This window comes from Sminthopsis crassicaudata, chromosome 5 (assembly GCF_048593235.1).
Source record: "Sminthopsis crassicaudata isolate SCR6 chromosome 5, ASM4859323v1, whole genome shotgun sequence".
Lineage (NCBI taxonomy): Eukaryota > Metazoa > Chordata > Mammalia > Dasyuromorphia > Dasyuridae > Sminthopsis > Sminthopsis crassicaudata.
In genome coordinates, this window is record NC_133621.1 from 233,639,856 (window position 1) to 233,711,944 (window position 72,089).

General features: G+C 34.2%; 1 long non-coding RNA gene across 1 annotated transcript; it reads left to right on the forward strand.

The window, feature by feature from the left end:
- Positions 1-30,966: 30,966 nt before the first annotated feature.
- LOC141542908 (uncharacterized) lies at positions 30,967-58,279 on the forward strand. Its single transcript, XR_012482269.1, has 3 exons — positions 30,967-31,237; positions 52,972-53,083; positions 54,920-58,279. It is a non-coding gene; the product is annotated as an uncharacterized LOC141542908 (long non-coding RNA).
- Positions 58,280-72,089: the final 13,810 nt, after the last annotated feature.

The window sequence follows — 72,089 nt, forward strand, 5'->3', positions numbered from 1 at the left end:
TTAAAAAATCTCCTTTTGCAATTGGCCAATTGAACTTTTAATTGAACTTTGAACATGTTTTGTTCATTGGACTTTTTTTTTCTTTTCCATTTAACAAATTCTGTTTTTCAACAAATCAGCTTCTTTTTCATAACTATTTGGTAAGGAGTTATGTGATTTTTCCATTTCATCAAATCTATTTTTTAAAGGAGATTTCTTCAGATAATTTCTGTTTTTACTTTACCAAACCCCCTTTGAATTTTTGGATTATTCTTAATCGTTTCCAGGCACTTACTGTAAATTGATGTTCATTTTGTATTTAGACTGTCCATAGCTTAATGAAGTATTCATATTTATAACTAATTGTTTTTAAAAGTATAGACTTCAGAGTTGATTTTCTTTTTTTTTTTTTTTCCTGTTGAGGCAACTGGGGTTAAATGACTTGCCCAGGGTCACACACTCAGATCCTCCTGACTTCAGGGCTGGTACACTGTGCCACCCTGCTGCCCCAAATTGATTTTCTTTTTAAATAAAATTATGTTTTGCAAAAAAGAAATAAAAAGGATAAGATTTTCTTAGAGTAGAATACACACACATACACATATAAACCTGAGACATGACTATTATGCTAACAAAGTTCATGCCTCTGTATATAATTAATAGTGATAAGCTCTTGTTGCTGTTAATAGTAGGATCATTTTTATTAAATCCCACTTTTTATATGCGGCCTCATACACAAAATTATGAATTTTTAAGAGCAAATATTTTATTTGTATATCTTTTATATACCTATATGTCTGGGGTAACATAAAAATTACTTTTTTAAAAAAGGGATTTGTGAGTGGAAAAAGTTTAAGAAGCCTTGTATTATATCAATATATTTTTTGACCCAGGATCTGGCAGCTTCTACAATAAAGACTGGAGGGCCTGGAATAACATATTCCAGAAACCAAAGAATCTAGTGTTACAACCAAGACTTACCTACCTAACAAAACTCAGCATCATCTTTCAGGGGAGGAGATAGAATTCAGTGAAGTAAGAGACTTTCAATCATTTCTATTAAAAAAACCAGAATGAAATAGAAAATTTAATATACAAACACAGGATGTAAGAGAAGCATAAAAAGGTAAAAAGGGGGGAAATTATATATATATATATATATATATATATATATATATATATGTATATATATAAGTTAAACTATTTACATTTCTAAGTAGCAAAACAATATCTGTAGCTCTTGAGAACTGAATCTGTCACTGGGGCAGATGGAGAGGGGCATCACATGCTCTGAGGGTTAAAAACACTAGTAAGAGAAGGAGGAAGGAATTGTAGGAGATAAGGTAGTGACTGGGGTGGGTACAAAAAAAACTAGGAAGAGAAGGGGAAAAGGATTATAGGACATAAAGTAGTGGATGGGTGGGTAAAAAAAAACATAGGATCAAGGACAAGGTGGAAAGAGAGAACAAAAGTATATACAGGGGAGAAAATAGGATGGAGGAAAATACAGAGCTTACAATCATAACTGTGAATGTGAATGGGATGAACTCTTCCATAAAATGGAAAAGAATAGCAGAGGGGATTAAAAAGTAGAATCCTACTGTTTACAAAAACCACATTTGACACAACACATACAGAGTAAAGGTAAAAGGTGGAAATAGAATTTATTATGCTTCAGCTAAAGTAAAATAAGCAGGGGTAGAAATCTGATCTCAGATAAAGCAAAAATAAAAATATATGTTATTAAAAGAGATAAGGAGGGAAAGTATATTTTGATAAAGGGTACTGTTTATAGTGAAGTACTAACAATACTAAATGTATTGTCACCAAGTGGTAGAACAGGCAAATCCTAAAGAAGATTTTAAGCCAATTATAGAAAGAAAGACAACAAAACTATTCTAGTAGGGTACCTTAATCTTTCTTTCTCTAAATCAAACAAATCTGGGGATAAAATAAACAAGAAAGAAACTAGGGAGATTAATAGGATCCTTGAAAACCTAGATATGACAAGACTTTTGGAGAAAATTGAATAGGGACATAATGGAAAACACCTTTTTCTTTGCAGTACACTGTATCTACACAAAAATTGACCATGTATTAGGATATAAAAATGTAAAATAAATCACAATCAAAGGTAAAAAGGCAGAAATAGTAAATGCTTCCTTTTTAGACAACAATGCAATAAAATTACATTTAATAAATGGCCAGGGAAAGATAGATTAAAAACCAATTAGAAATTAAGTAATCTAATTCTAAAGAATGAGTCAAACAACAAATCACAGAAACAGTTCACAATTTCATCCAAGAGAATAACAATAATGAGACAACATACCAAAACCTATTCGATGCAGACAAAGCAGTTCTTAGGGGAAATGTTATATCTCTAAATAGCTACATAAATAAAGAGATTAAAAATGCAACTAAAAAAGCTAGAAAAAGAACAAATTAAAACCTTCCAATTAAATAACAAATTAGAAAATTTGAAATTCAAAAGAGAGATTAATAAAATAGAAACTAAGAAAACTATTTTGAAAACAAAACTAAGTTGGTTTTATGAAAAAATTAACAAAATAAACTTTTGGTTATTTTGATGAGAAAAATGAAAAAGAAAAACCAAATCACCAGCATCAAAAATGAAATGATTGAACTTACTGCTAGTGAAAAAGAAATTAAAGCAATAATTAGGAGCTATTTTGTCCAATTCTATGGCAGTAATCTGTTAATTTAATAGAAATGGATGAATATTTACAAAAATGTAAATTTCCCAGATTAATAGAAGAGGAAATAAAATACTTAAATAGTCCCAGTTTAGAAAAATAAATTGAACAAATCATTAATGAATTGCCTAAGAAAAAATCTCCAGGGCCAGATGGATTCACACATGAATTTAACATTTAACATTTAAAGAACAATGAATTCCAATGCTATGTGAACTTTTTGGAAAAAAGTAAAGAAGGAATACTGCCAAATTCCTTTTACGACACAAATATGGCACTGATATCTATACCAGGAAGGACCAAAGCAGAGAAAGAAAATATTAACCAATCTTCCTAATGAATATTGATGCAAAAATTTTAAATAAAATATTAGAAAAGACATGACAGTAATTTATCAGCAGGATGTGATCAAGTAGGATTTATACCAGGGATGCAAATTGATTCAGCATCAGGAAAACTATTATTATAATCAACCATATTAATAAGAAAACTAACTGAAATCATATGATCTCAATAAAAGCAGAAAAAGCTTTTGACAAAATAGAGCACCATTTCTATTCAAAACACTAGAGAGAATAGCAATAAGGAAGCTTACTTTAAAATAAGCAATATCTAAAACCTACAGCAAGTATTGTTTGTAATGGAGAGAAGCTGGATGCATTCCCAGTAAGATCAGGGGTGAAAGCAGGATACCTATTATCACATTATTCAACATTGTACTAGCAATGTAGGCTTTAGCAATAAGAAAAGAAAAAGAAATTAAAGGAATTAGAATAGGCAATGAGGAAATAAGATTATCATTCTTTTAATGACATACTTTTTTTTTTATTATAGCTTTTTATTTACAAGATATATGCATGGGTAAGTTTTCAGCATTGACCCTTGCAAAACCTTTTGTTCCAACTTTTCCCTTCTTCCTTTCACCCCCTCCCCTAGATGGCAGGTAGAACAATACATGTTAAATATGTTAAAGTATATGTTAAATACAATATACGTATATATGTAATGACATACTTTCTAGAGAATCCTAAAAAGTCATGCAACAATCTATTGGAAACAATTTTCAGATTTGGCAGAGTTGCAGGACATAAATCCACACAAATCATCAGCATTTCTACAGATTATTGACAAAGCCCAACAGCAAGAGATAGAAAGAAAAACTTCATTTAAAATTACTGTAGACAAAATAAAATATTGGGGAGTCAAGACAAACCCAAGAACGATATGAACAGAATTACAAAACACTTCTCACACAAATAAAATCAGATCTAAAAAACTGGAAAAATATCACTTATTCATGACTAGGCTGGGCTAATATAATAAAAATGACAATTCTGCCTAAATTGGTGGTCTTGCTCAGTGCCATATCAATCAAGCTGCCAAGACATTATTTTGTAGAACTAGAAAAATTAATATTCATCTGGAAGAACAAAAGGTCAAGAATATTAAGAGAATTAATGAGAAAAAAATACAAAGGATGGTGGTTTACCAGTAGCAAAACTAAAACTATATAAAGCAACAGTCAACTGGCTAAGAAATAGAGTGATGGATCAGTAGAAAAGATTAGAAACACATAATACAGTAATCAAGGTCTATAGTAATTTAGTATTTGATAAAACCCCTAATTCCAGCTTTTGGAATAAGAATTCATTATTTGACAAAAGTTACTGGGAAAACTGGAAAATAACGTTAGAAATTTGGCATAGACCTACATCTTACATCCCACACCAAAATAAGATCAAAATAGATACATGATTTGGGCAGCAAGGATGATACCATAAACAAATTAGAACAAGGATAATTTACCTATTAAATCTTTGGAAAAAGGAATTTGTGACCAAAGAAGAACTAGAGAACATTTTGAAAAGCAAAATGGACAACTTTGATTACATTAAATTAAAAGTTTTTGCACAAACCAAACCAACAGAAACAAGATTAAAAGGGAAATACAAAGCTGGGGAAAAGTCTTTACATCCAGTATTTCTGATAAAGGTCTCATTTCTAAAATATATGAGGAACTGTGTCAAATTTTTAGAATACAAATTATTCCCCAATTCATAAATGGTCAAAGGATATGAACAATTTTCAAATGATAAAATTAAAACCACTTATTGTTATATGAAAAAATGCTCTAAATCAGTATTAGAGAAATGCAAATTAAAACAGCTATGAAATACCACCTCACACCTCTCAGATTGATTAAGAGAACAAAAGATAATGATAAATGTTGGATGGGATGTGGGAAAACTGGGATACTAATGCATTGTTGGTAGAGTTGTGAACTGATTCGCCTATTCTGGAGGGCAATTTGGAACTCTGCCCAAAGGGCTATCAGTGTTTTCACTGGGCTTGTATCCCAAGGAGATCATAAAGGAGGGAAAGGGACCCACATATATAGTAGTTCTTTATGTGGTAGGAAAGAATTGGAAAAGGAGTGAATGTCCACCAAATGAGGAATGACTACATATTATTGTTCTATAAAAATGATGAACAAGCTGATTATAGAAAGTCCTGGAAAGATTTACATGAACTGATGAATGAAACAAGTATAGCCAGGAATACATTATACACAATATCAGTAAGAATGTATGATGATCAACAATGAAAGGCTTGCTTCTTCTCAGTAGTTCAGTGATCCAAAGCAATTCCAATAGACTTTGAACAGAAAATACCATTTGCATCCATGAATTAAGGATGATGAGGGTTGGGGTCCCTTTGACCAGGATTTGTGAATCAAGGTCAGTCATGGGTTGGGCAACTAGAAAGGAATCTTAAAGGGACCCCAACCCCCATCAAGGAGACTACATATAAATCAACATATGCTATGTTCACCTCTTTTTATCTCACCAATGGTTTTTCTCTTTTGCTCTGATTTTTCTCTCCCTATATGAAACATGAAGCAATGTGTATTAAAATAAATAAGCTTACTCCAACAGAAAAAAAAAAAGAAATGTACCTGATAACTACTTAAGTTGCTAGGACATAAAAAAGGAGGCTGAAGCACCTGCTCAATGTTACATAGATAAAACAGTTTAAAATTAGTATTAATTTCCATCTTAAAGATATAATGAGAAATGTGCAATACTTAAGGAAAAGATGGGTAAAAGTGAAGTTTGAAGAGAATTACATATACAAGCATATGCAAATAATATTTTATTCTGGAATAATTGACATAAGGCATCTTATGAAATCCCAAAAAATTATAAAAGGGAAATGAAAAAATAATGTGGAAAAAAGATATTTAAGTTCTAAGTAAGTCATATTTTGAGCTCCTTTTTCCCCCCAGCTACTGCTGAACTTCTATCTACATCTTGCTGAATTTCTCCAATAGGATGTACAAGAATACCAAATGTGAATTGGTGTCCAGTTTCTGGGCCAACTCAGGAATACTTAGGGGATTTAAAGAAAAATTACATGCTTTAAATAAAAGTAGAAATAATGTACATTTATGAATTGAGCTTTGAAAAATGATTCACTTGGATTCTTACTCCATTCTAATCAATATCAATTTGATAGAATCATATCAAAGTTCTGTATATAAGACCCGAGAGCTGTGACTTGCAGAATCTAAGTTCACTTGCTTAGGAAGTTAACTAGAGGCCCTCCATCCTTGTTTTTCCTTCTCATGGTGACCAAGCCCAGTGTGGTAGAGATATAACTACATGGAAAGTCCCCAAAATATTTTTGTATTTCTGAATCAATCACTGATCTAATAGGAGCAGGTGACCATCTCATGACCATCTAGATCACCCAATTCATGATGACATACCATTTTTTTGTACCCAAATGAAGGAGAAACCTGTGTGGAAATATTCCTTACTTTACCCCACTTGTGACCCTGCTAACATATGATTTTGTTTATTTTAGCTTATGTATCACATGTCAATCAGTGGAATTATTTGGTAACTATTATAGCTGTTTTTGAATGTCCAGATATCTAGTCCTATAAAAATTGGGCCTTAAAAGGAGGAAGAATTTCAGATTATGAGGAAGAATTTCAGATTATGGGGAAGATCTGAGGTCCATTTCATAAGAGAGAACTGTGGACTTTTTAAGACAGCACCATTAGCTCAGAGTTCAGCATCAGGCTCTTCTACTGTAGGTGGGATAATTTTAATTCCTAGGTACTCTGGTGGAACAGTGATGCATGGGCCAGTCTCTTTTGACCAGTCCCTGAAAGGAACCCAAAAAGGAAATGTTCACAAGGTGGTATTTTCACAGATGGATTCCACCATGGACACTGGCTCCTGGCTATCTGCACACAAATTCTCTGAGCCTGAGGTCAGTCTCTTCAAGATTAAAGAGTCTGAGCAGCTAGGTGGCACGATGGTTAGAGCACCAGCCGTTAGAGCACCAGGCATGAAGCCAGGAGGACCCTCAAGTCAAATCTGGTCTCAGACACTTAACACTTCCTAGTTCTGTGATCCTAGGCAAGTCACTTAACCCTAATTGCCTCCTCAAAAAAAAAAAAAAAAAAAAAAAAAAAAGATTAGAAAGTCTGTCTTGATTAACCCTAGATTCATTTTCTTTACAAAGCATAGAGGGCCAGAACTCTGGAGACATATACTTGAAACAAGGATACTTACAACAAGGTGTTAACTCAGTGGAATTGATGAGATAATGGTTCTCTAGTTCACATATATTTAGTACTTAGTATGGTGATGTAATGGTTCTCTGGTTCATACATATTCAGTATGCTGTAATGATGTAATTGTAATAGGGTATTTAAGGGCTGAGAAAACTGGGGACAAAGTGAGTCAGTCAGAGTGAACAAACTGTGAAGGAGACAATGAAGACTTTAGACTCTATTCCCAACTATCCTCATGGTGACTATCCTGCTGAGACCAAAGCCCGTCTGGAAGACCTCCAGAAAGCCCGGACACTACAAAGAAGGGTCCTAATTTATCTCAATTTATAAGCTTTGAACCACTCAAGTTCTACTTTTATGAATATTATGTGGTACTAATTTTAAATTTTTAAATGTACACTACTGGTTATTTTTTTGCTACTTTTCTTACTTTCATTTTCTTAAGTCCAGAGAGAGATTCAGTAGTGAAACTGCTTATTCAATTTCTAGTTCCTCACTTTTAGCCAGCTAGCCACCCAGCTAATTTTAAAACTTTGCGTTAGTGGGGTTAAAATAGATTTTTTTTTGGCCTTTAAATGTATTTAATAAGAAGTAATCATTCTTCTCATCAGTAGAGAAATTTCTTAAGTTGGTTGAGGAGAAACTTTCAGCTGCTCATACTATTTTAAAGAATCCATCCTAAGATCTTAATGGGTAGGAATTAGGGGAGAGTGTTAAAGGACAGGTCAATTCTCTGAGAACCTCCACAGCTGTGGATCATAACATCTGAAGAAGTTGCAGGGCAGCCTTTGCTAACACAGGTGTTGCGGACTGAGAAAGAAATAAATTGGAGGCAGAGGGAAGAGTAGAGAGGTCAGACAACAGCAACTGTCTGTCAGTCTCCTTGTATCATCCTCTCACAAGAGAAGATCCATTCAGCAGGAGATCTCCAGTAGCCAGTCAGGTGGCTTCCTGGTATTACAACAGCTCTCCCGTGTATTCCAAAAGGAGAGATACCCCATTCCATTAATCTTCAACATCTTCAAAAAGCCATAGGGTGAGAGATTCTCTACCACCAGAGTAAGCTATCCAGTATGCAACTATCTGGGGAGCTATCATACCCTCTTCTGAGAGAAGACTCAATTTTGGAGTAAAGTATTTGAGAATTAAAAAAAAAAAAAAACAAATCCTTGAATATTAAAGTGTTGGCTATAGGAAAGTTGATCATGTAGGCCAGTCTCAGGAGGCTAAGAAATTGCCTCCCTTGTTTTCATATTCAAAGAAAATCTCCAGCACCTTCAGCTAGGGAACTTCCCAGAAGGAATAGCCAATAAGTTAAAGATGAAGATAAAGAAAATTGGAGTCTGTACTTTCAACATCAGTTCAGGATTTGAAAGTAAAGGATAGTAGAATTTTGAAAAGTAAATTTCAGACTGAAATAGATTTAGGAATCCCCTATCTCCCTGGGTTGTTGGGAGAAACACACAGTTGTGAAGTACTGGCTTATGTGAAGAATGAGCACTTTACTATTGTGGATCTTGTGGAAATACAACTGAGTAAAATGCTATCCCATTTACAGATACTTTTTTTCTAAATAGCATGGAATGTTAAATTGAAATATCTATATAAATGAAATATTTAAAAGTATTTATAAAAATAAGCTTAAGCAACTTCCAATACAGAAAAAGCTTGGCATGTGATAGGCATTATCAAAACTACTGTGATTGGCATGAAAATTCTAGGAGGTAAGGAGATAAGTGACTTTTTATGAACTGATGCTTTTCCCTCTTCTCTAAAGTCACCTTTGTGCTTCAGTAAGGGGAATGCCCCCTTTTGATTTTGCATTGTTTTTGGAGAACTGCCTTCCATTATTTAGATTATAAGGATCTAAATAATAAAGCCTTTCTGAGAAATATTTCATTTGGACAACTGTGCTATTCCAATTTGTATTAATCAATTTAATAAAATCATATGAAATTTCTCTCTATATCTATATCGCCCCAGAGCTGTGACCTGTAGATTCTAAGTTCACTTGCTTAATCATAGGAAGTTAGAGGCCTTCCTCCCTTATTTTCCTTTGTCATGGTAAGTAAGCCCAGCATGGAATACCTGGAAATTCTCTCAAAATATTTTTGTATCTCCAGATCAATGATTGGTCTAGTAGGAACAGGTAATCATCTTATGACCACTTAGGCCATCCAACTTGTGATAGCTAATGCCATTTCCTCCTGCCCAACCTAAGGAGAAGTCTGTCCATCTTCTGTGGGGATATTCCTTACTTCACCAAACTTGTGACCCTGCTGCCATATCATTTTGCATATTTTAAACTTATGTATCACATGTTAATCAGTATAATTATTTGGTTATCTATTATAGTTGTTCTTGAATGTCCAAACATCTAGCCCTATGAAGATGTGCAAAAATACTTGTGGCAACCCTTTGTGTAGTGGCAAAGAACTGGAAACTGAGTAGATGGACCATCACTTGGATGAATAACTTATGGTATATGAATGTTATGGAATATTTTTGTTCTATAAGAAATGATCAGCAAGATGATTTCAGAGAGCCTGCAGAGACTTATATGAATTGATACTAATTGAAATGAGCAGAACCAGGTGATCATTGAACAATCAACACCAAGGATGATTTGTTAAATACAACAAGCCAGCTTGTTGTAATTTCCCAACTCTTGAATTAAACCCTATATGGAGGAAATTTCCATTTCTGGGGTTTCCTACAGTGATAACATAGGTCTGGACGAAGTCTTATGAAGATGTACACATAGACACACAAAAATGCACATAAGCATACATATATATACACAGACATATCCCTTAAATACCAGGCTTTCACTTCATTTCATATAATCATTCAGCAAACATTTATTATTCCTGATTGTGTGAGAAGCAGAGATTATACAGGTAATAAGTGTGAGAAATGGAATCTGTTTTCTGACCCTGAGTTTCTCACATACATTTTTAATGATAAATACTATAAATATCAACATTTCCACATATAAATAAAAGAGAAAAATTAGATCTATATTCAATTCAATCTTTATTGCATGACAGCTTTTAAAATTTATTTTATATTGTTTATGTGTTTATTTTTACATTTTCAACTAAGAGATCCCTTGTAATAGTAAGTAAAAGTAAAACTAAACTATTTTGCAGCTTTCTTTAGTCTTAATGAAAAAAAAAACTATTTTCTTCCCTTTCTATCCTTACCTTACTGAAAAAAAGAAAAGAAAAATTCCTTGTAACAATTATACATATGAAAACAAAACATTTTCTCATTGGCTCTATACAAAAACATAAGGTGTCCTAAGTCTTAGTTGTATTTCAAGCTTTAATAAATTTCTGTATGAATACTATAAAATTAAAGCAAAAATATAATTTGGAAGTTTATTTAAATTTTCCCAATTACTTAGTTTTGTGAATTTTGAATGAATAATTTTAACAAGACAAAGCACACTATCCTTACATATTTCTTGTGCAACAGTTTTTGAATGATACTCTCAAAGTGATGGATCAGTGAACAAAGTACTTCTTTCTTAGCCACTTGTCATCTGATATATGTCTATTAGATTTTTTTTTTTTTCATTTGTGATCACATCAAAACTCATGTATCAAACAAAAGCTCATTCTTTGGATGATCTTAAGGCTAAGATTGGAAATGTTCTTTACAAATCTGATTCTGACAATTAGTAGCAGCTGATGAAAGTTTATACAATATAGCACAAGACAGTGATGTTTAATAAGCACATTTTTAAAATAAGCACATTTTAATAAGGACATTTGTATTTTAAAATTATTCTTCAAATGGTTTTGTAAAGTTTTATTTATTTATTTATTTATTTATTAACATTTATGCTTCTTAAGTTATCACAGTGTAAAAATACACTAAGATTTTAAAAATGTCTTGAATGTATCTGCCCTTGCTTCTTTGCAATCATTGGATAGTCACTGTATTGATGATAGTTCTTACAGCTTTTAAGTTGGTGGGGAGAGAGGATGTTATTGATGCATATTTTTAAAAGTTTCATTAAGTTCTTTTTTTCTCCTTGAAATTATGTTTGCTTCTCTGTCACTCTTGTCCCTACCCCAAAATGCATCAGAAAATAAAAATCCTTCACTTGTAACAATATGTAGTCAAGCAAAACAAAATTACACATTGGTCTTACCTGAAAACACATCATTCTATAGCTCTCATTTATTAGCTTTCTGACAAGATGTAGTCAGCACACTTTATCATCTAGAAATCTTTCCAAAATACTATGATGCTCATACAACAGAAAAAAAGAGCCTGTCAGAAGATTTGGGCTTGTCCTGCCTCTGACACTACTTATCAGAACTACTTGTGTCACCTTAGGTCACAACTTCCTTGGGCCTCAGTTTCTTCATTTATAAAATGAAGAGTTGGATTAAAATTCTCTGCAATCCCTTCCAAATCTGTATCTATTATAGAATAATGGGAGGGGGGGAAGGGAGAGAAGAAAGAAGTATATCTATCTATCTATCTATCTATCTATCTATCTATCTATCTATCTATCTATAGTTAGCACCTTGAGGGCAGATATATCTTTCCTTGTCTTATTTATCTCTCTCATCTAGCACAGCTATTTTATTTGTTTAGTTTTTTTTCTTTGTTTAGTTGTGCCCATCTTATCATGCCCCTGTGGACCATGGCATCCATTGGGTTTTCTAAGGAAAGACACCAGAGTGCCATTTCCCTTTTGGAGGGGGATTAAGGCAAAGAAGTGACTTGTCCAGGATCACCCAATAAATGAAGTTGGATTTAAATTTAGGTCTTCTAGACTCCAGGCCTATCTAGCTACTTGAGTATGTTCTTATTGACCAGAATTAAATATAGGCCTAATAATTATTATCAAACTGCTAAACCAATTGGGAATTCTTGTTTTTAAAGATGAGGAAGAGCTTACTTTTGAGATTTTTACTTCAATTTTGTGTTTATTGGAGATGATGCTAACATCTATGGGTACTTGCTACTGTTTGCTACCATATTAATCCATTAGCAGAGATGAGCTAGGAAGGAGAGGATGCAACTAAATTTGATTAAAGAGTTTCAAGGAACTAATACATTGCTGGATTACATGGAAAATTGGCTCATCTTCATACCAAGGCAGTATAATCAAAGGAACAGTAATCCCCTATAGGGTATTTGCCCATCAATTGCATAAATACAGGCTTGTAATAAGTAAAGGCTGATTCCTCAACTCAGAAGGTATATAGAGAGCGAACACTTCTGTCTACATTTTGATTTATTAGAGAAAGTTTCATAGGACAAAAGATAATCCCAGATGAAACATGAAAAGAAGGAAAAAATCCTGAGAAGACAGCAGAAAGTTGTTTGTTAGAGTCACAGAAAATGATAAAAGAAATATGTGAGGTGAAAAAGTGGAAGCAGTCCTGAAGCATGGAACTTTAGAATTTGTATACCATAAATCAAATTAAATAGCCATTTCTCCTACTGAACAGTTTATAAAAGCTTAGCCAGGTCAGCATACATTTTTTAGAAGATACCATATCTCTAAGAAGCCTTCAAAAACTTTATGACTCTATAGAAAACATGCTTATTAATCATGATGTCAGAATCCTGTGACTCATCCTTTCCATTATTATTCCGTTGTGGAGTGATTTAGAGGCAGCTAGGTGATTAGAGTAATGAGGTTTGGTGCAGTACAGAGAGTTGTGGGAGCCCTCTCTGGTTGACCTGCAGGTCCTTTGTAAAAAAATTAGCAAACCTGAAAAGTTAGACTAGCAAAAGAAGTTTATTGTTGGAACTGAGAAGCCAGCCTTTGTTAGAAGACTGACTTCCTTAGTGGCAAGGTCTTGACAGAGAAGTAAAGTTCCTAGCAGAGAAATCTCGACAGAGAGGTAGAGGGATGTAGTCCTATTAGGGAAATAGATGAGAGAGATAAAGAGGGATTAACACTGAAAAGAGAATACCTTCTCAGTGGGCAGAGGGTCCTTGAAGGCAGCTATGCCAAGAGAGAGAGAGAGAGAGGTTCCTTGGCATGATTCCTGCTTTGGGCCCTCTGCAAAGAGCCTCAAGTTGCCCCTTTTTATAATTTGAAACTTTAGCTAGGGGCAGTTTGAGTTGAAATCAGACCAAAATCTTTGAATTGAATAGAAATTTTTCATTTGAATGAGTGTTCCTGGACTAATCTCCAACTCAGTAGAGGGCGATAGTAATCTAGATCTTCAGCTCAGCCTAAGTAGGATCGGTCTTGGACTCAGCTAGTCCTGATGAGGTGATCTAGTTTCTGGGGTTCCCGGTTAGGGAACAAAAATATGATGAGGTGAAGTCTAGTTTTTCTGGCTCCCAGTGTGGGAACCTTTTATAGGGAACCAAATGATAAGGTTTAGATTTAGGGACTCCAAATGAGATTAGGGTTGATGGTCAGGGAGTTGAATGATAAGGTCTAGTGGCAGGTTTGGGGTTCAGGGAACCAAATGGAGAGGTTTGGTTCCCCTGTATCCCCTCAGGATTTGGCACAAGGATAGAGAGTTTTGGGGAACCCCCTTCTGGTGGCACAGAGATTCTCTATAAAGGAATTTACAAACCTGAAAACCTAGATTGACAAAAGAGGGATTGGTAAGTAAGGTTAGAAATCCTGGCAGAGAAGCATAAAGTCTCATTAGGGAAATAGGTGAGGATAAAGAGAGGATGGTACTAGAAAAGAATATTATTCCTGTAGGCAGAGGCTTCCTTGCCATGGCATGGCATAACCTAAGATGGCATAACATGGCATGTTTAGAATCTCTGCCAAGAGAGGATTTTAGATTGGCTCTTTTATAATAGAAGCTTTGGCTACAAGCTGAAGGGGTCTAGTAGGTGGAGTCCCAAGTTGGTTCATCTACTAGCTAGGTTTCAGCTTGAGCTAGAATTTGAATAGAATTGAATAGAACATAACAGAATGAAACTGTTTATCTTGTTTCTCTTGGGCAGGCAGAGATTTTCTCCTTCAACAAGGATTTTTAGAGTTTTGGGATCCCTTATTCAGTCCCATCAAGATAAACAGAATAAAACCACTTTATCTTGATTCCCTAGGGCAGGTCACTCAAGAGAGAGCTTCTCCGAGCGTTCAAGGAGTTTCTCAAGTGTTCCCCCCAAAGTCAGAGAAAGAGACAGTTTCAGTGTTCCCCACATCAAGAGTACCAGCCCTGAAGTCAGGAGGATCTGAATTCAAATCTGGCCTCAAACACTTAATACTTCCTAGCTGTGTGACCCTAGGCAAGCCACTTAACCCCAAATGCCTCAGCAAAAAAAAAAATACATTTAGATATCAACCCATTTAAGATTTTTCTAATTTTCTTGACTTTCCATTATCTTTAAAGAAGTTTTCAATGCATATTTATTTGAAAAGAAAACAAAATGTCAACACATTGTCTTAAGGCCATGCAGATTTGCTCAGAGAGATAAACTCACTGTATATGTGCTGAAATAATGTTGTCTGAACCTGGTAGTCCTTTGAGGTGGTTTTCTTTGTTCAGCCTTATAGATTCATAAACTGTTTTCTCAGTCCATTTGGAAGTGATCAGGCACTGCAGAATTGGTTCCCATCAATCAATACTTGGATGTTTATCCAACTGTCAAATCCTACCTCTGATATATATGATCCTAGGCAAGTCACTTAATGTCTGTTTCCTAGCAGATTCTTTGTGAGTATAAGTAATAAAAGAAGGGGCTGACCTGTATCGGAGGAGGAAGCAATTCATGACAAATCCAAATCAACTTTGGAAATTAGAAGACTGCTTCACGAAAAGAGAATCAAATCAGAGAAAATCATTATTAATGCTGAATATTCTTATAAGTCACATTTCTATTTCAACTATGAATTTATATCAAAAATAGTCTATAATAATTTTAATGATATCTTAAAACTTTTAAACCACTAAATGGAATTTTAAGTTATATGAGTAAAGTAAGGCTTATGAAGAATAATAATTATACAGCTTTAATTTGAGCTTCAGTGATAGAATCCTATTATTTTAGTAATGCACAAACACATTTTTGAGTCAATTCAAATATTAAATATTTGCCAATGCTCAGTTAAATTTAATCAAAATTAAATTAAATATATTTAAAGCAAAAGAAAAATAGAAATGCATTTACATTGAAAGGAAGCCTACTTACTATTATTAGTATCTTGGGAGAGATCCTGAATCTCTTCCTGCAACCAAACTCAGTATAGCCAAAAGCACTTCTATAGCCCTGGGCTGGTCAAGTTTCTTTAGTAAAGAGTCAGTTTTAGGTTTTAAAATGATCCTTTCCTCTTTCCCCTCACAGACATCCACTCATACCAGCTCAGTTGATGTAATAACAGTTAAGTTGAAAATGTGTTAATAAAGTTATTAGCGCCTGGTTATTCCATTACAAAATGTGAACAGTTTTCTCTTTGATATTTCTTTATTACCTACCTGGATTTTTCTCCAGGAAAATGGGTTTCCTTTATGTATATAAACTTGGGCTTTCTAAAGTGAAGCAAGATATAGGTAGAAGTAAAAAAAAAAAAAAAGCATTAGGATCATCTAACTTACTCTACAAACCATCTTCTTTTCTATAAGTTCTGTTGGCTGAAGATCAGCAAGGGAGAACTTGGGCTATATGCAAGTGTCTTAATGAATTGTAGTTCCTACTGGTTTTATTGCTACTATGTTAGATAGCTTCTCTGTATTTGTCTTTTGGGAAGCTATGTGAAAAATTTTTTGTAAAATGTTAGGATTACTAGGTGAGAACTCAGGTTGTCTGGACAATGACAAGGTGAGAATTCAGGTTGTCTGGACAATTACAAGGTGAGAACTCAGGTTGACTTGATAGTTCTCTGGCTCAGATTATAAGAGGAGCAAGCTCATTGGTTGGAGTACTTCTTCCCAGAAGCCCTTGCATTATCCCACACCCATTCTCTGGGAGCATAAAAGAGGCAACATTGGGCCTGGACAAGCAGTCTGGACTGGGGAAGGACAAGAGCTGGAGGAGATTCAGAGCCAGGATTCAGGAAGAAGAAGAGGCTGGCTGGAGGCTCCAGAAGCCTCCCAAGAAACCTGCTCATAGAGGAAAAGATTATACAGAAAAGAAACCTCCTCCCAGAGAAGGATTACAACTGAGAGACAATCAGAACATTACAATGGACAAGAGCTGGAGGAGATTCAGAGCCAGGATTCAGGAAGAAGAGGAGGCTTCTGGAGTCCAAATCCTTTAATGTCTCTTTCCAAATCTCATCTCCTATTATCATCTAAAAATTGTCTGTTCATATCCTTTGACCATTTATCAATTGGAGAATGGTTTGATTTCTTATAAATTAAGAGTCAGTTCTCTATATGTTTTGGAAATGAGGCCTTTATCAGAACCTTTAACTGTAAAAATGTTTTCCCAATTTGTTACTTCCCTTATAATCTTGTTTGCATTAGTTTTGTTTGTACAAAACCTTTTTAATTTGATGTAATCAAAATTTTCTATTTTGTGATCAGTAATGATCTCTAGTTCTCCTTTGGTCACAAATTCCTTCCTCCTCCACAGGTCTGAGAGGTAGACTATCCTCTGTTCCTCTAATCTATTTATGATCTCATTCTTTATGCCAAAATCATGGACCAATTTTGATCTTATCTTGGTATATGGTGTTAAGTGTGGATCCATATCTAATTTCTGCCATACTAATTTCCAGTTTTCCCAACATTTTTTCAAATAATAAATTCATATCCCAAAAGTTGGTATCTTTGGGTTTGTCAAACACTAGATTGTTATATTTGTACCCTATTTTGTCCTTTGTACCTAATCTGTTCTACTGATCTACTAGTCTATTTCTTAGCCAATACCAACTGGTTTTGGTGACTGCTGCTTTGTAATATAGCTTTAGGTCAGGTATAGCTAGACCACCTTCATCTGACTTTTTTTTTCATTAATTCCCTTGAAATTCTCGACCTTTTATTCTTTCATATGAATTTTGTTATTTTTTCTAGGTCATTAAAATAGTTTCTTGGGAGTCTGATTGGTATAGCACTAAATAAATAGATTAGTTTGGGGAGTATTGTCATCTTTATTATATTCGCTCGGCCTATCCAAAGGCCTATCCTTTCCAATTATTTAAATCTGACTTTATTTTTGTGGCAAGTGTTTTGTCATTTTGCTCATATAATTCCTGACTTTTCTTTGGTAGATGGATTCCCAAATATTTTATACTCTCGACAGCTGCTTTGAATGGAATTTCTCTTTGTATCTTTTGCTGTTGGATTGTGATGGTGATGTATAAAAATGCTGAGGATTTACGTGGATTTATTTCGTATCCAGAAACTTTGCTAAAGTTGTGAATTATTTCTAATAACTTTTTATTAGAATCTCTGGGACCCTTTCCCTTCTTTAGTATTTCTTTGGGATATAAGCCCAGTAGTAGTACTGCTGGATCAAAGGGTATGCACATTTTGATAACTTTTTGGGCATAATTCCAGATTGCTCTCCAGAATGGTTGGATTCTTTCACAACTCCACCAACAATGCATCAGTGTCCCAGTTTTCCCACATCCCCTCCAACATTCCTTATTATTTTTTCCTGTTATCTTAGCCAATCTGACAGGTGTGTAATGGTATCTCAGAGTTGTCTTAATTTGCATTTCTCTGATCAATAGTGCAAAATTCACATTCTTATTACAGTACTAACAAGAATATGAAGAAATGATAGAAATTCTGTTTAAAATAATTATAAAATACATAAAGTATCTTGAAATTACCCTAGCAATATATGCCAAGATATATGTATATATAATCATGAAGCATTCTTTATAGATGTAAAGGAAAATAAATAATTGAAGTTAATAATTTTCCATGAATAAGTGCATATATATATATATATATATATATATAATATAAGATTATTAAGTCAATGCTCTACTAAACAAAGCAACACTTTGCAAACTACAAAAAAAAAAAACACAATAAAATTTCTTTGGTGGAACATAAGACTTAGACTCTTAAGAAATATTTCTTTTCCTAAAAGATAAAAGAAGCATAATATTAACAGATGAACATTCAATTAAATAGGTGAATTTCATTTATTTCTTTTTTTATTGTTAATATATTTTTTAATTTTTAAAATAATTTTTAAAATTAATTTTATAATTATAACATTTTTTGACAGAACATATGCATAGGTAATTTTTTACAACACTATCCCTTGTACTCCCTTCTGTTCTGAATTTTCCCCTCCTTACCTCCACCCCTTCCCCTAGATGGCAGGCATTCCCATACATATTAAATATGTTATAGTATATGCTAGATACAATATATATGTGCAGAACTGAATTTTGTTGTTGTTGTTGTTGCAAAGGAAGAATTGGATTCGGAAGGTAAAAATAACCTGGGAAGAAAAATAAAAAATGCAAACAGTTTACACTCATTTCCCAGTGTTCCTTCTCTGGGTGTAGCTGATTCTGTCCATCATTGATCAATTGGAACTGGATTAGATCTTCTTTATGTTGAACATATCCACTTCCATCAGAATACATCCTCATATAGTATTCTTGTTGAAGGGTATAATCTCCTAGTTCTGCTCATTTCCCTCAGCATCAGTTCATATAAGTCTCTCCAAGCCTCTCTGTATTCATCCTGTTGGTCATTTCTTACAGAGCAATAATATTCCATAACATTCATATACCATAATTTACCCAACCATTCTCCAATTGATGGACATCCATTCATCTTCCAGTTTCTAGCTACTACAAAAAGAGCTGCCACAAACATTTTGGCACACACAGGTCCCTTTCCCCTCTTTAGTATTTCTTTGGGACAGGTATGACAGGTATGTAGTGGTATCTCAGAGTTGTCTTAATTTGCATTTCTCTGATCAATAGTGATTTGGAATACTCTTTCATATGAGTGGAAATAGTTTCAATTTCATCATCTGAAAATTGTCTCTTCATATACTTTGACCATTTATCAATTGGAGAATGGCTTGATTTTTTATAAATTAAGAGTCAGTTCTCTGTATATTTTCGAGATGAGGCCTTTATCAGAACCTTTAACTGTAAAAATGTTTTCCCAATTTGTTACTTCCCTTCTAATCTTGTTTGCATTAGTTTTGTTTGTACAAATTTTCATTGGATGTAATCAAAATTTTCTATTTTGTGATCAATAATGATCTCTAGTTCTCTTCTGGTCATAAATTTCTTCCTCCTCCACAGGTCTGAGAGGTAAACTATCCTATGTTCTCTAATTTATTTATGATCTTGTTCTTTATACCCAAATTATGGACCCATTTTGATTTTATCTTAGTATGTGGTGTTAAGTGTGGGTCCACACCTAGTTTCTGCCATACTAATTTCCAGTTTTCCCAGCAGTTTTTGTCAAATAATGAATTCTTATCCCAAAAGTTGGGATCTTTGGATTTGTCAAACACTAGGTTGCTATTTTTATTCACTATCTTGTCCTATGAACCTAATCTATTCCACTGATCAACTAGTCTATTTCTTAGCCGATACGAAATGGTTTTGGTGACTGCTGCTTTATAATATAGTTCTAGGTCAGGTACAGCTAGGCCAACTTCATTTAATTTTTTTTTTCATTAATTCCCTTGAAATTCTCCACCTTTTGTTCTTCCATATGAATATTGTTATTTTTTCTAGGTCATTAAAATGGTTTCTTGGGAGTCTGAATGGTATAGCACTAAATAAATAGATTAGTTTAGGGAGTATTGCCATCTTAATTATATTCGTTTGGTCTATCCAAGAGCAATTAATGTCTTTCTAATTATTCAAATCTGACTTTATTTTTGTGGCACGTGTTTTGTAATTTTGCTCATATAATTCCTGACTTTTCTTTGGTAGATGGATTACCAAATATTTTATACTCTCGACAGCTGTTTTGAATGGAATTTCTCTTTGTATGTCTTGCTGTTGGATTTTGTTGGTAATGTATAAAAATGCTGAGGATTTATGTGGATTTATTTTGTATCTTGCAACTTTGCTAAAGTTACTAATTATTTCTAATAGCTTTTTAGAAGAGTTTTTGGGGTTCTCTCAGTATACCATCATGTCATCTGCAAAGAGTGATAGTTTGATTTCCTCATTACCTACTCTAATTCCTTTTATCTCTTTCTCGGCTCTTATTGCCAAGGCTAGAGTTTCTAGTGCAATAATGAATAGTAATGGTGATAGTAGGCAATCTTGTTTCACCAAATCTTATTGGGAAAGGTTCCTGTTTATTGCCATTAAATATGATGTTTACTGACAGTTTTAAATATATGCTCCTGATTATTTTAAGAAATAGTCCATTTATTCCTATATTCTCAAGTGTTTTTAGTAGGAATGGATGTTGGATTTTATCAAATGCTTTTTCTGCATCTATTGAGATGATCATATGTTTTTTGTTAATTTGGTTACTGATATAGTCGATTATGCTAATAGTTTTCCTAATATTGAACCAGCCCTGCATTCCTGGTATAAATCCCACTTGGTCATAGTGTATTATCTTGGGGATGATTTTCTGTAGTCTTTTGGCTAATATTTTATTTAAGATTTTAGCATCAATATTCATTAGGGAAATTGGTTTATAATTTTCTTTCTCTGTTTTCAGCCTACCTGGTTTAGGTGTCAGTACCATGTCTATGTCATAAAAGGTATTTGGTAGGACTCCTTCAATCCCTATTTTTTCAAATAGTTTATATAGCATTGGAGTTAGAATGTTTGGTAGAATTCACATGTAAATCCCTCTGGTCCTGGGGATTTTCTCTTAGGGAGTTGGTTAACAGCTTGTTCTTTTTCTGAAATGGGACTATTTAGATTATTTACTTCTTCCTCTGTTAATCTGGGCAAGCTATATTTTTGAAGGTATTCTTCCATTTCATTTAAGTTATCAAATTTATTGGCATAAAGTTGGGCTAATTAACACCTAACTATTGTTCTAATTTCCTCTTCATTAGACTAACAATTTGCTTTTCCTCTTTTCTTTTTAAAATCAGATTTACTAAGGGCTTGTCTATTTTGTTAGTTTTTTTCATAGAACCAACTCTTAGTTTTATTAATTCAATAGTTTTTTTTATTTTCAATTTTATTAATCTCTCCTTTTATTTTTAGAATTTCAAGTTTCATGTTTGTCTGGGATTTTTTAATTTGTTCCTTTTCTAGTATTTTTAGTTGTAAGCCCAATTCATTGACCTTCTCTTTCTCTATTTTATGCAAGTAGGTCCTCTAGAGATATACAATTTCCCCTTATTACTGCTTTGGCTGTATCCTACACATTTTGGTATGATGTCTCATTATTTTTGTCATTTTCTTTGGTGAAGTTATTAATTATGTCTATGATTTGCTGTTTCACCCAATCATTCTTTAGTATGAGATTATTAGTTTCCAATTATTTTTTGATCTATTTTCCCCTGGCTTTTTATTGAATGTAATTTTCATTGCATTGTGGTCTGAAAAGGATGCATTTACTATTTATGCCTTATTGCATTTGATTTTGAGGTTTTTATGTCCTAGCATATGATCAATTTTTGTATAGGTTCCATGAACTGCTGAGAAGAAAGTATACTCCTTTCTGTTTCCATTTAGCTTTCTCCAAAGATCTATCATATCAAACTTTTCTAGTATTCTATTTACCTCTTTGACTTCTTTCTTATTTATTTTGTGGTTTGATTTATCTAATTCTGAGAGTGCAAGGTGGAGACCTCCCACTATTATAGTTTTGTTTTCTATTTCTTCTTGCAGCTCTCTTAATTTCTCTTTTAAGAATTTAGATGCTACACCACTTGGTGCATATATGTTTAATATTGATAGAGCTTCATTATCTATGCTACCCTTTAGCAAGATATAGTGCCCTTCCTTGTCTCTTTTAATTAGATCAATTTTTGCTTTTGCTTGATCTGAGATGAGGATGGCTACCCCTGTTTTTTTTTTGCTTCTCCTGAAATATATTAGATTTTGCTCCAACCTTTTACCTTTATTCTGTATGTACCATCCTGTTTCAGGTGTGTTTCCTAAAAACAATATTTTGTAGGATTCTGGCTTCTAATCCAGTCTGCTAACTGCTTTCTCTTTATGGGGGAGTTTACCCCATTCACATTTATGGCTAAAATGACTAATTCTGTATCACTTGCCATCATGTTAACCCCTGCTTATGCTTTTCTCCTTTCCTTCCCCCTTACCTTAATACCCCCAGTATTAAACTTGTGAGCACCACTTGCTTCTCACAGCCCTCCCTTTTTAGTATCCCTCCTCTGCCTTAGAGTTCCTCCCCCTATTTTACCCCTTTTCCTCACAATTTCTGAATACCATTCTGCTTAGCTTACTCCTTCCCTTTTCACTTTTCCCCTCCCACTTTTCAATGAAGTGGAAGGAGTGTCACCATAAATCGAGTATGTCTAATTTTTCTCTTTTAAGCCAATTCTGATGAGAATATGATACACACTATGTTCATCCCCCTCCATTCTTTCTCTCAGATATAATAGGTTACCTTTGCTTCTTTGTGAGATGTAGTACTACTACTTTACCCTTTTTTTCTGGTACAATTTCCTTTCCACCTCTAGTTTCTAGAACAAATTATACTTATGTTCTTTATATGACTTTATGGCATAAATATAGTTCTCAAGATTTCTTTTTACCATTTTAGAAATCTCTTGAGTTCTGTATTTGGAGATCAAACTTTTTGTTTAGATTCAGTTTTTTCATCAAAATAGATGGAATTCATTCATTTAGTTGAATGTCCATCTTCTTCCCTGGAAAAATATGCTCATTTTTGCTGGGTAAGTTATTCTTGGCTGCATACCAATTTCCTTAGCCTTTTGGAATATCATATTCCAGGCCCTTCGTTCCTTTAATGTGGATGCTGCTAGATCCTGAGTTATCCTTATTGTGGCTCCTCCATATCTGAATTGCTTTTTTCTAGCATCTTCCAATATTTTTTCCTTCGTCTGATGGTTCTTGAACTTGGCCATTATATTTCTTGGCATTTTGATTTTAGGGTCCCTTTCAGTAGGTGATCGATGAATTTTTTCAATGTCTATTTTACCCTCTGTTTCTAAAACATCTGGGCAGTTCTCTTTGATGATTTCCTGGAAAATAGTGTCCAAGCTCTTTTTTTCATCATATTTTTCAGGGAGTCCAATTATTTTCAAATTGTCTCTCCTGGATCTGTTTTCCAGGTTTGTTGCCTTCTTAATAAGGTACTTGACATTCTTTTCCATTGTTTCATTTTTCTAGTTTTGCTTGACTACTTCTTGGTTTCTCCTTGAGTAATTCAATTCTACTTCTTTGATTCTGATTTTCAGTGATGTATTTTCTTCACTTACTTTTTATATCTTTTTGTAATTGTTCAATTGAGTTTTTAAGTGAGTTTTTTTCTTCTATGGAATTTTTTCCCATTTCATCAATTTTATTTTTTAGAGAGCTGTTTTCTTTTTCCAACTCACTAATTTTATTTCTCAATGATTTGGTTTCTTTCTTTTCTTTTTTTTTTTTCCTGAGGCTGGGGTTAAGTGACTTGTCCAGGGTCACACAGATCGGAAGTGTTAAGTGTCTGAGATCAGATTTGAACTCGGGTCCTCCTGAATTCAAGGCTGGTGCTCTATCCACTGCACCACCTAGCTGCCACCTAGCTGCCCCCTTCATTTATTTCTGATGAAAAGACCAGGGCTGAATAGAAAATCGGATCTTCAAATACAGAACTCAAGAGAAGCATAAAAAGGAAAAAACAAAAGGAAAGAAAACTTTTTAAAAGTTAAAAATCTTAACCCTATATGGGAAGATGATATGTTTAACTCTTGAGATCTATATCTCTAGATATCTTGAAATCTAGAGAAGGAAAAAGTGATTCTCCTGGAAGAAGAGAAAGACAAACTTAAAATGGGGTAAATTATATCTTATGAAGAGGCAAAAAAGACCTATTAAAACTGAGGGAAAGAAAAGAGGGGGATGAATGTTGTGTGAATTGTACTCTCATCAGATTTGGTTCAAAAAGAATATCAGACACATTTAGCTTCACAGAGAAGCTTGTCTCATCTTATAGGGAAGAGGGGAAATGGAAAAGGAAAGTAGGAGGCTAATATAAGAGAACAGAAGGAGATGGGGAAAGGAATAAGAAAGAGGAAAGGTTGTAAAAAGGGAGGGCCATTTGAAGTAGGGGTTAGTCAGAAGTAAAATACTGAGGAGGAGGGAAAGGGAGAAAGGGGGAAGAGAAAGCGAAAAGTATAACTGGGGGAAACAAAGATGGCAGGAAATACAAAGTTAGTAATTTTAACTGTGAGCATGAATGAGATGAATTCTCCCATAAACTGGAAGCAGATAGTAGACTAGATTGAAATCTAGAATCCTACAATTTATTGTCTACAAGAAACACATTTAAAGTAGAGTGATATATTCAGAGTACAGATAAAAAGGCTGGAGCAAAATTTATTATGATCAGCTGAAGTAAAAAAAGCAGGGGTAGCAATCCTGATCTCAGATCAAGCAAAAATAGATCTAATTAAAAGAGATAAGGAAGGAAACTACACCCTACCAAAAGGTACCATAGATAATGAAATAATATCAATGCTAAACATATATGCACCAAATGGTATAGCTTTAAATTCCTAGAAGAGAAGTTAAGAAAGCTGAAAGAGGCATTAGACAGCAAAACTATACTAATGAGGGAATCTCAGCCTTGCTCTCTCAAAAATATCCAATTTTTCTATATTTCTATTTACCTCTTTAACTTGTTATTAAGGAGGTAAATAGAAATACAGAGAAGTTGGATATGATAAGATATTTGGAGAATATTGAATGGAGACAGAAGGGAATATAGTTTTTTGTTTTTTTTTTTCGTGGCATTACATGGAACTTATACAAAAACTGACCATGTATTAGGGCATAAAAACCTCAAAAACAAATACAGAAAGGCAGAAATAGCAAATGCACTTTTTTTTAGATCATGATGCAATAAAATTTACATGCAATAAAAGGCCAGGGGTAAACATACACAAAATTAATTGGAAACTAAATAATTGTAAAGAATGAGTGGATTAAACAAATCATAGACACAATTGATAATTTCATTCCAAGAGAATAACAATGAGACAGCATACCAAAATTTATAGGATGCAGCCAAAGTAGTTCTTAGGGCAAGTTTTATATCTCTAATTGCTTACTTGCATAAAATAGAGAAAGAGAAGATCAATGAATTGGGCTTGCAACTAAAAAATCTAGAAAAAGAATAAATTAACCCCCTCCCCATTAAATGTCAAATTTGAAATTCTGAAAATAAAAGGGGAGATTAATAAAATTGAAAATAAAACTATTGAATTAATAAAAGTAAGAATTGGTTTAATGAAAAAAAATCAACAAAATAGATAAACCTTTACTTAATTTGATTAGAAAAAGGAAAGGAGAAAAACAAGTTGTTAGTATCCAAAATGAAAAGAACTTTCTACCAATGAAGAGGAAATAAGGGCAATAATTTGGAGTTATTTTGTTCAACTATATGCCAATAAATCTGATAATCTAAGTGAAATGGCTGAATATTTAAAAAAAATATAGATTGTCCAAATTAACAGTAGAGGAAATAAGTTTTGAAAAAGAAATAGAACAAGCTATTAATCAACTCCCTAAGAAAAAAAATCTCTAGGACCAGATGGATTTACATGTGAATTCTACCAAACATTTAAAGAACAATTAACTCCAATACATATAAACAATCTGAAAAAATAGGGAAAGAAGGACTTCTTCCAAATTCCTTTGATGACACATATATGGTGCTGATACCTAAGCCAAGTAGGATGAAAACATAGATCTGAGAGGTAAATTATCCTTTGTTCTTCTAATTTGCTTATAATGTCACTCTGTGTCTAAATTATAAATCTATTTTGACCTCATGTTGGTATATGGTGTTAAGTATAGGTCAATGCCTAGTTTCTGCTGTAACTAATTTCCAATTTTTCCAGCAGTTTGTCAAACAGCAAATTCTTATCCCAAAAGCTGGGGTCTTTGGGTTTGTCAAACACTAGATTACTATAGTCATTATTTTGCCCTGTGAACCTCACCTATTCCACTGACCTACTAATCTATTTTTTAAGCAGTGCCAAATGGTTTTGATGAATGCTGCTTTGTAATATAGTTTCAGGTCTGGCATAGCTAAGCCATCTTTATTTACATTTTTTATTAATTCCCTTGAGATCCTTGATCTTTTGTTCCTCCAGATCAACTTTGTTATTATTTTTTCAAGATCTGTAAAATAATTTCTTGGGATTTTGATTATTATGGCACTTCATAAGTATATTAATTAAGTAGCATTGTCATTTTTTTATATTAGTTTGGCCTACTCATGAGCACTTGATATTTTTCCAATTGGTTAGATCTGACTATTTGTGGGGAAAGTGTTTTCTAGTTGTATGCATACAGTTCCTAACTTTGCTTTGGCAGGTAGACTCCCAAATATTTTGTATTATCTACAGTTATTTTAAATATAATTTCTCTTAGTATGCCTTGTTGCTAGACTTTACTGGCAATATATAAACGTGCTGAGGATTATGTGGATTTATTTTGTATCCTGCAACTTTGCTAAAGTTGTGAATTGTTTCTAGTAGTTTTTTTTTTTTTTAGTTCATTCTCTAGGGTTCTCTAAGAATACCATCATATCATCTGTAAAGAGTGATAATTTGGTTCCTTCATTATCTATTCTAATTACTTTAATCTCTTTTTCTTCTCTTATTGCCAAAGCTAACATTTCTAATACAATATTGAATAATAATTATATTAGTGGGCAACCTTGTTGATCCTATTAGGAATGGTTCTAGTTTGTCCCCATTACATATGATACTGGTTTATGGTTTTAAATAAATGCTGCTGATCATTTTAAGGAAGACTCCATTTATTCCTATATTCTCAGCATTTTTAATAGAAATAGGTGTTGGATTTTGTCAAATGCTTTTTCTGCATCTATTTAGATAATCATATGATTTTTGTTAGTTTGGTTATCGACATAGTCAATTATGCTAATAGTTTTCCTGATATTGAATCAGCCCTGCATTCCTGTTTCTCTATATATTTTAGAAAAATGAGACCTTGTCAGAACCTTGAATGTAAAATTTTTCCCAGTTTATTGCTTCCCTTCTAATCTTGTTTGCATTAGTTTTGTTTGTATAAAACCTTTTTAATTTGAAATAATCAAAATTATCTATTTTACATTCAATAATGAATTCCAGTTTTCCTTTGGCATTAAGCCCTACAAATGCAAATGGCTCCAAAAGTATGCTAAAGTCCCCACATCAAATGCAATGGTTAGTTCATGGACCTTGGAAGAAGCCACAAAGAACCTCAACCTCCACTAATTTTTGCCCTTCACCTGCCTTTACCCTTTTCTCAAGATTCAATTTTGGAAGAAGCCTGACATTCAAATAGCATTAGAAAGGAATGAAATTAGAAGCTGTAAGAACATGTATTGGTTCCTCCCCCTCCCTTCTCCTCATTCCTACCCTGCTTCAAAGGGAAAACAGTTATTTACAGGAGTATTGCTTTTGGGAGCCTAGGTTTTCCCCAATGGAATGAAACTAAAAATGCTATGCCATGCCTTAGATAATAAGACAATTTATTTTCTTCCCACATAGAAAATGATGAGCATAAGGGAATTAGAGTATGCATTAAAAGAACAATTTAAATAGGACTTGTAAATTCAACTTGTAGCCAAGTTGTAAATTGTAGTTATCTTCCAGAAGGCCTAAAGCAAGTATTCACACATAATTCAGTTTGACAATTGTTCAAATTAACGATTTCACATTTTTTTCCAACTAGGTTCAAACACTGTGTGTGTGTGTGTGTGTGTGTGTGTGTGTGTGTGTGTGTGTGTGTGTGTGTGTTTCTCCAAGGCAGATCTTTTCCAGTGTCTCATTTCTCAAAAGCCAAATCTTTTGTTCCAGCATGCTGCTACTGACACAACTGACTCCTTGAGTAAGCACTACAGCCACAGCTTTAGTGGCTTTCCAGGGCCTAATGACCTTCTGAAATTTACAAGGCCACCTGGGCTCATCCATTTTGAGGTTTTGATTCAGTTACCTAGTGACTTTGGAAAAGATAAATCTTCCACCATTCCCTTACCTATGAATCTTTTTGAAACCTTAAGATTGGAAACCATAAAGGAAAAAGAACATTTGGGGAGGGAGACAGTGGCTTGAACTTCCCCATTGGTTCTTCAGCTAGTACTGCAGGTATACAGATTAATTAGTACAAATAATAATTTCTCTGCAGTTGGCCCACATAGTTACAGTATTTGAAGTTATACTTATGGCTAGTGGTTCTAGCCCAATTTAACCATGTAGTGCAAACCCAACTGATCCATGTGACCAATTCACAAGATTCAGTATTTTCATTAATTGGAACCAAACTAAGATTTGTCTTGAGAAGCAATGGGAAGATTTAAAAAAAAAAAAAAATATATATATATATATATGTATATATATATATATATACGTATGTATATATATATATATATATATATATATATGTAGACTCAATCAGATATAATCTGTATCTTCTCAAAAATAGCTGGAGAAAAGGGCACGTGTCCCGTAAGTAAGAAAACCAAGGAGAAACTTCAAAAGAATGACTTTATTAAATTTTCTATCCAAAGAACTGGGTTCAAATCTATCCTCTTTCATTTATCAGCTATATCCCTAGCATGAAAGAGAGAGATAACTGTATTTATAGTGCCTATTTGTTATAAATTTGCAGTAAAAAGAGAGATAAAGTGTATAAACCATAAAGTGTATAAACCATAACATACTAGGTATGTGAGAGCTATTAGTATCACCAATAATAACTGTAAGAGGATTTAGTTGTCCATTTTCATCTAGTCTGTTTTCATCTGTATTCATTAAAAGTTCATAAATTTCATACTATGTTTCAGCCAAATACTTGTAAGTCATTAAATTTTAATGAATTATTTGCTTCTATATTTGAGTATTAACTAGATTTACTTGTTTATTCTTTATGTACACTGGCCTTCTCTGCAATAAGAAGTATGTGTATTTTCAAATAATTATTAATTCATAACCAATTTTCTGTCCACTATACACACACACACACACACACACACACACACACACACAGTATATCTATATATAATAATGAAGTCTGTTACTTGTTCAGTGGGGCTTCGAACTAGCCAAGCCATTGTCCAAATCTATTCAAAGTATTATATCATGGTGCTAAATGTTAGAAAATGTTATAGAACATTATATGCAATTTAAAGACAGTATTGAAATTCTACAGAATATAAACAGGTAAGGCACAAACAATGGAGAGTGTCTACTCTTGAAGAGATATTGGCTAGCCAAATCACAAGTACAATTAACATGATGACCACTGCATTTACAAATAATCCACACTGAGACCAAAAGACTTACAGGATGAGCTGATATTTTGGTTTGTTGCAACAGAGAAGAAGATGGAAGAGGCAAGGGAGGAGAGGGAAATGAGTAGTAGGGGGAAGGAAAGGGGGACTAGGAAAAGAAAAAGGAGAGAAAAGAAAAGGAAGGGGAAAGGAAAAGAGGAAAATGAAAAAGAAAAGGGAGGGGGAAGAGAGAAGGGGACAAGGGAATGCAAGGAGATGAAGATGAGGAAGGGGGAAGAACAAGGCAAGGAGAAGAACAGGCAGCAGCAGCGGGGTTATCAGGGTGGATATGCATCATTTCTGTGTTCTCGGGTTCAGAGATCCTGGAGCTAAAAGAACAGATCTCTATGAGCTGATGGTGCAGAGGATATTTCACGTCATGACTGGAATGTAGCAGAGGAGGTGGAGAAAAGGAGAAGGGGGGAAAGAACAAGACTAATTAGATAATAACCTGTATTGTTTCTCTTTGCAGAAATTTCCTTACTGTTTGGGAGTTGAACCCAAGTCAGTAAAACGACTGTTAGCTTCTACTCTACATTATATGTGACTTAAAAAAAAAAAAAAAAAAAAAAAAAAAAGCAGACTTTGATGATCTCTCTTAATGGAAGCCTGCAATAGAATGATATAAACTAATATAAAGTATCCGCGTCAGATAGTTAAAAATAGTCATCATATCTTCCCTTAATCTTCTCTATCTTGACTGTATCTCTTGTCTCTGAATTCATCAATGTTCCTCTTAGAGTGAAGAATCCTTAAAAAATACAATACTCTGCACTCTCATCAGTCCAGAGTTAAAAAATCCCTTTTATGTTAGGGTATGTTTAAATCTTACAGCTTAAAGTGATATATATTTTTCCGTTGAACTGCTGGAATTCCCTCCTCCTTTCTGCCCCCTCCATTAATAACAGTATCAATAAGGAAATTTAAATTCTGTAGAGAATGGGCTTGAACCCAGGGCTGCCTCGTTGAGATCAGCTGTCCAGTTGCGTTTGTACGGTGCAAATCTTTCCCTGACACTCTTGAAGGCAGTAATGGGAAAGGAAGAATAAGACACACCTAGACATCCCGGCCCCTAGAATCCTTTTCAGTCTGGGCACCTCCTTCAGCTTCACAGAATTGTTAAAGGGCTGCAAGAGACTTGGGAGATCGTCCAGTAGAATATCTTCATTTTACAGAAGAAGAAAACGAGTGCCTGACTAGGCCGTTTACCTCATCCGCATAAGCCCCTGATCTGACAAACGTTCGCTCAGTTCAGTTCCCCTCCTGCCGTTGCCAAGGTTGCAGCCGCTCTAGGGCTGAATCGGTAATAATCGGTTACAATTTCCGCCATAATTCTCCCTTTAAGGGAGCTCCCCCTCCGAGCATGTTGAGGGGCCCAAAGGAGGACTCCCCCACGAATTCTCCCGCCGGCACTGAAACTTGCTTCCAGGATGAAGATTTTCAATTTCTGCAAGAAGGGGCAGTCTCCATCTCGTGCCTTCATCAAGCTGCTTAGTTATTTTGGGGTCCAAATACCCTACCCCACCGAAGGATACTTGATCAGGAGCAAGGACCTCGGGAAGCTCCACAAAGCTGCTGAAGTCATGTAACATAATTTTGTAGTGGCCCTGGTAAGCATAGTTGCATGATTTTCTCCAGTCTTATTTGGCAGCATGTGGAAGCCTGAGGCTTAGAAGGACCCCTCTTGGCAATATGATAAGTGGGCGATGGACTCAAGGGAAGGCAATGTAGAGTTGAATAACTATATTGAATGGTTCACTAAGGAAAAGAGAAGAGTGTAGCTAATGCAGGAGTGATGGTCTGGGATAGGAAAAAATGGTTTAGAGGAAAAACAAGGCGAAGTAAAAAGTGGAATGACAATAGATTGTGATTAAATAAGAAAAACAGGATTTGAAAGGATGGCAGTGATGCATTTGTGGATGGTCAGTCTTTGTATCTGTTAGGATGAAGTAGATCATATGAAATGAGGTAGTTGAGGAACTTTGAAGTTGAGTGTGAGGGAGTGGAGAACATGTATTCTGAAGAAGTATAAGTGCTTTAGAAAGGAGAGATTATAAGATAACGGAGTGCAAACATCTATGTATAAACAAGATACATACAAGCTGAAGTGGGAGTAGTCTCAGAGAAGCAGCACTACTAATTTTAAGTTTAAAGGCTTCTTATAGAAGGCAAGACTTTTCCTGAGACTTGAAGGAAGCCAGGAAATGGAAGCACTGAACATTCCAGGCATGGAAATAGCCAGTAAAGCTACTTAGAGTCAGCAGTTGAAAGAAAGTCAGTCAACAAATATTTATTAACTGTTTACTATATAGCTGACACTCTGCTAACATCTGGGAATTCAAAGAATGGTAAAAGATATATCCTGCTTTTAAAACCTATTCAAATTTCAATGGGAGAGAAAGTATGAAAGCAGCTGATGACAAATATGATACTCCATACAGGATAAACTAGGGATAATCAATAGAGGAAGACTTGACTATTAAGGGGGATGGGGAAAAAAACTTATTTAGAAGGTAGGATATTAGTTGGACTTGAGTAAGTCAGGTAGAGCAAGAAATGGAGAAGAGAGAGGAGAGAATTCCATGAGTTGGGAGGACATCTAATGAAAATGCCTGGAGTCAGGAGGAAGGAGTGTCTTGTGAGAGGATGGGAAAACGATGTCTACTCACCCTATCTCAACCAAATCACTGGAGACAATAGGCCAATCGGTCGTACACAATAGAGAGCAGAGGAGACATTAGTAATCATAGAAAATGCAATTGTACCTAGAGTTTGCTCAAAGTCTTTTATAAATATGACATATATTCAAAGGCTTATCATCTCTTGAATTTATTTTTCTTTGAATAATTTCAATAAGAATTCCCTTACAACAATACTAATTTCTTGAAAATGTTTTAAATCTATATTTTCAAGTTAAACATTTAGAACATGATTTCCATATAAAAACTAGTGGAAAAAAAAGAGAAGAAATTATGACCATAATGTAAGGAGACTAATTTTTCATGAGTAGTTTATAGAATCAGTTTCATTATTCTCTCTTCATACCTCATATAGCTGTCCAATAAAAAGTGTATGTTAGAGTTTCTCATGAGAGATACACTGGATAGATGGTTTTATTGATAAAAGGGAATTTCCTTGACCATTGCTGGTTAGTATCTTCTCTGCAAGTTCGGATTTTAGAAAATCACATTGGGGATAGCTAGATGGCAAAGTGGATAGAGCACCAGCCTTGAAGTCAGGAGGACCTGAGTTCAAATGTGACACTGCTTTAGTTGTGTGACCCTAGGCAAGTCACTTAACCCCAATTGCCTCAGGGAAAAAATACTTAATACTTCTTAGCTGTGTGAAACTGGCTGGGCAAGTCACTTAACCTCAGTTGCCTAAGCCAAAAAAAAAAAAAAAAAAAAAAGGAAAATTGTATTGATTAGTGAGAGGTTAATTGACTTGTCCAGGGTCATACATAACCATTGTGTGGAAGAGGTAGGACTTGAACTAGGTCTTGCAAACTTCAAGGCCAGGTTTCTGCCCACCGTACTGTTGTGCTGCCTTTCTTGATTTTATTAAACATACAAGAGAATTTTTTAACCATGACTCACAAAAATTATACATAGGAAAGTTAAATTCCCTATGTATTTTTCAAAAGACATTTTTGTTTGTAAATATTGAAAATCTGTGGAATCCTGGCTGGAAATTTGATGGATCAAAGTACATCATTCACTTGTCCAAATTGAATTTTGTGTTCTTAGAAACAATAGAAACCTGTCATGATATAATTTTTTTCATGTCATTTCCAATATCAGTCATTTATTAGCTTTCAAAATGGAAAATGATTAATTATATTTTGTTTTCTTTAGTGTTTTTCCTTATTTAGAATAAGGCTTTTAGAAACCTGTTAGGATTCTTACAAGGTGCTAAGTCACTGCAATGGATAGAGACAAGAATTATCTAATTTAGCATGGTTCAGTATGATTGATCTGATCCTACAAGGAGATGCTATGGGCCAGACCTTGAAAAAAGGTACTAAGTGGAATTGAGGAGACAATGGTTAAATCTAATTTAGCATTGATTTAATCCTACAACAAATAATGGTTTCCTAGTGATGTAATGATTGGTGTGTACTCAGTGTGCAGCATATAAGGAAGAAGACAAAGAGAACTTTGGGAGATTCGGAGTCAGCATTCAGTAAAGGAGATTCACAAGTCTGGCAGAAGGAAGGAAGACAGAGAAGTGGTAGCAGGCTGTCCTGTGGAGAACACTGAAACCAAGATCCTTCTGGAGGAAGGACTCCAGAAAACTAGCTGAGACCCAAGTGAAGGAGATGAGATTTGGAAAGAGACATTAAAGGATTTGGACTCCTGGCTGCATTTGGGATTATTGAACTAAACAGAAACTAAGGTTACCTCAGAAGCCCTCCAAGAAATTTGCTCCAAGAGAACGATTACAATTTAGAGAAGAGAACATTACAGAAAGCCAAGAAATAAAGGCATTGGCATGGTACTTATGCACATAGAGCCATACATCACTGTACCTGGCTTAACATTTACAAACCCAAAGTAAGTGAGAACAGTCTTAAAGGTTAAAGCAACTGAAATGACTGAAGTCAAAAGCCTTCATAGTTGGCTGATTATCCTTACTGACTTTCCTCTGGTGGATAGAGTTTTATATTATATTTATTTAAATATAATAATGATTATGGAAATGAGTGTAGGTAACCATTACTTTAAAATATATTTTTTAAAACTAAAGCTTTCAAAACAAAAATCCTGTAGCCATTCAGTATGACAGTTAAAAAAAATATTAGTCCCTTTTCAAGATTGAGATACTTTTAAATATCTTCAATGATGATCAGAAAACCCCTGCCAATTGAATCTAAACAGAATATTACTAATTATTCTCATTTTAAATTTGATTATACTTAATATAGACACACTCAAAATGATGACTTATTGAATTTGTAAGCATCAGCTATTTGTGAATTCACTGAAAACTGTCTCAGATTCTTCTTTATGATTATATTCTCTCCTAAAATGTACAGCAACCATGTTGTCCTCCACCCTGGTGCCACTCAGTCATGCTGATGGTTGTTTTTTTTACCCCCTTTAACTCTTAATATGAGCATTTTATGTTGCTTTGCTTCCTTCCATTCACTACTCATAATTCCATTTTCTGCTTAAACAATTTCATAAATATAAAAAATTCCTTCCCTCTTTCTGCCAAATCTTTCCCAGGAATATCATTCTTTTATTATGTATTTCTTTAATTTTGTTTATTCCTTTACTGAGTAAAAAAGTCTATCTTTATATCACAGCTGATAAGCAAGGAGTATATCTGGATTAAGAAATATAAAATGAGTAGTGTAAAATGAATTAACAAATCTTAATTAAAAAAAAATTTCTTCATAATCTCAATAATAAAAGGATTCATTTCATCTCTCCTTTCTAATTAAACTTTAAAAATCATTAGTAGTTAATTTTTAAGAGATGCAAAAGTCTTGTATTGTTTTTCTGTTTGGTTTAATTACTAATTTATACTAACTACTCAGAAAAACCTGAATTCCTATTCAACTTCATATACTTTCTAGTTGTTATCACCGAGCAAATTGGCTTCTCAGTTTCCTCAAATATGAAATGAGGATAATATACCTACTTCCCAGGGTTATTATAAAGATCAAACGAGGTAGTACTAATGAGTAAAGTACTAAGCACAGTGTCTGGGACATATTAGACACATAATAGATACTAGTTTTTTCCTTCACAGGCTATATCTAAGCATGTCACCATTGAAACTTGGAAAAATGTGGGAGGAATAAATCTCTTCCCCTCTATCTACCTTAGATACATTGGCAGAAGACATATGGGAAAAAGCAAAAGAGGAACCCTGCAAAACAAGAAAAAATGAAAAAATATACTTATATGAATATTTATATATACATTCATTACTTTCAATAATACATGATTTTGTTGTTATGGATATTTCCTTCACCAATATATAACAAAACCTCTTTACAATTTGGTAGATGGTTAGCTAGGGCAGCAAGATTTTCAGTGGATAGAATGCTGGGCTTGGGATAAGGAAGACTCGTTTTAGTGAGTTCAAGTTTGGCCTCAGATCCTAGCTTAATGGCTCTGGTAAGTCACATAATCTTGTTTGCCTCAGCTTTCTCATCTGTAAAATGAGCTGGAGAAGGAAATGGCAAACTATTCCACTATCTTTACCAAGAAAACCCAACATGAGTTAATAGAATTGAACAGGACTGAAATAATTAAACCACAAAGATGGACTTTGAAATAAGCTATCAATAAAAAATTCATCCTCTTTTGAACAACCTAGTGACAGCTCTATGACCTTTGTTAGGTTGGTCCATGAACAGCAGATATACCAGGTTCTTAATTGCAAACATTTACAGCATGATAGAACTACCAAAACATTTATCATGTTGGAATAGCCTGTAGTAACACAGAGCCATTTCAAATGTACAATGCTACATTTCAGTAAGCATTAGTAGAAAATGCATACATGTGTACATGTGCTTGTACAAAGATACAATATGCAAACCTTACATATATAGGGTTTTTTTCTGGAAGCAGCTGCTTTACTATTTTTAATTGTGCATGAATATTCTTAGTGGGAAAAGTCGTTATTAGATTTAACAACCAGGCAGGGTGAAACCCCACCTGTAATCTCAGTTACCAGGGAGTCTGAGGCTGACAGATCTCTTGATCTCTTGAATCCATGAGTTCTGAGCTGCAGTGAGCTGTGCCAGTAGGATCTCTGCTCTGTTTGGCATTAGTATGGTTAATTCCAAGGTTCAAGGGACCAGCAAGTTGCCTCAGGAGAGGTAAATCAGTCCAAGTCAGACTGAGCAAAGTTCCCATGTTAATCTGTAGTGAAATCTAAATCTACTTGCTGGATGTATTTCCCCACCTCTGGCGAATTTTGTCTATCATACCTAGCAATGTGAGTTAATGCATATTTTGTATTTCTTTAGGTGACAATAGTGGCTATTGTGGCAATGAATTACAGTTTAAACATAAGAAAAATAAGGCATGTTATATTAAAAATTATCTTGAGAAGTGTACAATTTTTATTGTTATAGTACATTATAAAACAACCACATTGCTCTCTCCATTTCTGTAGAACACCTCTTTACCTGGCTTGTGCTAATGAATATCAAGATATTATGCCTCTTAATAGAGAGAAAATGTGAACTAGACTTGTTGGACAATGACAAACACCTTTAATGAAAGTACACATTTGTGTACTGTTCAATGAAATGTATTTTGATTTCTTTTTTTAAGAAAATAAAAATTTAGTAAACTTTACTAATTTATTTAAATATCACTAATGATGCTTAAATATAATAAATTTATATTACACTATTATTTCTTTGTATATATTAAACTGACAGGCAATAGAGTGTCAAAAGAGAAATGTGCAACAATCTTGCTCGGACATAGTGTAGACCCTAATCTTAGGGATCGCAAAAACAGCAGCACACTTCACTATGAACAAAGACACGGCAGCAAAACTACTTAAATATAAAACTGATATTGAAGCAAAAAAACCCAAAAAACAAAAAACCCAATAAGGTAAAGCTAATCTTTTATATAATAGATTATCAGCTGTAAAAACCAAATAGTGTCCAATTCACATATTTTATAATTCATTTATTCATGGAAGGATTTCTTTCTTTTTCTTTTTTTTTCCTGAGGCTGGGGTTAAGTGACTTGCTTAGGGTCACACAGCTAGGAAGTATTAAGTGTCTGAGACACATTTGAACTCAGGTCCTCCTGAGTTCAAGGCTGGTGCTCTATCCACTGCACCACCTAGCTGCCCCTGGAAGGATTTCTTTAATGAAAATAACTTAAAATCATTCTGTAGTCAAAGTTCATTGGTCTTCAGAATTTTCTAGTAGAGGAATGAGGAAGGGGGGAGTGGGCATGATACCGGAAAAGATTTCATTGACATTGGAACTCCTAAGGAAATACACTCTACTGATTTAGACCAGGGTTTGCTCAGTGTTTTAATTGGAGAGTATGACTTCTTCAGCTGGGGTCCATTAACTTTAAAAAGACGTTTAAAAAGATGTTAAAAATATGTTTACAATTATTTCAATGTAATTGGTTTTGTTTGTTTTCTGTATATTTTAGGCTTTAAAAACATTCTGGAAGGGATCTATGACATGAAATAATTAAGAAACCCTGTGTTAGGGAGAGTCCTGGAGAGCTGCAGGGTTAGCAGCAGGTCCTGAATCTAGGTCTTACTGATTTGGAAGCTAGCAAGCTGGCTATTCCATCATACCTGTCTCTCTAGAATCTTCTTTGCACGAGATATTAAGTCTACTCCCCAGAATGCAATAGTTTGATCAGATGCTGCTTACAATGCTTTTCTACATCAATATATTTATAATGTGAATTTCTCATGAAGAAATGCCATATTTTTTAAGGAAAAACTTTTTGAAATTTGTTCCTACTAGGTGTAACTACACAGAGATAATTCTCCTCCCCCCCCTCTCCCGGGGCTGGGATTAAGTGACTTGCCCAGGGTCACACAGCTAGGAAGTGTTAAGTGTCTGAGATCAGAGTTGAACTCAGGTCCTCCTGAGTTCCTCCAAGGCTGGTCCTCTATCTACTGCGCCACCTAGCTACCATGAGAGATAAATTTTCACTGAAACAAATTCTTAAGTATTTGTTTTCTTTCTCCTAATGATTACATATTTTTCCTTCAAGAACTACTGAATGATTACTGATTTTTAAAGTAAAGACTTAATTCTTAGTCATTGCCACTGAGATATATATAAACAATATTAGCAGGTTTGGTCAGAGAAGGAAAATGCTAGGTGAATGACTTTCTTTTAGCTTTAACCTTCTTAAGGCAAGACTTAGTTTTATTTGTTATTGTTGTTTTGACTTTTTTTGTACACTTGAGGGAATGGGTAAAGACATCTAGTCAACTTTAAATCCAGGCAAGATACAGCTTTACCTTAGTAGAGTTCTGAGGATATAAGTTTGGTTGCATTTAGATAATAATTGATTATGAATAAAAATGGCAAGAAAGGAAGGTACTCATGAAATATACCATATGAAATGCTCTTACAAATTCTGGATTTCTATCTTCTGACTACAAATTAATAGCTAGAAGGAATCCCAGAGATACCTAGTTTCATTCTATCATTTTACATATAAGGAAACTTAGGGCCCAGAGAGGTGAAATAATTTGCTTTATGATAGTAATTAACTAACAGAAATAAGATTTATGCTCTGGTCTTCTCACTCCAATGCTCCATTGTATCATACTTCCTTAACATGGCATTAGCAAATGTATAAGATGTTCATAAAATGGCATAAGATGAATTGAAATAAATATGGGATGCTTGCTTAATATAACAATATCTTTTTTGTGACTTTACAGAAAGGCCTTACATACTTGTTTGTAGTTATAACAAAAAACTCTGATATGGTAGATTTTCTCTTAAAGAATGGAACAAATGTGAATGACTTGTAAAGCTCTAAAAGGTACAATATTTAAAACTTAAAGTTTCTAGAGGAATACAACTTACATCATGGAATGCTTAGTGAACAACATTTGAAATTGAATATCATTGCAAAGGGATGAAAATGTCAACAAACATCCACATAGCACAATAATAATAATTCAATGAATATCACATACCACAATTCAGTCATTTCCCAAGTGATGAACTTTTTTTTTTTTGATTGCCTTTTTTTTGTCTTGAGAAGAAGAACTCCTACAAATATTTTTGTACTTGGATGTCATTTTACTTAAAAAAAAATCTATTTTGTTATTCATGCCAAGTAGTGATGTTATTAGGTCAAAGGATATATATGAATTTATAGCTCTTTAAGCAAAGTTCATGTGTTTTGCTTATTTATCAATTGGGACATGGATCTTATATTTTTTATAAATTTGACTCAGTTCCCTTTATGTTTGAGAAATTAGGACTTATCAGAGAAACTTGCTTCAAAATTCTTTTTACAACTACTATTGCTAACTGTATACCCCTCCCCCCACATTTATTCACTCTTTCCTTTCACCCTGTCCCCCCTCAAAACTGTTTTGGTATTAACTATCCCTCCCCAATATGCTTTCTCTTTTATCACTTCCCCTCCCTTCCCATATCCAATTCCCTTCCAATTTTCCTGCAGAGTAAGATAGATTTCTATGCCCCTATTGAGTGAGTATGTTTTTTCCTGTTTAAGTCAATTCTAATGAGGGAAGGTTCAACTTCTCCCCCCCCCCCCCAACCTCCCCCTCTTCCATCTATGGTAAAAGCTTTTTCTTGCCTCTTTTTTTATGACAGCTAATTTGCAGCACTCCATTTTGCCCTTTTCCTTTTCCCTAATTCTTTTCACCCCTTAATTTCATTATTTTTTAACAAGGCATTATCTCTTTGTATTCAACTCACACGTGTCTCTCTCTTTATATATATATATATATATATATATATATATATATATATATATATATATATATATTCATTCTGTCATAATAATGAGAAAGTTCTAACCACAAGTACCATCCTCCCAAGAAGAAATGCAAAGAGATAAACCTTATTAAATCCTTTATAATATCACTTTCCTGATTACCTCTTTATGTTTCTACAGAGAATATTCAAATTTGTATCTAAAAATCAATTTCCATTCAGTTCTGTTTTTTTTTATCACAAATGTTTGAAAATCATCTATTTCATTGAATTACCACATTTTCCTCAGAAGGATTATATTCAGTTTTGCTGCATAGATGATACTTGGTTGTAATCCTATCTCCATTGTTCTCCAGAATTTTATATTCTGGGTCCTCTAGTCCTTTAATGTACAAACTGCCAAATCTTGTGTTCCACTTTAACTGAATTGTTTCTAACTGTATGTTAATAATATTTTCTTCTTGATCTGGGAGTTGCAGAATTTGATTAGAATATTCCTGTGAGTTTTCATTTTGTAATCTCTTGCAAGAGGTGATTGGTGGATTCTTTCAATTTTTATTTTACATTTTGGTTCTAGAATGTGTAGGACAGTTTTCCTTGATGATTTCTTAAAAGATGATATTCAGGCTCTTTTTTTAATCATGATTTTCAGGTAGACCAATAATTTTAAAATTCTCTCTCCTGGATCTGTTTTCTAAGTCAGTTGTTTTTCCAATGAGATATTTTCCATTTTTCAAGTTTTTCATTTTTTGTTTTGCTTTATTTTATCTTGATTTCTCATAAAGTCATTAGTTTCCATTTGCTCAATTCTAATTTTTAAGGAATTATTTTCTTCAATGAACTTTTGTACTCCCTTCCCCACCCTTGGCCAATTTTTCTTTTTAAGACATTCTTCTCCTTATTACCTTTTTGCATTTCCCTTTGCATTTTTTTCTCTCATTTGATTTAAAAAATCTTTTTTTGAGCTCTTCCATAGCCTGTGAAATTCCAATTTCAATTTTTTCTTGGAAGCTTTGGGTGTAGGAACTTTCATTTTGTTATCTTCTTCTGAGTGTGTTTTTACCTTCCTTGTAAACATAGTATTTTTTAATAGTCAGAAACATTTTTGCTGTTTCATTTTCTTAGCTTATTACTTGGCTTTTACCTTTTTGTTAAAATAGGACTCTGTTTCAAGGGTAAAGGGTGTAGTGCTCCAAGTATCATTATTTGACTTCTGTTATTGCTTTTGAGATCTCACAGCTAGTACCATTGGATTTCCTCTCTACCCTGGGCCTCCTGACATTTCACCTGCTCTGGGCCACAACTCCCTTTGCCTGAATGAGACAGACCTTTTCTAAAGTTCTTCCAAAATATTTTCTGCTGGAAATTTGTTATACTTCAAGTATTTGTGGTTTCTGTTCTAAACTGTAATAGATCTTTGGTGCCACTTTGTATGATGTACTTTATTCCATTTTAACTCCCCTTTTCTTTTTTCCCAGTACAGTTTCTTTCCCACTCCTAATTACTTTTGATATAATCACATTAATGTCAATTTATACCTACACCCTTTAAGTGCACACCTTCTAACTGCCCTCACAAAGAAACAGTTTACAAGAATTACATGTACCATCTTCCCATGTAGAGATTTAAACATTTTAATCTTTAAAAACATAGGGTTTTTTCTTCCTTTTATCTTATGTTTTTGAAAGTTTGATTTGAAGATGGAATTTTCTGTATTGCTCTGGTGGTCCTATCAGAAATGACTGAAAATGCTGTTTCATTGGATTTTCATCTTTCCCCCCAAAATGGTAATATTTAATTTTTTGGGGTAGCCGTTTCTTGGTGTAGTACACACTCCTCTACCTTCCAGAATATTATATTTCAGGGCCTTGAATCCTTTAATGTCTTGGTCTGAGTAATTGTGAGTGTGCCTTCTCAATATTTGAGTTTCTGGCTCCTTGCGATATTTTCTCCTTGATCTGATAATTCTAGAAATTAGCTTGAATTCTGGAAATTAGCTATAATATTCTCTTCAGTTTTCATTTTGGGGATCTCTTTAAGGAAATGATTGGTGGATTCCTTCTATGACTTTTACTCTCTGGTTCTAGGATATAAGGACACTTTTCCTTGATGATTTTTTGAAAGATCATATTCAACCTCTTTTTTCATGTCTTTCAGGTAATCTAATAATTTTTAGATTGACTCTCCTAGATCTTTTTCTAATGAGGTATTTTATGTTTTCTTACATTTTTTCAGTTTTTGGTTTTGTTTGAATGATTCGTGATATCTCATTGAGTCATTCACTTCCATTTGTCCAATTCTAATTTTTAGTGACTTATTTTCTTCAGTTAGTTTATTACTACCTTTTACATTTGGCCAGTTGTACTTTGAAAGGAGTTTTTTTGGTTCAGTGGATTTTTTTTTCAATTTCAAATCAATTTATTTTTAAAATAATTTTCTTTCTCAATTTCCCAATTTTATTTTTTAATAAGTTATTTTCTTCAGTTTAATTTTTCCATTACTCCAATTTTGCTTCTTAAGGAGTTGTTTTCTTCACTCATGTTTCTGTACTTTCTTGTCCAACCTGTTGGCTTTCCCCCCAAAAAAAACTTTCATTATTCTCCTCCATAACTCTCATTTCTTTTCCCTATTTTTCTTCTATCTTTCCAGATTCTTGTCAAACTCTTCTTAGAAAACCTTTTAATTCTGAGATAAATTCATATCTCTCTTTGAGCCTTCACCTGAAAGCATGTTGCCTTTGCTGTCCTCTTCTGGTTCTTTATTTTTATCCTTACCTATATATCTATAATAACTTTCTATAGTGAAAAATATTTTGCTTTTTTTCTCCTTTTTAAAAAGTCGAATTCTGTTCATAGGGCCCAATGGAGATTGTCCCGGTCATTTTTTCACAGGGGGACAAGGGCTTCTCACTGAATATACTGAGGCCAATGACACTGTGCTAAGTGGGCCTGACCAAGTCCTTCCTGTTATATTGAGGTTCAGGGACTCACAATTATTTTTATTTATAGTTGTGCTGAAGGTCTCACATCTGATCTGCTGAACCAAGGTCCTTCTAAACCAGAACAGAGTAGCCAATACTCTATTTTGGCCAAGAGCCTCTCTTTAGATTACTTACCTGTATTGGCTCATTTTCCCCTTGCCCAACTGAGCCTTTGCTAAAGACTTTCAAAGACATCTTTTTTTAGTTAAAGCTTTTTTATTTTTCAAATATATGCATGGACTTCAGCAGGTGGAGTCAAGAGGTGGAGATGATACACGTTTCTCTCTGACCATCTCTACAACCCTCACACTAATTACAAAATACAGTCTCTGAATTAGCCCTGAATTGGCAGAACCTACAAATATTGGAGTGCAACAAATTATCAGCAGAAGATAATTTCAAAGATTGCCAGAAAAGGTCTGTTTCAATTGGAAATGGGAGGGGGGCAGCCAGTGCAAGCAGCTGAACACAAACTCAGAGTCTGGGAGTGGTGCAGTCTCTGCATGGTAGTGCAAACTCCGCATGGTGGTGCAGATTCTGTATGGCAGTGCAGACTGCGTGGCAAGAGAAGCTACCAGGAGGAAACAGACCATAAAAGGTCTGTTTCAATCAGAAATGGGAGGGAGGCAGTGAAGCATAAGCAGCTGAGTACAAACACCAGCACAGACAGCACAGAATCCTGAGCTGTGCAGAAAAGTTATAAAACTTCCAACACAAACACAAAAGATCAGTAGTGAACCCAGAAATGCCAGAATCTCATGGGACCTGGCCATGCCCACCCAGCACTGGGAGTGAATCAGCACTGACCCAGCATAGCTGCAGCCACTTAGAAAACTTCCCCCAACCTAAAGGCAGATCTTAACTTTTTAAAAAAAATGAGTAAATAAGTAAAGAGGACTCTTAACAAAAGAGAAAAGATTCCAAACCCTGAGGACACTAAAGGCAGATTGTCTCCAGATGAATTTCCAAAAGGTAATATAACCTGGTCCCCATCACAAAGGCTCTCCTAGAAGAAATTAAAAAGGATCTTAAAAGAGAAAAAAAATGGGGAAATAAAATGAAAAATTTGTAATCCTAGAAAAACAGAATTGGTGAAACACAAAAAAAAATAACTCCTTAAAAAACAGAATTTGTGAAATGGAAAAAAAATTCCATAGAACAAAACTCATTTAAAAATTCAATTGGACAAATACAAAAAGAAGTAAAGTAAATTGAGAAAATAATTTACTAAAATTCAGAACTGAACAAATGGAAATAAATGACTCGAGACAAGAATCAGTCAAGCAAAACAAAAAAAAAAAAATGAAAAAATACAAAAAAAAAAAAAAAAACAAAACAAAACATAAAAATACCTAATTGGGAAAACAACCGGCCTGGAAAATAGATCTAGGAGAGACAATCTAAGGATTATTGGACTTCCTGAAATATATGATGAAAAAAAGAGCCTGGACACTATCTTTAAGGAAATCATCAAAGAGAACTGCATGGATATCATATAATCAGAAGTTAAATGACCATTGTAAGAATTCACTGAATGCCTCCTGTAAGAGACCTCAAAATTAAAACCCCAAGGAATAGCGTGGCTAAATTTGAGAACTATCAGACCAAAGAAAAAAATTACAAGCACCCAGAAAGAAACAATTCAAATATTGAGGAGCCACAACAAGTATTACTCAAAACTTAGCAGCTTCTACTTTAAAGGATCAAAAGGCCTGGAATCTGATATTCCAAAAGGCAATTACCCTGTTAAACTGAGCATTTTCTTTCAGGGAAGAAGATGGGACATGCAGTGAACCTGGTCAACTTCCATTTATTTTTCATGAAAAGACCAGAACTAAACCAAAAAATTTGACCTCCAAATATAGAACTCAAGAGAAGCCTAAAAAGATAAAAAGAAAAAAAAAACTCCTGAGAATTGTATTTCTGTTATGGGTATATATTGAGAATACATATATAATCTGTTTTTACTGTTATAAAAAAGAAACTAGAGATGGAAAGGAAAGTGTAACAGAAAAAAAGGAGGTAAAATGAGAGAAATGACATTTCACGAAGAGGCAAAGAAAATATAATTGAGCTAAAGAAGAGAGGGTGATGAATATTGTGTGAATTTTACTCTCATCAGATTTTGCCCAAAGAAAGAATATTAGATATACTTGGTTTCACTGAGAAACATCTCTCATAGGAAAGTGGGAGGGGAAAGAGTTTGGAAAAGGGAATGGAGGTAGGCTAAATAGAAGGGAAAAGAGAAATAGTAGGAGAAAGGTATAATAAAGGGGAAGGGTCTGTAAAGGGGGAGGACTGCTTGAGGCAATTAGTACTCATAAATTACTGGGAGGAGGGAAAGGAGAAAAGGAAAGAAAAGTATAATTTGGGGTTTATAAGATGGAAGGAAATAGAGAATTAGTAGTTTTAACTGTAAATGTGAATGGGGTGAATTCTTCATAAAACATAAGCGGATAGCAGATTGGATTAAAAGCCAGAATCCTACAATATGTTGTTTACAAGAAACAGAGCAATACATACAGAGTAAAGGTAAAAAGACTGGAGCAGAATCTATATGCTTTAGGTGAAATTAAAAAAAAAGCAGGGGTAGCCATCCTGATCTCAGATCAAGCAAAAGCAAAAATTGATCTAATAGAGATAAGGAAGGAAACTATACCTTGCTAAAGGGTACCATAGATAATGAAGCAATATCAATATTAAACATATATGCACTGAGTAGTGAAGCATCTAAATTCCTAAAGAAGTCAAAGAGAGCTGCAAGAAAAGATAGCAAAACTATAATAGTGGGAGACCTTAACCTTAATCTCTCAGAACTAGATAAATCAAACCATAAATAAAAGAAGTAAAAGAGGTAAATGGAATACTAGAAAAACTAGCCATGGTAGATCTTTGGAGAAAGTTGCATGGATACAGAAAGGAGTATACTTCTCTGCAGTTCATGGAACCTATACAAAAATTGACCATATATTAAGACATAAAGACCTCAAAATCAAATGCAGAAAGGTAGATATAGTAAATGCATTTTTTTTTTCAGATCATGATGCAGTAAAAATTATTCAATAAAGGGTCAGGGGAAAATAGACCAAAAAGAAATTGGAAACTAAATAATCTTATCCTAAAGAATGAATAGGTAAAACAGCAAATAATAGACACAATAATTTCATCCAAGAGAATGACAATGAGACAACATACCAAAAATTGTGGAATGCTGCCAAAGTAGTAATAAGGGGAAATTTTATATGTCTAGATGCTTGCTTGAATAAAATAAAGAGATCAATAAATTGGGCTTGCAAATAAAGCTAGAAAAAGAACAAATTAAAAACTCCCAATCAAATACCAAACTTGGAAATCTAAAAATAAAATTGAAAGTAAAAAAAAAAACCCTATTAAATAAAATTAAGAGTTGATTTTATGAAAAAAACCAACAAAATAGATAAACCTTTAGTTAATTTGACTAGAAAAAGGAAAGAAAAATTGTTAGTATCAAAAATGAAAGGGAGAATTAACCATCAGTGAAGAGAAAACTAGAACAATTATCAGGAGTTACTTTGCCCAACTTTATGCCAATAAATTTGACAACCTAAGTGAAATGGAGGAATAACTACAAAAATACAGATTGCCCAGATTAACAGGAAGAAGTAAATTGGTTAAACAGTCCCATTTTAGAAAAAAGAAATAGAACAAGCTATTAATCAACTCCCTAATTAAAAATCCCCAGGACTAAATGGATTTACATGTGAATTCTACCAAACATTTAAAGATCAATTAACTCCAACACTATATAAACTATTTGAAAAATTAGGGAATGAAGGACTCCTATCAAATTCTTTTTATGACACAGACATGGTATTGATACCGAAACCAGGTAGGATGAAAACAGAGAAAGTTATAGACCAATGTCCCTAAAGAATATTGATGCAAAAATCTTAAAATATTTGCAAAGAGATTATAGATAATCATCCTCAGGATAATACACCATGACCAAGTAGGATTTATATCAGGAATATAGAGCTGGTTTAATATTAGGAAAATTATTAGCATAATTGACTATATCAGTAACCAAATTAACAAAAACCATATGATAAAGATGAAGAAAAAGTATTCGATAAAATCCAACATCCATTCCTTTTAAAAATACTAGAGAGTAAAATACTATTAAAACAGTAGCATCTATTTAAAACCATCAGCAAGCATCATATATGATGAGGATAAACTAGAACCATTCCCAATAAGACCAGGGGTGTTTCAAAAAAAAATTGCCCATTATCATTGCTATTTAATATTGTATTAGAAATGCTAGCCTTGGCAATAAGAGAAGAAAAAGAGATTAAAGGAATTAGAGTGAGGAAACCAAATTATCACTCTTTGCAGATGATATGATGGTATACTTAGAGAATCCCAGAGAATCAACTAAAAAGCTATTAGAAATCTACAACTTTAGCAAAGTTGCAGGATACAAAATAAATCCACATAAATTAGCAGCCTTCTTATACATCACTAACAAAGTCCAACAGCAAGAGATACAAAGAGAAATTTCATTTAAAATAACTTGCTAATATAAAATATTTGGGAATTTACCTGCCAAGGGAAAGTCAGGAACTATATAAGCAAATCTCCAAAACACTTTCCAAAAAAGATCTGAGCAAGTGGGAAAATATCAAGTGCTCATGGATAGGTCGAGTGAATATAATAAAGATAACAATTTAGTGCTATACCAATCAAACTCCCAAGAAACTATTTTATTGAACTAGAAAAAAATAAAATTCATCTGGAAGAACAAAAAATCAAGAATTTCAAAGGAATTAATGAAAAGAAAAGCAAATGAAGGTGACCAGATCTAAAATTAGATTATAAAGCAGCAGTCCTCAAAACCATTTGGTACTGGCTAAGAAATAGAGAAGTTGATCAGTGGAATAGGTTAGGTTCACAGAAAAAAAAAGCCAATGACTGTAATATACTCTCCTGGCAGTTACAATTGCTAGTCTGTCCTAGACCCACCAGAGTACCTTTGACCACTGTCCTTTGCAGTGTGAACTCTACCGGGCTCGCCTCCTCTGAGGCCTTAAAAGGTCTCTGGCCACAATCTCTTGAATCTATAGCTTAATAACCGGTAGCGCACTCAAGAACAGCCACGTGTAATCTTAAAAGCCTTTATTATACATACTCACATAATTCCCTGACTGATGCCCTGACTTGTTGGTTCCCAAGTGAACACCTGGTCAGAAGACCCACGTGTTCACTACTAAAATCCTTATCTCTTTTGGCTATCCATCTTGGCTTGGCCACCCAGGCTAGGAAGCCAGGGTGAAGAACGCCAGGTTAAAGAGAATGACTGCTGCCTGCAGTGGGCTTACATAGGGCCTGTGAGGACACACACACAGCCAATCAGCGAGAGAGTCACCCATTACGAAGCTATCTCAAAATGGACAGGATCCCACCTACAAGGCAGTCCTAATATCCCCAGAAATTACTTCCGGGCCTCAATGATGCGCTGTGGCGCAGCCCATTTAAAGGGCCCTTACAAATGACTATAACAATTATAACAATTTGATAGATCCAAAGGCCCCACCTTTTGGGATAAGAATTCATATTTGACAAAAACTGGGAAAATTGGAAACTAGTAGGACAGACAGTATAGACTAGTATAGACCCACAGCTAACACATATACCAAGATAAGGTTAAAATGAGTTCATGATCTAGACATAAAGAATGATACCATAAACAAATTAGAAGGACATAAGATATTTATCTGTCAGATTTGGGGAGGAAGGAATTTGTGACCAAATAACTAGCGATCATTATTGAATATAAAATAATTTTTATTATATTAAGTTAAAAGTTTTTGTACAAACAAAACTAATACAGATAAGACTAGAAGGGAAGCAATAAACTGGGAAAACATTTTTACAGTCAAAGGTTCTGATAAAGGCCTCATTTCCAAAATATATAATTGACTCTAATTTGTAAGAAATCAAGCCATTCTCCAATTGATAAATGGTCAAAGGATATAAGAGACAATTCTCAGATAAAGAAATTGATATTATCTAGCCACATAAAAAGGTGTTCCAAATCACTATTGATCACAGAAATGCAAATTAAGACAACTCTGAGATACCACTACACACCTGTTAGATTGGCTAAAATGACAGGAAAAGGTAATGACAAATGTTGGAGGGGATGTGGGAAAACTGGGACACTGATACATTGTTAGTGAAATATGAACGGATCCAACCATTCTGAAGAGCAGTTTGGAACTATGCTCAAAAAGTTATCAAATTGTGCATACCCTTTGACTCAGCAGTGTTTCTACTGGGATTATATCCCAAAAAGATCTTAAAGGAGGGAAAGGGATCCATGGGTACAAAAATATTTGTGGCAGCCCTCTTTGTAGTGGCAAGAAACTGGAAACTAAGTGGATTCCCCTCAATTGGAGAATGGCTGAATAAATTATGGTATATAAATGCTATGGAATATTGTTGTTCTGTAAGAAACAACAGCAGGATTATTTCAGAGAGGCTTGGAGAGATCTACATGAACTGATGCTAAGTGAAATGAGCAGAAGGAGATTTACACAGCAACAACACTTTTATATGACGATCAATTCTGATGGATGTGGCTCTCCAACATTGAGATGATTCAAACCAGTTCTACTAGTGTAGTGATGAAGAGAGCCATCTACACTCAGAGAATGATGGGAACAAAGTGCGGAACACATCATAGTATTGTGTTATTTGTTTGCATTTTGTTTTCTTTCTGTTTTTCTTCCTTCTTCATTTGATTATTCTTGTGCAACAGGATAACTGTATAAAGATGTATACATATATTGGATCTAATATATATCTCAGCATATTTAACATTTATTGGACTACCTGCCAGCTAGGGGAGGGGGTGGGGGGAAGGAGGGGAAATTTGGAACAAAAGGTTATGCAAGGGTCAATGTTGGAAAACTTACCCACGAACATGCTTTGTAAATAAAAAGCTTTAATAATTAAAAAATATATGCATGGATAATTTTCAATTCTTCTATACATATTTCTACAAATATGCTGCACAAAATAATCAGATCAAAAATGGAAAAATGAGAAAGAAAACAAAATGAAAGCAAACAACAAAAAGAGTTAAATTACTATGTTGTGATTCACACCCACAGTCCTGTCTTTCTTTGATTCTACTGTGCCCAGATTTGTTTTGGAAGCTATTTTATATTTGTTTGTAGGTGAATATGGGAGAGTTGCAGTAATTTCCTGCTTATTCCTCTAGTTCAACTCCCAGAACTCCTAAAAAATGTTGCATTAAATATATTTTTTCAGATTCTAATGCAATAAGATTAAATTCAACAAAGGGCAGTGTAAAGAGAAATTGAAAATTAATTGAAAACTCAATAATCTATTCCCAAAATATAAATGGGTCAAAGAACAAATCCTCAGAATCAATGCTATATCAAGCCTCTTAATGGAGTCTGCAGTGACAGAATCCACAAACATTCAGAGTATAACAATTTTCCAACTTAAGATAGCTTAGAAGACAACTAAAAATTACTAGAAACAATTCACAACTTCAACAAAATTGCAGCATACAAAATAAATCAAGTCATCAGCATTTTTATATATTATCAATGAAGTCTAGCGGCAAGAGATACAAAGAGAAATTCCATTTAAAATAACTGTAGATAATGTAAAATTTTGGGGGTCTACCTCTCAAGGCAAAATCAGGACTATGTAAACACAATTACAAAACACTTTCCACACAAAGTCGGCTCTAACCAATTGGAAAAATATCAAGTGCTAGTATCATAAAAATGACAATACTACCTAACAATCTAGTTATTCAGTGCCAAACCAATACTCCCTCAAAAATTACAGAGTTAGAGAAAATAATAAAGTTCATCTGGAAGAACAAAGGGTAGAATTCACTTGCTAATCCATCTGGTCCTGGAGATTTTTTCTTAGGGAGTCCACTTTTTCTTCTTTTTAAAGTTGAGACTATTTAAATATTTTATTTCCTCATCTGTTAATTGCTTATCGCTAAATCTCTAATCAAGTCATCTCTTCCAAATATTTAATATTATGAGATATTTAATGTGTGCCTGCTATATTCATATATATATATGATATATACTATATGATATACTGTATAAGGAGATATATATATATAGATATCTATATATCTATATATATATATCTCCTTATACAGTATATCATATAGTATTAAAGAAGATGGGGTACAAAAATTAGAAATTAATCAAAATGGTTTGCCTCATCATATGCCACAGTCCATGGAATGGACTGAAGGAAGAGATCATTGTGGCAAGGTACCAAGAAAAGCTTTACTGAAAAGATAAGGTTTGAAAAAAAAAAAAAGAAAAGATAAGGAAGATTTGGGAAGGGATCAATAAGGAGAAGATAGGAGAACAAATTAGTATAGGAAAATTGCATGAGCAATAGCACAGGAGTGTGAGCAGAATTGTAAAGAAGCTAGAAGTTAAAGTTGGAAAAAATAAGTGATGAGATTTTAGAAAAGAAAAGATAGGCAAGAGAAGTTTAGCCTCAATCTGGCAGACTATGGTAATCTTATTGTGGGTTCTTGAGTAGAGAATTAATATGATCTAAACAATATTTTATGAAGATTAATTTAGCATCTTGTAGTAAAGATTGGTATAAGGGTAAAATCAAGCAGAAAGATCCTTTAGAAGTTTTTTGTTTTGTTTTGTTTTGCTTTTATTAAACCATAGACAAATTACTTAAGGTGACTGTGCTTGTTTCCTAATGTGTAAAATGAGAAGATTGGACTAAGATGTTTACCTCTCAATTTATGATCCTCTCCTTGAGATTATAAATTGGGACTGAGGTGATAGCCATGAAATAGGAAAGAGAAATAGCATGAAGGGAAAACTTACAGGGATGACAAATGACAAATCAGATAAGAGAAATAGGATCCTGTGTATTAACAAAGTCAAGGAATAGGGAAAAAAGTTTTGGAGTATGTATAGTACTTCTATTTGAGAAGGCAGTTTCAGGAAACTAGCAGGGAGGTAATCCAAATTTCTTAGAAATAAAAATATTAATGTTAGAGAGCCAACCTCAAAGTCCAAAGAACATGAATTTAAATCTTATACATGGCTTTGTGATCCTGGGCAAGCCTTATAGCTTCTTGGTGCCTTACGCCATTCCCCAAAACTCCTATTGTTGCAGATTCTAAGATTCAAGCAAAGTGGGCCTATTTCCCAAATGAGATGGGCTATTTATTCCTTTTTTATGATAAGAGAAGCACACTGGAAAAGGGAAAGGTTGTAAACCTTGAAAGGAAGTTGAAAAAAGGACAGTTCATTTAGCTGGCTCATCTAGAGCAATAGATGTCTCTCAAGGAGAATAAGAAAATATGAGTTTACACAGGTTGCATCGTGGCTAAATATAAAGAAATCTGTAGAAGTATTTATAGTCTATCATGAGAACACATTTATAGACATTTCTACAAAGAAATGCTTAGAGCATGAGCCAGGTGTGCTGATATAGAAAAAGGGATAAGGACTCCATTTAAATTGGCTCTATTAAATAAATAGAGAAAGGGAAAAAGCCAGTGCTAGTGCTCCTCTAAGATATGTAGGCAAACTTGGTACATATTTTATCCATTTCTATGCATTTCAACAATTTTTAAATTTATTAACATTATCAGTGTAAATACTTATATTAAAATCAAATGAAAACTTTCACTGACCTAAATAAAAAAAATGTGTAGTGAAATTAGAGTGTAGCTACAGTATGTTGAAATATTTCCTGATTTGTTTTGATTTTATAATGTACACTTACACTGATATTTATAGTTGGGATCTGAAGTGGATAAAAAGCATTCTTTTTTAAAATACCAGTTCAATTCTTATATTTTTCTTTCTTTTTTTCTTTTTTTAACGTTTTCAAAGCTTGATACTGAAGGTGAAAGAAATGAAAGAAACTCTGGGAGTTAATGCGATCTGTGGTTAAGCACCTAGAAAGTGAAATGAAGAGAAATGGTGAACCAGAATTATATCGTAGGTAAGACTCCTTTTTTTTCCAGAAAATTTCACCCAAACATTAAGAAGCCAAAGACATTAAATCCTAAATACAAATTAATTTTATACATTAGCATTTGGATAATTATAGTACATCTAATTCCAAACAAAGAGGTTTTGCATTTCATTTCACAAAATTATTGCTGAAAATAAAAGCTTCTTACCTATATCTTTGAAGTTATAGTAAAATGATATATTGCATTTGTACCTTAAACTACGTTGTATTCAGAATTGTACTATACAGCATTTGACAGTCTCTTGTTTGTTAAATCTACTATTTCTGCACACACATTTTTCTATAAGATTTCTATGTTCTCCTCTCTCACTTATTTCCTTTGTTATTCACATATTCATTCCTTTATGTGTATAAAATATTGTGCTTCTCCTCAGAGCTTCAGAGATCAATACTATACAGTCCCTGGCTTGATGATGATAATCTAGTAAAAGAGGTAATGCAGGGACTCAATAATTGTTGCATGTATAAGAATGTGGTAATTGACTAAGGGTGTGCAAATACGAATGTGGTAATTGACTAGGGAAAATAACGAAAAAAATGCAATCAGAGACTGGAGGAGGAAAAGTTCTCTCCTGACTTTGTGAGATAAGCATGATTCCATTCAGGATGTGATATTTGAGTTAGAACCTAAAATTTCTTGGCTGGAATTTAAGGCTCTTTCCAGTGTGACAGCATCCTGCCTTTATACCCTAAAATTATATTACTCCCTTTTATACAAATTAAGCTCTCCAGTTAAACTGAACTGTTCTCTGTCCTTCAAAATATACTCTGTGCTTTCCTAGTCTGTCCTCTGCCTATAATGTTCATCCACACCCTCTGTACCCAACAAATGCAATTTCTCTATGGGGCCTGCTTTGATCTCTGTGGTTTATGATGAATGACCTTCACCATCAGATGTCACATCCAATTTTCTATTACTTCCCTATTGCTCTCTGTTGTATATCATAATTATCTACATGTGCATCCTATATTCTAATTGTTTGAGAGAACAAACCATGGCCTTTAGTGGGAAGTATTTAATACTTTTTCATTGAACTTGAATTGAATGTGGTAAGAGGTCATCATTGTTAAGTTATCAATGGTAAAGGAAAACCTCTATCATAATGCATTTTCCAGGACTGTAACTCATCTGTGTTAAATAAGGTTTTTGTGTGCTAATGTCAAACTGCTTTTTAGAGCAGTTCTAGTCCTGAGTTCTAAGAGTGGAGAATGTATTACCTATTCCAATCAGTGAATTTACAAAGCAACTTTTGAGATCCAATTTACTTTTCTAGGAACTGCCTATATTTACATCCACTAAACCAACATTTTAAATGCAAATTTGTATCCTAATAACTTTAAGTGATATCATTTATGTTTTGTGGGAGAGAGCATTTAGATATTTCACCAATTAATTTACAGAGATCTAGGATTAAAGTAACAAAGGCACAAAACATCATCATAAAATTAATTTGTTTCTTTATCATCCGGTTATGTTACAGGAAAATATCTGCCTTTCCAAACCTGTTACAGCTTATTCAAATCATTTGGGGACCATTCTACACTGATGTGATATTAATGGAGAGTTAACAATGAATATACTTCTTTTGAAATAGTGATGAAATAAATGAGGCTACTGTTTCTTTGGCTTTATTGTCAAAATATTGTCAGATTTGAGTTGAGTGACCTCAAAAACTCTTTTTGATTTATTTTCATCTCGGTGATTGAACATAATTTAAGACAATGAGTCAAACATAATATGTTTTAAATGTATCATATTTAAATGATAAAGAGTTTGACATGATTATTCGTTCCTTCTCCTAGATTTAAAAGAACATGTAGAAGAAGATGTTGTTTCTCAGAAAGAAGGGAAGCAAACACATTCTGATGAGGAATGGATAGGTTAAAAAATGAGGTCATCTTTAATATTGGAAAATGTAAAATGTCTTTATATTTCTTTTTAAATGGTGATAAATGTAGTAGGTCCTTGGACACCAGGAATCATGGGAAGATATAAATTCCCTATGCTCATAAAACAATACTTTCTTTCTAAGGCACACAGTTCTTACTGCTCTGAGGAACTCAGTAGACAAGTTTGTGATGGGATCGGGGTAGCAATTCCTAGTTTGAAATGCAAGGCATAAGACACAAGGCACATGTGAAGAATTCACAATGAAGTTCTCTTTGGCAAAATAGGGAATAGGTGACAGTAAATGAAGTAAAATAGACACCACGATTGTGGTAAATATGAAAAAATTTCAGGACAGCAACAGATGGAATATTATAGTTAGCAAGAAAAGAGGTTTAACAATTAGCAATGCAAAAGACAAGCTCCCCAATGAAACTCACAATTAACCAGGAGAAAAGGAATATACCATGAGGTGAGAATACATTGTTGACTGGCAGGCTAAATCCATAGAGTTTAGCAGACCAAAATGGGTTAAGGAAGGGGGTTACATATGGATTGGAGAGCTATATATGTAGATACTGTTTTTCATTCTCAAAGAGAACTAAAATTATATCACTATGTTAGAGTAAAGTTATGGGGTATCAATGACTGATCAGACTAATATGAGCTCAGAATATTCTGTCACAACTCAGATACAAACAGTTCATATGAACATTTGGAGTGGCTTCTTCATCTTTCCATTTCTCACATTTCTTCTGGGCTAATTCAATTCTGCTTTATTCATAGAGCATAGCCTCTTCCCTATTGTTATGGGCCAGAACTTGAAACAAGGTACTTATGTACTTAGTTCACACCTTTAAAGGAGTTCACACCTTTGGAGAGAATATATAGACTGGGGACTTCCAGGAGATTCACAACTAGAATTGACTTCAGGGAGATTCACCACACAGAAACCCACAAGCTCACTCTCTGGGAGGAAGAGTCAAGAGTCATTCCAACTTCCACCTTCCTGCTGGTTGGAGACATTTGGAGAGAGCTCTCCAAACCAAGGACAGAGATAGGCCTCTAAGAAAGCTAACTGAATCCAGGAAAAGAGACAAAACTTTGAAGGAAAAAATAAAGGATCTGGACTTAACTCCTGGCTGCATTTGGGGTGATTGAACTGAACTGAAACTAAGGCTGCTCCCAGAAGCAGCCCAAGAAACCTGCTTCCAGAGAACGTCATATTCTAGAGAAGAGAACACCACACCTAATGAGGGCATGCTATGCTGGGCAGTCCTGTACCAGTCTCCCATGTCATATAATCAGTACTAAAGAACTTAAAAGTTTCCTTGTACTACTTTGTATGATCACTTTCTGAGCCCTGTGTACATTTTTTTTTTGTTTTTTGTTTTTGGCAATTGTACATTTGGCATTTGAACAGTATAGCCAATCTAAAAGAGCTGGAGAGTGTTTGAGAAAATGTTTTGAGAATGTTGAGAAAAGAAATGATAGCTTATTTTCTCAGTGATCCTCAGAATTTTCAAGACAATTCCAATGGCAGCAATTCTTTGGCAAAGGATTTAGCACCCTAAAGGAGAAAAAGGAGAAAAACATCATGAAACATGGGAGAGGGTTGAGAAGAAAGTCACTACGAAGTGGAACAAGGTGAGCTAAAAAGGGATTTTAGGGAAGATCTACACCACAAATGCATCTTTTAGAGGGGAAATTTAACTTTGAGGGTTTGACATTATAACTTGACTTTCTGATTAGATATAATAAGGTTGCATTTACAAAGACCTTCACCAGGGGTGGGACTATAAGACCTTGAAGATCCTATCAGTGACCTTTCCAGCTTGTGTCAAGGAATATTGTAATTAGGATTTCTCTGTTTCCCCTAGATCTTATCACCTGGGGACATTACATCTCCTAGAAAATTCTGGACTCCAGTGACTTTCAACTTAGATTTGTTTATTAGATATTTTTCTTCTCTTCATATTATAGAATTGATATCAAATAAAATATATACATATATATATTCACGCATAGACACGTGTGTGTATTATACTGTTTCAATGAGTTTCTCAAGAATTTGAAAACAGGAGAAATATTAGACCTATTTTGCTCATGAATGAAACTTGTAAAGAAAAACTTTCTAACAGAGAAATTCTAAAAGAAAATAGGTAGTATAAAAACCTCCCCAACATTTTGAAGTGGTTTTTTTAACCTTTAAGATCATTATTTGCAGGGTTTTACAACCACAGACAGGGGTCCTTCTCACACTCTGCTTCTGTAATCCTAAAGATGAAAAATATCCTTCAAAAGGATGACCAATAGGCAGAAATAATTTGAAGAGAGTAAAGTTCATTATTAATATTAACAAAAATAATAATGTAATACAGATTTAAAAGTTAAGGAGTTATTCTATAAAAACAGGATTTGAGTTGATTTAAGAGAGGGAAGAATTCTCATACTTAGAAGATTTTCATTTCATTCTATCAATAAATGGATTAAAACCATTCTAGTTCACTATTCCCTATATACTGCTTTTCTATTTTAGGGAAGGAAAGATTTTCTTCTTGCTGAAAGACTAATAAATTAATGAATACAACTGAAACTACTATTTTTTTTAAAGAATGTAGTATTTTATGATATCAAGACATTTCCTCTAACTCTGACATCTTACACCATCACAAGTAAGGGGAAAGTCCTAAAGAGCTTTTGAAAAACATAAGTGCTCAACTGTGATAACATATGCAAACTCCATTTGTGCTATGGAAGTGTTATCTAGTAGTACTACAATAGGTATAAATTCTGAAACTTTCCCCTTGTCAGAAAATGTTAAAGAATGTCTTATTACCATAGTTAAGGCAACCTTGATGGGCCCAGACTGCCTTGATTAGCATCTTTGAGATATCTTTAAGATACCTATGAGGGGAACTTCCAGACTGTTTGGTTAAGTCCTGATGGGAACAGAGTTTTCCTAGAATATCTTTAAGACTGTTTCAATTGCTCAATGCACACTATCTCTCCAATTCTTCTGTGGTACTTTCCCTCTTCTGTGGTACTTCCCCTTTTCCCCTTTATTCTATAAAAGGTGTCCATATGATGATTTTCGCTAAGACTTTTTTAAGACTAAGAGAGCTATGAGGTACTCTCTCCCTCCCCATAGCATCTTTTAATGATCTTTTTCCTTACTATAGCTAACTGTGGTTAGACTGTTCAATTTCTCTATGGATTTAGCCTGCCATTCAACAGTATATTCGCAGCTTGTGGCATTTTCCTTTAATGGCATCTTCCAAATACCTTTCTTTGCTAAATGTTGCTTTTCCAAATTTCTGTTTACCCTTCCTGGTGCCTCTTCAGTTTGTTTGTAAATAAAGGTACCTTTTGGCAAAGAGAATGTCCTTGTGAATTTTTCACATATGCAAACTAGTAATTGCTACTCTAACTCCATTGTTAGTATTTTAAAATAATGACAATTGACTTCTTAGAAACATTTTATTTTACTATCATTAATTTGCTGTCTTGTAGTTCTCATCAATATAAAAAATAATTGACTTAACATTTGTTGAGTTTGTGCTCTTTAAAACTCAGTAGTGTCATGTTTTTAAAATCACTTATTTCAGTCAGTCACCTACCTTCTGAGACTACAAGAAAACAGGTAGAAATTCTTCTAAGCTTGTTTGATTTGTATTGTTGAGCACTTGGGGACTCAACAAAGTCTCTGGGAAATGTAGTATATTCCTAAGGTACTATTACCAGAGTTTTGTAGATGAAAAGCACATTATTTTCTTTGGCACTTCACTCCCAGAAGATTGGGTTCCTGTTAAAATGATAAAAAGGCTTTTCCCTCAAAATTCCTTTTAAGGTCTATGCTTGCTTTATACCTAACATAAGGTGTAAGGATTTCTTGGTAACCATCTATTATGAATTTTATTGATATCTGCTCATTATGCTAAGAGTTGGGCAGGGGAAAAACATGAAAAAATGAGAAAACCCAGAAGAAAATATGGGGTCAAGGATTATGCCAACTTTAAAGAAAAGCTAGTAATGTAATTTCATGGTTTCTTCCTTCAAGTTTACCTTTGTTTTAGAAACATTTTGCAGCTATAAGATAAGGATAATGATACATTTTATTATAAATGATTTACAAATAATTTAAAATTAGTATTTAAGTTGAAAGACTTTTCTTGTATGTGAATAATTTGTTAAACTGATATTTTATAAAAACAGACTGAAGACTTTATACAACAGGTGGAAGAAATATCTTTGAAAATATATGGCTCGCAGCACTGATTAAAAATCTTGGCAAAGAGTTTTCTATGAAAAGCTTGCAAAAGAAAAATGTCATCCCTGGAAATGGATAAAAGACAGTTGGAAGAAGAATCAATTAATCTTCAACCTCATTTAGAAATTCCTAAATTAGAACACAGGCATGTAAAACAATGTAGACTGAAAATTAAATGTTTGAAGAACAAATAGAAGAAACCAACCTATTCTTAAAGGTTTCTTTATAACTTTTGTGCTTTTAAAACATTTCCATGTAAATGAAGATTTAGGATTTTTTCCCCTAGTCCAAATCCACATTAAAAAAAAATTCCCTCTGCCTTCTTTACTCTGTCTCCATAAGCTTGGTATCACCATTTAGGAAAAGTAATAGTCTTTTTTTGATGTGAATTCTGAAACCAGCTTATTCTCTTCCATTGTTAGGAAATGCTCAAACACTCATGCTGGAACTTAAGTTTCTCAGACATTATATCCTAGACAATAATAAGAAATTATCATAGATAAGGCAATCATAATATGCCTAGATTGCCTTGATTAGCATCTTTAAGATACCTATGATGGGAACCTAAGCTTTCCCAGATTGTTTTTGTTAGTATGTTCAAGGTAGTCTCAACATCTCAATATAAATACTTGTTTCTATCTTTCTTTGCTTTCCTCCCTTGAAACTGTGTGAATTCATTTACTGTAATATTTCCCCTATAAAAAGTGTGCTTATGATGATTTTTTGCTGAATTAAGCCCGCTCTGAGGTAGTCTGCATCTCATAGCATTCTTCCCTCTAATGGCTCCTTTCTCCTGGTTATTTTTGAGTTCCAATAGGGAACTCATCCTTTCCTTGTTAATGCACATAATAAATAGCATAACTTTGCATGCATGTGATGTCTTGTCATAGTTGTTCCATGTTATGAACTGAATATTTTGACATTTTCATATAATATTCATTTTACAACTTGCTTGTAGAGGACCAATATTAAATAAGTACAGGAAGAGTCCAGTTCAGGTAATGCTTGAGACCTGCTTTCTGTAAGGTCAAATAATTCAAAGCATCACCATCTCCCTTAACACAATGAATGAAAAACATACTCGAGATAAATTTAGGTTAATCTTGATGGAGAATGCATGTGACAGGAACAAGGCAGCAGAATAATGCTGTTTACAACTGTTTTGACAAATATAATTATTAATAGTTACTGTTATTTATGACCCTGTTATGATAGATACATTGATACTCCTAGTTAAGGGGAACTGAAATGTCGGAAGTATTGTCTATACGTTAACCTTGGAATGTGCATAGTGCCACCTGGAGGTAACTGGTGTTAATGCAATACTAGCTTAAAAGTATATAAACTCTGGTTCTCAGATTAATAAACAAAAAATTGCAAAGTATTTTTTCCCATCTGTCTTTGTTAGGTTCTTACTAAGTTCTAATGAGATAATGAGATATTATGTTCTTACTAAATGCTAAGGCGGTACTTAACAATTCTCTAGTTCAGGCCTTTAAGGGGAATTTTACCCCTTTAAACTTCTGGGGAAGAGCTTACATGTTTAAGAGGAGCAAATTCATTGGTTGAAGTATTTCTCCCACAAGCCCCTGAGTTATTCCACGCCCATTCTCTGGGAGGATAAAAGAAGAAGTTAGAGTCTGGAAAGTCAGTTCTGGATTGGATCAAGGAGAAGACGTTCCGTGGATTCAAAAGTGAAGAGAAAAAGATTCACAAAGAAAAGAAACCTCCTCCCAGAGAAGGAATACAACTGAGAGACGATCAGAACTTTACATGGCTTGTAGAATATTCAATTCAGATGTACACTCTTGCTATTCTCTGGAGTTGGACTCCAATAGTTGGCGCCTAGAATAGGCATTTGAGTAACCTGGCAGGAGAGTGACTTCTTGGTGAGCTCAATGATTAAAGAAAAAAAAGGTAAGCAGGAGATAAAAGTAGTTTATCACCAAGCTAACAAAAGGACTGAGATATAAAATATCAGATAAAATATAAAATATAAGACATAAGACATAAAATATAAGATATAACATTGATTCTTGTCCAGCTGATATAGTATACATATTGAATTGCAATAGGATAAAATCAATCAGGTGGCAGGGACAATGGAATATCCTACACAAAAATTATTCAAGGACCCAAAGAGACCTTTGCTGACTTTGTTAATCCCTTAATGATGGCAATTCAGCCTTCAATCAGCATGGGGAGGCAGCTTAAAATTTTTCGAAACAACTTGCCCTTGAAAATGCTAATGTCTATTGTAAGAAAACATTAGCTGGGGGAAAACCAAAAATGTCTTTAGTAGAAATGATCCAAAGATGTTAGAATGTTCAAGCTGCTGTAATGGTTGCTCTGCTAAAAAGGAAAAATCTCAATCTCAAATTTATTTTCAAATTTTCGTAGATGCTATAATTATGGACAATTGGGTCATATGAGGAAAAATTGGACTACCCAGAAAGTTGTACTTCACCGCAATTCAGCAGATAAACCTTTGACTTTATGTATAAAATTCAGGAAGGGCAGATATTGGGTTTCTGAATGTTGCTCTCAGAATGATAGAATGCTAGCTCCAGACCTGTCAAACAATAGGACTTTCCCTTATTCCCCCTCAAGCGGTGCCTGCAAACAATAACCTTAAATCTGACTTGTTGACAGTACATGATTTAATGCAAGCTATCCTGGGAAGTACCCTTGATTTGACCTCCTTGGTCCCATGGGATTATTGATAATATGGAAATATATGTTTTTCCCCCACTGAAGTCTCAGGTCATCTTCCTTCTAGTATGCTAAGTCTCATTTTAGGAGGTAAGTTCATAGGGTTTATGTGCCTAGAGTAGAGATTCTGATTCTTTGGGGAAAATATGTATTCTTTACTATGCCATTCCTCACTACAATTTTTTAATAAAAAAGAGGGAGAGGATAGTGTAGTTACTAATAATACCTTACAAAAAAGTATTTAAAAATTCAGAGTGGTGAAGGTTTTGAGAATATAGATGGCTGCAGTTTTAACATATAGTTACTCTAAATGATTATCAAAAATTATTGTGGATAAAACTGTATTTGAATTTGGGAATACATGAATTGATAAAATTATTCAACATTTTAAGGAATTTTAACCTAATTCAAAAAAGTCTGAGGATCAGCTGCAAGCAGCAGCTGGTAATTATAAGTACAACTGATGGGGGTTGAGGTCCCTTTAAGATTACTTTCTGATTGCCCAACCCCCATGGCTGACCTTGATTCACAAATCCTGGTCAAAAGCACCCTTTTGAATATCTGGGTATAAAAGAGCCGAGCTGGAGCTCTCTCTTTGCAGGAGCCCCTCCCCCCAACACATGGTATCCTTCCTGCCATGTAAGGGTTCCTGCCCGCTCAGTGGCCACCTTCGGCCCTGACATCTTTCTAACTGAACTTTACTTCCGAATTCCTATAATAAATCTCTTTATCAATCTAGGTTTTCGGGGCCTGTAAATTCATTTACAGGGGACACTGCGCCTCATGGGATTTTATTCTACTATCTTTGCACCGGCAAATGGGGTTCCCCCTTTCCTTTCTCTCATCACTAGTAATAAACAATTAGCCTCTTTATATATATTCCATCTACTAAATATGTTTTTAACACCCCATTTGAATCTACACAGAATGAGTTACGTGCAATTATTACTGCACTGTATATGCAGAAACTCTTAATTTTTTTTTTTAAGATACCATATATGCTGTTTATGTAGTTAATAATATAGAAACAGCCCCAATCTTGGAACTTCTGGCGGTTAAATGAGATTCTTTTAACATTAATTTTTTCTATTGTTTAAAAGAATGATTTATGTTTGCATGGTGTTAATAACTGAGTTGATATTATTTTTCAAGTTTTTGGATTTTGGCAAGGCTGGATCAGTCTAATTCCATGTCATTTTTGTCTGTCTGTGTTTCTGCACAGAATGTCTGTGTCATGTTTGTTCTGTGAGCTAGATTTTGTTACCTGGAAAGGATGTTAAGAACATCCTTGATTCCTATCTTAAAAAAGGAAAAAGCCTGACTTTTTCCTGTGGAACCCTGTTCTGGCCAAGCTGGAGGATATAGAAATAAAATTAACTAATTAAAATTATAAAACTGCAAAAATGACAGCAGATTCTCAAGATTTTGAGAGAAATGATTAAGAAATTTGGCAACTAGTTGTAAGATTGCAAAAAACAAAAACAATCAACAACTAGGAAAATAGCAACTTTTTGCTAACCCCTCTTTGACCTCTGTCTTGTCTGAAATGTCCTTCTATTCCATTGGGAAAGCACCCCAGAAGGTATTAAGTGTGGAACCTCTCTACACTGTTCACTCAACATGCACTACTTCCCAAAATCCTGAGAGCATATCAGTTGTAAGAATAGCTAACAAGATGGATACAGCCTGAATCCCTCTTTTTTTTAAACCCTCCTCATCTCAGATAAGGTTAAGAAAAGAGATGAAGAATAATAGGGAAATTCAAATTCTGCCTCATCCGTAGGAACCGGGTAAGTGGCAACAGCCGGGAGGGCCTCTCACAAACCTTGCCCAAACACCTCCCCAATCCAGCTTGGGGGAATGGGGATTGAGTAGGATCAGGCTTCATGGTCAGCATTCTCTGAGCCCTGACACTTGAAAACTACCACCAAAGGGAGATCCTGGCACTAATTATCCCAGCAACTGCCTGGGAAAAATCCGGGTGCCCCTGGCAGCATCCAGCATTGCAGTGTGAGAGGAGAAAGCTGTAGTCAGAGAAGGAGAGAAGGGGGAAGAAAGAGAAACAGACTTTCTTTCCTTTATGAATTATCTTCCTAGTCCTGGTGAAGCTTTAATCTAGTTGAATTTGCTTAATTTAATTTGCACACACACGCAAATCATTTATCCCAAATTTTGGTAAGCCCATCATTCTCTGTTTCAGTCACAGATATATTAGCTATTTAAGTTATGATAAATTATTTTATCTCTGCCCAGTTTTCTGATTGTAAAAAGAAGTTATAATGATTGTTGTTGTAAAGATCACATGATTGCAAAAGGACTTAGCATAAAAGCTATATGTTATCTGCTTTATTGGATACAATTGTTTCATATTTGATAACTTCATATGGGTTTTTAAATGTGACATACAATGCCAAAGTTGAGATAAATGTGTGTGTAAATTAAATTACTATGTGTGGAAAAAGAGGGAGGAGGTGAAAGCCTTATCAGTTTGCCTTCAAGTATTGGATGTTTCTAACTACAGATATTGTTTTTAAAAAATGGCACTGGAATCCAAATCATAAATGTTCCAGGAGGATATATTATAAAATGTTACAATTGGGTTTTACCCCAATGTATATCTAATTCACTACCTATGGTTCTTCTTATTGAACATCCACTCTATTTGATGATGTATACTAAGATAAATCACCATTGATATTGGTCAACAGGTGAACAGGCTTGGGATAGCATCAAAAGAAAATTAGAAAACAATAGAAGTAGGAAAAGGAGATGTGTTAATTTATTGTTGGACTTCTAGCAACTGTACAATTATTAACTTAATGTTTCAGCTATCTATAGCTCTTATAGAATCTATTCAGACTATCCAATTCACAGATCAGTTAGTAAACAATGTATCATAAACTCTTTTTTTTTTCATTAGATTTTTTATTTTTATTTTTATTTTTTATTTTTTAATTTTTTTATCATAAACTCTTAAAGAATAAATACAATGAGTTAAAACAAGAATAATGGAACAATTGTTAATGTGATTAGGGGATCATGTAAACAAGTTAAAAACTATTAAAACTAGCTTGTCAATATAGTATAATTCATGTATATATATATATGGGATTAAGATGCCACTATGACACATAGAAATGCTGATTTATGGGGGTTATTTTAACAATTTTAGCAAAGTTTCAGGATATAAAATAATCCCCCATAAGAGTTGGTACTATGAAAAAACCAACAAAATCAATAAGCCTTTAGTTAATTTGAATAGAAAAAGAAAATCAAATTTAGTATCAAAAATGAAAAGGAAGAACTTTCATTAATGAAGAGGAAATAAGAGCAATAATTAGGAAATAAAATTGTAACATTTTATTTACCCAACTATATGCCAATAAATCTGATAATCTAAGTGAAATGGCTGAACACTTTCAAAAACATAGATAGCACAGATAAACAGAAGAGTAATTTCTTTACAAAAAACAAGATATTACTCAACTCCCTAAGAAAAAATCTTCAGGGACAGATGGATTTACATGTGAATTCTACCAAACATTTAAAGAACAATTCCAATACTATGCAAACTGAAAAGTTAGGTAAAGAAGGAATCTTACTAAATTCTTTTTATGACAGATATGTTCCTGATAATGAAACCAGGTAGGGTCAAAAGAGAAAATTATAGACCAATTTCTCTTAATGAACATTGATGCAAAAATCTTAAAATAAATATTAGCAAAAAGAGATTACAGCAAGTCATCCCTAGGTTAATAGACCAAGATTAAGTAGGACTTATATCAGGAATGCAGGAATTCTATATTAGGAAAATTATTAGCATAATTGACTAAATCAATATTCTAACAAAAATATCTCAATAGATGCAGAAAAAGCATTGGACAAAATCCAACACCCATTATTAAAAATGTTTTACTTAAAACAGTTTTTCTGTTTTATTTAAATTTAAATTTTAAAAATTTATTTAAATTTATTTAAAACCAAAAGCATCACATGTCATGGGGGACAAATTAGAACTATTTCCAATAAGATCAGGGTTGTCTGTTATCACCATTGCTATTCAATATTGTATTTGAAATGCTAGCTTTGTCAAGAGAAAAAGAGATTAAATTAGGGTAGATAATGATTAGGTTATTATTAGAGTAGGTAAAGTAGATGAGAATCCTAGAGAATCAGCTAAACAATTGATTCAATTCACAATGTTAGAATAGTTATAGCATACAAAATATATCAAAGTCCAGCAGCAAAAGCTGCAAAAAGAAATTCCATTTAAAATAATGTTAGATAATATAAGATCTAATCAATTAGAACAATATCAAGTGTTCATGGGTAGGCTGAGCAAATATAAAATGACAATACTAAAATCTTATTCAGTTCCATACCAAACTTCCAAGAACTTATTTTATAGATCTAGAAAAAAATAGTTCATCTGGAAGAACAAAAGGTCAAGAATTTAGAGGGAATGAATAATAAATGCAAATGAAGATAGCCTAGTTGAACCTGACCTAAACCTGTTATAATTCACTGGTCATTAAAACCAATAGCCAATGGTACTGGCTATGAAATGAGAGTAGTTGGTCAGTGGAATAGACTACGTTCACAGGACAACATTACTATAGTAATCTAGTGTTTGACAAACCCAAAGACCCCAGTTTTGGGGATAAGGACAAAATCTGCTGGGCAAATTGGAATTGAGTATGGCAAAACTAGGCATTGGCCCATGATTTAATGTAAAGAGTGATATAAGCAAATTAAAAGAACAAAGGATAGTTTACCTTTCAGATCTGTCATTTGTCATGAAAGAATAACTGGAATACATTATTGAATACAAAATAGACAATTTTGGTTGAAATAAACATTGTGATCAAATTCAATTAACATCTCTACACATTGCTTGTTAATCTCATCTGGATCATCCCCGCTACTTTTCTGTAAAATTTCTGTAAAATCATCATTTTAATGGTATCCCCTGTATTCTTGACAATGATCTTTGAATTACTTTTGTTACCAATGTAACAATACAGGGTAAACATAGTGGCAACAGAATAATACTACTGATTGCAATAAATCCATACCATAAGAGCTGTTTCCACCAGCTACTTATCAAACCAAGACCACCAGCTATTTGTGAAGGGAGATTGCCAAACTTGTACAGGCACATGAACTATCCTGTGAATGCACTTAGTAATTTCTTTTACTACTTGTCCGTTATCAATTTGCATACAACAAGTGGACAGGTTTTGTTTCCCACAGATCCCTTCTTCCTCTGCTAACATAATCTAAGACTAATCTATGTTACAAAACCTCTTCTCTTGTCTGGGTGGCTTGATCGGCTAATAGATTAAGGCCTGAGCAGTTTGGTTAGTTGTTACCTCTAAGATTGCTTGCAGTTGAATTAATCTGTCATATATATATATATATATATATATATATATATATATATATATATATATATATATATATATATATATATATATATATATATATATATATATATATATATATATATCTATCCTTTCTGGTTGATGAGTAAAAGTCCATTCCCTTACTCTCTCCATCTATGCCCCTGTAACCTGTTTGATTTATGCAATGCCCCAATAAGGTGGCCCAGATCAATACAACTATCAAGATTTTACATGCACAGTTCATCAGTTCCTTTTCAATATTTGTCTCAGCTCATTCTCTGAATTCAGTTTGGAAGTCCACACCTTTGGAATATCTACCGGTCCTTTAATTCTGGTATGCTGAGTCCACCCTCTTTCCTGTGTAACACAGCTGTGTCTGATGTCAAGAGGATCTGGAATGGTCCTTCCCAGGTCAGGGTCAGCTTGTCCTCCTTCCATGTTCGAACCAGGACCCAGTCTGCAAGCTAGAACTATACACTATGAATCCTAAAGGAGGAGTCTGAGTAATAAGCCCTTTTAATTGTAAAGTTTTCAGATGTTGCAGTACAGACAGGATATATTTCCTTAAAAACAAATCCTTGGTCTCAAATATTAGATCCAAGGAGGAATTTTGAATCCCTTTTGGATAAGGGTGACCATATAATAATAAATACCCAATACACAGAAAAACCCAAACTACATATTGTCCATAACAAAAACATTTTCAAAAGGATGAAGGCAAAAACTATTATCTTTGGAGTCCCTTTCAGATAAAATTGCCATCAAAACAGTTAATTAAAACTTCCTATTTCACATAAAAGAATCTGAAAAGTTTTTAAAAACATCAATTAACCTTTTTGAAATAACCCTTTCAAACTATAGATCACATTTATGGTCATATTCCTTAAACAAGAAAACCATTATGTTTCAAAGAAACAAATATTCAGTCAATTAATCAAGCCCACTACAGAAAGTGGCTGGAACACACTTGGTGGAGGGGAGGGAGGAGAGAATTCCATGTGGCCAACCTTGCCCAACTCTTGCACTCCTGGACAAAAGATTCCCTCCTGTTTCTCCACTCAATTTTCTACATGGGAATTCTTAAGATTTAGGCAATCAGTTTATTTCCTTTCTTTTTCCAACTGATTTTTTCTTGATATCATTCAGGCACTCAATTTGCTCCTACTAATCAATCCTTCATAAATCTCCTGCATTCTTCTTTCCAGTTCCCTTCAAAACTTTTAAGATTCACAATATAAGGGGCAGCTAGGTGGCGCAGTGGATAGAGCACCAGCCTTGAATTCAGGAGGACCCGAATTCAAATGTGGTCTCAGACACTTAACACTTCCTAGCTATGTGACCCTGGGCAAGTCACTTAATCCCAGTGTCAAAAAAAAAAAAAAAAAAAAAAAAAAAAAAAAAAAGATTCACAATATAGTGAATAGCTAGATAACTCCATAAAACATAACTTACATTGTTAACAAATTACCCATTATGTTTCAGAAGGTAACATACTGAATCAAACTAAATACAGCTGTTTTTAAAAGTTTTTTTTTTTTTTTTTTTTTTCTGCCTAAGTGTTTGACAGCAATTAGCATCTTATCTCCAGAGCTTTTTATTACCTAGGCCAGGCTAAGCTTGCATTTTATTGCTCTTTACTCGCTTCTTTAACTAGAGCAGGCTGTTTTTTCCCATTCTTAAAATAGACAAATTTCTTTCTTTTTCCTCTTTAGTAATAAAGGTATAGTCAAACAAATTCCAAGATCTTATACTCAGAATAAACAAACATAGCATGTAAAGGCAATAGCAAAATTATTTCCCACTAATTTCAGAATCTTCCCAAAGTTCCTAATTAAATGTTTTTCTCCTGCCTGAGTTTCAATCAAATAAGGTTTTATTGCTCTTTACTAGCAGGCTCTGAAAACTCTTCAGCCCAGTTTTTCCTTACTTACAAATTAGTACATCAAGTTAAAAAGTTTAAAATCACAAGCAAATTTTATACTAAGTAACATTAAAATAACCAATTCCCAACTTTCTTAATCATTGTTCTTAAAACTTAACAGAGCTTTTAAATCAACAAAACAGATTAGGGGCTTTTCCCAGGACTCCTCCTCTGGAGAGGATTTTGTTTCATCTTGAACATTCTTTCCTCCCACAATCCAAAAGGAGCTTCTCTAGACTTCCAAGCCTGTTTAGTGCATCTCTCTGCCTTCACAGAGAATGCAGTTAGCCAGAGATAGAGGGAGAGAGAGAGAAGGCCAAATTAGTTCCCAAATTACTTTTTCATGGTTTAAGACCAATACATTCTGAGCCACTCTGAAAGAATTACTATTCTGAATGAATTCCAACTCCCAACAATTCAGTCTGATATTTTTCTAAGCCTGCAACATAGAGGCTGAATTCTTATCTCTTACAAACTTGCTAACTTTTTAACATGGAACACAAGATGCAAAGCAAACAAACATACACACACAGACAAACACAGAACTCTATTTTCCCCTTTTATCTTGAATTCCCTAGCTAATGTTCTGACGTTCATTTTTGGACTGTGTCTTTCCCATACTTAATTCCCAAACTATGCTCAGCAGTGTCCTGGAAGCTTCCATTTGCAGTTCTTTAACACTGGGGCCTGTCACAATCCAGCACTCAACAAAATTTAGCAAGGGCTATTCCCTCGGGTTCCCTAAAACCCCGCCAATAAGACCCCCAACCTGTTCCAAAAGCTTACCGAGCCAACACGTGTGTATTCTAAAACTGTGCTGGCCAGTCAGGACTCTTCCCTTCAGTCTCCAATTCTGCTTTCCACTATCTCTGCCATGGATCGTTGTCTAAGAGGGGAGGGAGGCTACTCACCCAAAGCCAGAAACCATGGAGAAAACTGCTTCATGAGCGCCTGTCCCTGTCTGGGGTGCACACAGGGCCATCTCCCCCAAAGACCCCATCCCAGAAAGCTCACAACTGTTTGGGACAAAAAGACCTACCCAAATTGACTACTACAGAGATAACTCATCTCATAGATCCATGAGCTCATAGAAAGCAGAATCATTTATTAGAATCTCAAGAAGAGGACCCCATCCTCATCTGTGAGCCAAATTCACAGCAGGAGAGAGCCACTCCCTTGAAAATGTTCACAGCTTTTATACATTTCAAAGAACCTCCAAAATCCCACCCTCTATATGTTGTGATTGGTCACATAAATCTTTATTCCCCTATTTGGTCAGTGGAATGCAGTAGAAAAGGTTATATACAGCTTCTTTGGCCACGTATATGATTTTGATCCCTTCTTTAGACAATGGAATGTAGTCCAGGCCTTATCTAAAATCATGTAACTGGGGCCTAAAGGCTTGATCTACTTTAGCTAACAATCTCTGATGAATATATGTGTAATCTGCAAGTCCTTCACCTTTCCACATATTCCTGATGTTCCCTGGGCTTAGAGGTCCAGAAGCCTTCAGCACTGCTGCTTATTCAGAAGTCCTGCATCATTTGTGCTGGGATCTGGGCTGGGTTTGAGTCTGAGGCTGGGATCTTTCTGGTTCCACAGACATTTTCTGCTGACCTTCCAGGTCTTCTTTGGTGCCTCTGGCCTGAGAGATCTAAAAGCTACCAGTTCTGCCTTTGATTCTGAGATCAATATGGGTTTGCATTGGACTAGGGCTGGGTCTGAAACTAGGTCTGGGTCGGGGCTGTATTGGCATGGCCTGCACAAGATTAAAAGCTGGACTCCCACCCTTAGACTTTCTGTTGATCTTTTAAATTTCCTTCAGCTGGAAAATGTTCTACTTTATCTTTTGGGGTACTTAAAAGTTGTTTGGAGCAATTTGGGGGAGAGGCTGGGCAAGTCCCTGATGTTACCTTGATGCAGATAACAAACTTAGAAAGCATGTCAGAGTCTATCCTTAACCCACTACAGGGTTGTGGAGTGATTTAGGGAAAAATATGCTAGTAACTTGCTTAGAAAACACATTTTGATGTTGACCCATTTAAGAATTATTTTCCTAATTGTAGTCTCACCCTTTCATTAGCTTCAATTAGGTTTATAGGTTTATCCAATTGCTCAATGGGCTTTGTACTGAAATAATGTTGACTGAATCTGGTAGTCCTCTGAGGGGATGCGTCAGGGAATGTTCAGCCTTAAAGGAAGTAAAATGTCCAACTTATTAATTTATAATCAAAAATATCTCACCTCTGATACATATGTGACTCTGGGCAAGTCATTTAACTTCTCTGTGTACTAAAAGATTCCAGAAAGAGCTGACCTTCATTGATGGAGAAAATGCTTCAAGGGAAAATCCCATAGATCACTTAAATACAAGTCTGAGCGGAAAAAAATCTACCTAGAATCCAGGGTCTATTAGCTTCTTGGCAAATTAAAAGGTTGCTTGATGAAAAGAATCAAAGGATGAATCAAATAAAAAGAAATACTTATCATTGTATATTCTTACAAATCACATTTCTAATACAAATAGGCATGAGCATTGTGTGACCCTTAATCTCATTGTATTTGGTTTAAAGAGGGAATGTCATACATAATTAAGTATAGAAATTTGGGTCTTCCTATAGGGAAGGAGGAGGGAAAGGGAAAAAGAAAAAGGGGAAGCTAATGGGAGGGCACAAGTAGAAAGGAAAGGGATAAGAAAGAGGGGGCACTTAAAAGGGAAAGCAGATTAAGGAAGGTAGTGTTCAGAACAAAACCTTGGTGAGGAAGCTAAGGGTGAA